Genomic DNA, 70,366 nt, shown 5'->3' with positions numbered 1-70,366 from the left:
TCAATAATTAAGTACATGAAGAGATAAGAGATAAGATAAAATATATAAGTGAAATAAGAAAAAAAATATGAGGAATTTCAAATTCTTACTTTTTTGGGAGAATTTGAAATTCTACTATTTCAAGAAATTTCATAAATGCTTGAATTTTAAATTCCTTATAAATTCTTCATCCAAACTAAGTATTTTACTTCAAAAAATTTGAAATTCTTCAAATAAATGAATTACTGCATTTAAATTCCTCATTCAAACACACTATAAAACTTTTTTTATTCATTTATACTCTTTCTGCACATTCTGTATATAAGAAGAAGAAGAAAAAAAAAAAGACAAATTTCATGTAGATTAAGAAAGTTAATTAAATGTATTTTTTTTTTTATGATTTAGAAAATATATATTATATTTACTAAAATATTTCTAGATATATATATATATATATATGATAGATAGTGTTCCCATTTATTATCTTTAAGATATTTTTTTTTATTTAAGAGCATTATATAACATCAACTTTATTAAAATTTAATTATATTTTAGTTCAAAACAATTAACAATCTTTCTACTTATATAAAGATCTCACTACTAGAAAAAGTATCGTTTTCTATGAATTTTCTTATAAAAAAATATTTACAGATTCTTTTTGTGAATTTTCTTACTTAATAATTTTACAAAAAAAATTGTAAATTTATTTGCGAAAAATAATTTACAGAAATTTCTTTCAAATTTTTTTATGAAAAATAATCCACAATTTTTTTTTTTGCAAATTTTTCTACAATTTTAATGATCATAGAAATTTTTTTATGGTAAAAATTTGCAAAAAAATGTTGTAAGAATTTTATCTTATTTCTTGCGGATTTTCTTGTAAAAATAAATTTGCAAATAATTTTTACTAAATGGTAGGAAAAAAAATTTAGGTAACTTTTCTTACGAGTTTTCCAACCAATTTTAATCTGTAGGAAAACTAAATGTATATATAAATAAAAAGAAATATTTTTTAGTTTTATTAAATATAATAGGAAAACAAAGAATTTTAATAGAGTTGACTGTAATAAATAAAAGGCTTAATTGCGTTTTTGATCCCTCAAGTATTGCAATTGTGCAATTTTGATTCCCAAAGTTTTCATTAGCTAATTTTAGTTCCTAAAATACTACAATTGTGCAATTTTGGTCCTTCAATTTTTAATTGAACAATTTTAGTTTCTTAAATATCATAATTATGCGATTTTAGTCTTTCCCATTAAAAATTTAATAATTTCAATATATATATATATATATATATATAAAATATTTTAAAATTATACAATTATTTATTATTAACGCATATATATTCATTTTTAATAAATAAATAAAATTTATATATTATTATTTTTATAATATTACTAATAAATTAATATCAATAATATTATTAGTATATTTATAGATAAACTATTAATATATACTAAGTCATATTTATCAAACTATTAGTTTATCTATAAATATACTAAAAATATTATTGATATTAATTTATCAATAATATTAAAATACTAATAATATATAAATTTTATTCATTTAGTAATAATAAATATATATCACTTGATATATTAACAAAAAATTATAATATACATTAACTTAAATAAGCAAACAATTGTATAATTTTAAAATATTATATATATATATATATATATATATATATATATATTCTAAAATTACTAAATTTTAAATGAAAAAGACTAAAATCGCACAATTATAATAATTTAGGGACTAAAATTGTTCAATTAAAAATTAAGGGACTAAAATCACACAATTACAATCTTTTAGGGACTAAAATTACCCAATTAAAACTTTAGGGATCAAAATTACACAATTGCAATACTTGAGGGATCAAAAACGCAATTAAGCCTAAATAAAACTGTAAAACAAAAGGGAAATTAAATTATACATTTAATTGTTTTTCAAGCCCGTTTTAATTATATTTACTAGCGGAAAAAGATTCAAAATCAGTTACTTTTAAGCTTCAAAATCGGATGTAAAACCGATTTTATTCTCGTCAACTTTGTGTGGTACCTTTCTATCTCAAGAAGTTTTGTTAGATAGTGTAACATTCCATTTTTTAAATAAAGAATAAAACAAAGTTTTTAAATAATATATATTTAATTAATTAATTTAATATAGCTTGTAATAAACATAAAGAGGTTTTTAATAAATAAAATAAAATAAAATATAAGTGTAGGTTAGAGAGGAGTCTTTGAGATCAACTCTTGAGCTCAATCAAAAGTCTTATGAAAATAAGAGGATGATGGTTAGGTTAGTTTTCCCTAATAACTCTAAGCCGTGAGACTGCCTTTAGAGGAAACCCTAGAAGGAATCCTTAAGGAGCATGAATGATAGCTATGAAGATAGCGGATGAGCATGCATGTGCCTTAGGGATCATCACTTGATGCAAGAAGGAGAATGGGAATGTCTCACTTTAGGCACATACAATGAGTATGGGCACTGAGACGATCTATAAGCCTCTTAAGGAATTCTAAGTGTATGTGTTTGAAGCAATTGTAGTTGATGTAAGATTCTTACTATTATATGAACATATAGGAAGTAAGATTCTTTTTGGAAACTTTCTCTTTTGCTTTGATAGTAGGTGCCTCCACATTGTTTCCTTCGGGTAGATGGGTTTACCCGTATCCTTGTCTTTTGGAGTAACTGAGTATTGAATTACATGCTATATTGGGTGAGAAGGATGGTAAACTATTCAATCTATGCTTCCAACTTAGTGTAGATGCTTCCTGCTACTTCTGCTTATCTTATGGCAGTGTGATTTTTATTCGTTGTTCGCTGAAGAGGGAGTATGTTTTGAGCTCAGGCTCTCCAGGCTAGACTGATTTGAGGCTTCGATCGGCCGATGGTTGGGAACTTGGTGGTGATCCTGGTTTAGTTCTCTGATTTGAAGAGCTCGATGACATATTCAAATCGAGATGAGTAGATGTTGGCACCCTTTTTGAAGGTGGACGTCGGAACCTTTGGCGGATACTCGACGATGATCCTTGTTTTCAATTCAAGGTGAGTGTTGATGATGATGAGTATTATTGTTCCGGCCCCTCTAGGCCGCCTACTTATGGTGATGAGTGTTATTGTGCCAGCCTCTCCTAGCCGCCTGCTTGAGATGATAAGTATTATTGTGCTGGCCTCTTCAGGCCGCCTGTTGAGATGGTGAATATTATTGTGTCAGCCTCTCTAGCCCAACCGTTGAGATGGTGAGTATTATTAAGTCAGCCTCTTCAGGCCGCCTGTTGCGATGGTGAGTATTATTGTGTCGACCTTTCTAAGTCGCCTGCTATGAGTGTTCTTGTGCTGGCCTCTCCAAGTCACTTGCTTTGATGGTGAGTGTTGTTGTGTTGGCCTCTCCAAGTCACCTGTTGATGATATCCTTACTTGCATGAACTTGAGATGATGAGCAAGGAGGAGGACGCCTTCTCCAAGGATCAAGTTCTTCAAAGGTGGACCAAGGTTTTAGGGTGGATGATGATGGAATGGACGAAAATGAAGGTTGGGTAGAAGGTGTTTGAGGAAATGCTTGAGAATGGTACTCTAGGGTTGGCTCACTTCATGATGATGAAGGCCACTTCTAGGGTTGTTTCTCTCAAGGTGGAGATGATAGGGTTTGGCCGAAAATAGCCAAGGGTGACTAAGGAAAGATATAAAGGCACTAAAGGCTCTCTTTATATTCAATATCCAAAGTATTTACAAGGTGTGGTGCATTGGGTATTTATAGGAGGGGAGGCATCTAGGGTTGCATTTGGAGTAGGCAAATGCATTCCAAATGAAATGCAAATGAACCCTAGATGCAACTTGGTGGCCAAGGATGGAATCTTTGGGTTTAGATTGGCTATATCTAGGTGCATGATAAGACCATGCAACATTTTCCCTCCACTTGGGCCTAAGCCTTTCTAACACCAAAAATAGACCCAATAGGCACCAAAAATATGTGTCACCCTCTAATTAACACCCTAGCCCAAAATTAAAAACCCTAATCATCTAGAGCACCCCATAATACAAGGGTAAAATGGGAAATACAAGGGAAAATAAATTCTAAGTCCTAAACACCCCAAAATACAAGGGTAAAATTGGAAATACAAGTAAAATAAATTCTATGACTAAAATACCCCAAAGTACAAGGGTAATTTTGGAATCAAAGATAAGGGAAAAAATAGGAATAAAAATAAATGCTATGCTAATAAGAACTTAGGAGCTAAGGTCCAAAAGTGGCCTCACTCCTCCTATGGTTTTTTTTCAACACTAACCCATTCCTTTTGCTTCCTTCAATACATCACCTCTTGGACTTCTTGGCCTTAGTGTTATTCCATCACCTGTTATGAGTGTTCTTGTGTCGGCCTCTCCAAGTCACCTACTGTGTTGATGAGTATTATTATGTCAACCTCTCTAGCCCTCCTATGGTGAGTGTTCTTGTGCAGGCCTTTCCAAGCCGCCTGCTTTGAGTTTTGTTGACTGATTGCCTCTTTTCTTAGGCGAGGAAGTCTGATGAAGACATGGATAGCTTGTAGGTAGTGCCCCTATGCTGATGGGCGATGGGTAATCTTTTTTGTGAGATGATGTGGTGAGTATTCTTTGTTGCCTCTCTAAGCTGGAGGTCGATGCTTAAACCTGATTGCTTGCATGTGATTTGTTATAAATGCCCCTATGCCGGTGGACAGAGGAGTTTTCTGAAGGATTGTGGTTTATAATCCTATCTTTTCTTCAATTGAGGAGTTTTTTGGTGGAGTGCCTTATGTTTGATGAATTGTGCCCTTGAAATGTCAGGCAAGAAGGATGTTTTGTTTGAGAGGGATCGTGGCTTGGGATCCTATCCCCTCTCGAGTGATGTTTGTGCTTGACGTTGTTGCTACCCCTGGTTTGGGTTTTTTTTTGCCTTTTTTTCAGATGATGTCAATTTGAATTTGTGTTTCCCTTTTTGGCTTTTCTCGTTGAGATGAAAAAATGCAGAATGCTTATTTATGCAAGATGCTATTTTTTTTTTTTTTTTGCATATTTTGAATAATCCCCCTTGGATAAAGTAAGTTTTCAAAGCGTGTGAAATGATTTTAGATGTATGCAATGAATGTTTTGATTTTAGTTTTTTAGAAGGTGGTTTTTGTTTTCTCCTTCCCACAAGTAGACCGCTACGGTTAATTGATGCGCAACATTAGTTATATTGGCCATTTAATGTGTTGAACTATCTTAGGGCTCTTTTTTTTTTTTGCTTTTTTGGAAAACCTTAACTTTTGCCTAGGCCGCCCTTTATGGGTTTTCAACCTAGCGGGTTACTTTCAATTTTTTTTTGGACTTGTTTAATTTTTGACGGAAATAACATAGATGTGTACCTAAAACCCCTTGTAGAGGAGTTACGTGAGTTATGGAATGGTGTGGACACCTATGACTCATCATTGAATGAAAATTTTAGAATGCGAGCAACTCTTATGTGGACAATTAGTGACTTTCCTGACTTAGGCATATTATTTGGTTGGAACACACACACGGGATTGGCTTTCCTGACTTGCAATTTTGATGTGGAACCTTGTCGCCTTCAAAATTGTAAAAATTGGTGTTTTATGGGTCACCGTCGTTTTCTAAGCAGAAATCATAAATTTAGATTGAATCGTGTTCGTTTTAATGAAAACACAGAAGAACAAAACTCACCATTAAAATTATCTAGATTTGACATTTTTCAACAAGTGGAACATATTAATATTACATTTGGAAGTGGAGCCATTCAAAATGGAACAATAAAAAGATCTAGACAAGAACCCACACAGTGTAATAAAAAAACCATATTCTTTTAACTTCCATATTGGGAGTCTAATTTGTTGCGACATAATCTAGATTTTATGCATTGAGAAAAATGTATGTGACAATGTGATGTATACATTGCTCCATGAGAAGGATAAATCAAAAGACAACCTTAATGCTAAAAAATAGTTAAAAGAAATGGGCTTAAGGTATGATCTTTGGCTAGATGATAATTGAAGATATCACCTTTCTTTGTTTTCACTGACCCACGATACCAAAAAGTTATTTTTGGAAACTTTGAAGACTATTATAGTACCAGATGGTTACTCAAGTAACATTTCCAGATGTATTGATGAGTCACAATTGCCATATTATTATGGAATAATTTCTACCATTAGCGATTTGTAACTTGTTGCCAGACCATGTGACTTCTGTCTTAGTGGAGTTTTGTTCCTTTTTTAAAATACTTTGTGCTAAAGGCTTAAATCTTCCAGAACTTCAATTGCTCCAAGATCGCATTGTGGTTACACTATGCCACTTAGAAATGTTATTGAGGTTAGCGGAAAAACACATAGAAGGGGGGGTTGAATATGTGTGTGTGTGAACAAAGGTATTTTAAAACATTTTTGCAAGAGTAGTGCTCTTCGCTCACTGCACTTTTGAATATCAGACGGTTGTGCAGAGTTTGCTTAACATACGATCAATGCGTCTGAAGGGTTTATCATCCACTAGGGAAAATGTCTCGTAAAAATATTAATTGAAGTTCTTACATTTTCCTTTTCAAGATAGTTTCGTTTAAGGATAAGTAGCAGATGAAACTTTTAGTGTAATAAGTTTGTCAAGCAAAGTTAGCGTCTTCATCTAAAAGTTGTTTTAAAGATATATGAACACTGGATGAAGTCTTTCACAAATGTTTAATTAGTAAGGAAGATTTGCATCTAAGTAAATAAAAGGTTGCAATCATTTTATACTGGTTCGCTCAACAAAGCTATGTCTAGTCTCCTGCAACTTGTAGGGTTCCACTAGATATGAAATGAAGAACATTGAGTATTATCATCCACTCCTGTACCTGAGTATTCTCGACTACTCCTGGCCTTGAGTATTCTCGACCACTCCTGGCCTTGAGTATTCTCGACCACTCCTAGCCTGTCAGCTTCACTCACCAATGCTAATATTCTTAAACCACTTCTGGTTCTCCAAGTATTCTCGACCACTCCTGGCCTTGAGTATTCTCGACCACTCCTGGCCTTGAGTATTCTCGACCACTCCTGGCCTATCAGCTTCACTCACCAACGCTAGTATTCTTAAACCAATTCTGGTTCTCCAAGTATTCTCGACCACTTCTGGCCTATTGGCTTCACTCACCAATGTTAGTGTTCTTAAACTACTTTTGGTTCTCCAAGTATTCTTGACCACTCCTAGCCCGTCGGCTTCACTTACCAACGCTAGTATATTCTTCTCAGCCACTTTTGGCTACCAGTGAGTATTCTTTGACAAGCCCCTCTAGGCTTTACAAGTATTCTTTTCCTAGCCTCTTCAGGCTTTACAATGTTGGCTAGACAGTTTTGGTTGAGTGCATACATAACTCTCACAGAGAGGATTGGAAATTTCCTACACTCACTAAGGTTTGCTACCTTAGTTTTACAGAGACTAGTGTTTGAGTGTTTGGGTTACTCTCATGGAGAGGATACACAAGTTTACAACACTCACTAAGGTTTAGTCCATCACTGACATTTTGAACACCTTAGTCTATAGAGATTAAAATACAATATTACATTGTACATATGACTATGTATGCTCATCTCTAGTCTCTGTCTCGTGGGCTTGATATCACTCTTTTTCTTCCAATCAAAAATCCAACCTTTTAAGCTTTGAGGTAGTGATATATATACATTCTTGTAGAATCTTCCCGTTGCTTGATTTTGAATATGTCCGTTGACGCGAAGCTTCCCGTTGCATATGTCCGTTGAAGCTAATATAGTCGTTCATGACTAGTTTGATCCTTTCATTTAATGCATTTGGTCTTGCATTAAATGTTGCTTCCTGTTCTTAGACATTGCGTGTATTCTTCTTTATCTATTACAGTAGTGTTTGACTTTATCTGAGACCAAGAAATTATTTGTCTTTTTCTGGTCATGCAGCAATATAGGCGTTGTCCTTTTCTGAAAAAGTAATACACTTTTTCTGACACATGCATGCTTTGCTTTTGCGTGCTTCTCTTCTTCTTTGTTTATTCACTTAGATCACGCGTTTTACGTTGAAAACTTTTGTGTGGTCATAGACGATGTCTTGGCTTGTTTCTTGAGACGTGATTCTTTATTTGCTTGCATGCTAGTCTTCATCTTCATCTGTTGGTCCTGTGTATTTCAATCTTTGACTTTTACTTCAGTGTTTGAGTTTTTGAATTTTCTTTGGTATGATTAATAATGTGAATAGACAAACATTGTTTCCATCTAGAGTGTCTCTCAGTTTGTGTTGTCTTTCGTCTGATGCATAGGTTGGCTTTCTTTTGACCTTAGTCATATGCCTCGTCTGATTTGCGCTTTGGGATAGTTGTACTAGACATATTTTTGTCTGAGTATTTTATGATCAATTGGCGCATATACGTATTCCAATTATTCTTCTCTTGACCCTCGGTTTCCTACATCACTTGCTTCATATGTCTCAACTTGTCTGGTTCGTGTCTTGCCTTGACTATTCCTCATAGGCTTTATCTGATATTTTAGTGTCTCATTCTGGTGGTAGTCCTCTTTCGTCTGTGAGCAGACTTCGTTTTTATGCTTGATTACCTATCATCTGATTCTTTCATCTATTCTTTCATCTGGTTTGTACAATCTTCATGGATTGTGACATTTAATGCTTCTGACTTTGCATTTAATGTTTGCTTGTTGAATCTGCGCTTCTCGAGATCTTTTGTACCATTTGTGTGCTTCTATGACTGGTATTAAGATACCTTTGTACTTTTTTGGTATTGTAGCGACAGAGACGTTGTCCTTTGCTGATTGGTAGGTGTACTTGCTCTGACACACGCTATTTTGATTTGTGGATAAGCGCTCGTCCATTTTTCTTTTCTTCCTTCTTCTATTTTGATGTCTTCACGTGTTTTTCCGGAAGAATGGATGCTAGATAGTTCGTCTCGTTGTGTCTTCGGACACAATACAGCTTTCTTGACCATCATCTGTGTATTCAAGTCTCTGTCTAGTTGGCTGTTGTAAGTACTTGACTCCGTCTAGGGTGCTCTTGCTAGGATTTGCCCATCGTCCAGGGTCTTGTATCTTCTGAGTCTTCATCTGATGTATTCCCTTTTGATGGAATAACACTAAGGCCAAGAAGTCCAAGAGGTGATGTATTGAAGGAAGCAAAAGGAATGGGTTAGTGTTGAAAAAAAACCATAGGAGGATTGAGGCCACTTTTGGACCTTAGCTCCTAAGTTCTTATTAGCATAGCATTTATTTTTATTCCTATTTTTTCCCTTATCTTTGATTCCAAAATTACCCTTGTACTTTGGGGTATTTTAGTCATAGAATTTATTTTACTTGTATTTCCAATTTTACCCTTGTATTTTGGGGTGTTTAGGACTTAGAATTTATTTTCCCTTGTATTTCCCATTTTACCCTTGTAGTATGGGGTGCTCTAGATGATTAGGGTTTTTAATTTTGGGCTAGGGTGTTAATTAGAGGGTGACACATATTTTTGGTGCCTATTGGGTCTATTTTTGGTGTTAGAAAGACTTAGGCCCAAGTGGAGGGAAAATGTTGCATGGTCTTATCATGCACCTAGATATAGCCAATCTAAACCCAAAGATTCCATCCTTGGCCACCAAGTTGCATCTAGGGTTCATTTGCATTTCATTTGGAATGCATTTGCCTACTCCAAATGCAACCCTAGATGCCTCCCCTCCTATAAATACCCAATGCACCACACCTTGTAAATACTTTGGATATTGAATATAAAGAGAGCCTTTAGTGCCTTTATATCTTTCCTTAGTCACCCTTGGCTATTTTCGGCCAAACCCTATCATCTCCACCTTGAGAGAAACAACCCTAGAAGTGGCCTTCATCATCATGAAGTGAGCCAACCCTAGAGTACCATTCTCAAGCATTTCCTCAAACACCTTCTACCCAACCTTCATTTTCGTCCATTCCATCATCATCCACCCTAAAACCTTGGTCCACCTTTGAAGAACTTGATCCTTGGAGAAGGCGTCCTCCTCCTTGCTCATCATCTCAAGTTCATGCAAGTAAGGATGTCATCATGTGGTATCTAGAGCCTTGGTTCTTCAAGGGTAACAATCTCTTTATCTCTAAAAAAATTCGGTCATGTCATGTCTTCCTTACATGTCTCCTAAATGTGCCTAAATGAATCATCATCATTGCCATATTTTTATGATCCATAAATCTCTTCTCATGTGTTGATTCATACCATATGTTCTTTGTGAATCATCTTGGCATTTTAGGCTTTCTTATTTAGGTTCATGCCTTTTTCTTTAAATTTTTGAGTTGCTGGAAATTTTGGGCTGCATGATATATTAATGCTTTTTATTTTTTTAATCCATCCGGTTTTGTCATAAGCTTGTCTCTTTGAACTACCTTGAAAGAAATTCCAAGTTTTTTATGCTTAGCCTTTGAAATGAACAAAAAATGACATGCATGCCACTTGTTTGATGAAATGGCAGTGAGTCTTTGATGTGCTTTAGAGAGTCAATCATGCATGCTAATTAGTTCTAGCATGTTCTACATTCCTAAAATATCACGTGTGATTAATTTCTTTGCACATACTTGCTTTAAAATTTTCGGCCACTTTGTATAATCCTTGGTGCACTTGATATGCCTATGTTTTGTTTGATGTTTTGAGTATGAAAATAACTTTTATGTGCATATTTTTGCTGCTGGAAATTGCACATTAAACCTTAAGAAAACACTCAAAACTTGTCTCATTAAGCCATCATAAGTCACTAAAAAGGGTACTCCAAAAATTTGCTAACCAAACCAACAAACACAAGTGTAAAACCCAAGCAAAGGAAAGGTATAAACATTCAAAAAAAAAAGAAGAAAAAAAAGAGAGTGGCTAGACTTTTGGGACAATAAAACCGCACCTTAGCCAAGTATAAAAAGAAACAAAATCAAAAGAATCAAAGACAAAAGAAAAAGGGAACCTTTGCTAGACTTGTGGAGTTTTGGACCAAATTTTCATACCTTGGCACTTGGAGTTATTCTTGGACTTTTGGACAATGCTTATTGACTTTATGAGACATTTAATCAAACACATTAAGTGCATTACTTTCTTTTAAGCCTATTTGATAAATTCTATTCTAGTGTCATTCTAGGACTTACTCTTTTGTGTGCTTGCCTTTTGTTAATGTGCCTTAATTTTAGTTTTTGAGTCTTTCTTTCTACTCTTAAGTTTGTCTCAACAAATCCACTTGAGTTTAACCTTTTTAATTGTGCCTTTTTAGTTTTCTTCCTTGGCCTCTTGTACTCTTGGGTTGTGTTTTCTTCTTGACCTAGGTGAGGAAAGCTTTTAAACACCACACACTTTCTTGGTGGATTGAGTGGAGGGGCTGTCCGATTTAAGTTCAAGGAACTTTGGAGGATCACACCAAATCAAAGAGTGCAAACACCATTGAAAGGCTAACCTTGGGTGTTCATTGTGAAGGGGTGGATATTTGAAGACTTGGAGATTGAACAATTTCTTTTTCTTACTTGTTTCGTTCTTGTTTTATTTTTGGCCTTCTTGTATTTGGCCTTTGCTTTCTTCCATTTTGGGTTGTAATTGGCCATTTTAAACCTCTTCATTTTTTTTGGTAGTAATTTCGTGTAGTTTGAAGGTGATTTGAAAACCTTCACCTAGGAAACCGACTGGCATATGCTTTAAGTCTTTCCTTTGCATGCTTTAAAGCTTTGGTAGTATATTTGCCTAGGACTTTACTTTGTTTATTTGTTTCGTTTAGAAGGCTTCATTTGCCTACTAGGGGGGCGTGCACAACACACACACTTAACTTTTGTGCAAAAAAAAAATTGTTTTGTGAGAAAAGTGTGAAAAGGCTTAGTAATTTTTACTTGAAAAGGCTTGGTTTTTAAGTGATTCTTAGTAGTCCACCTCCCTTGATAGTTCAATTTGTATACTTAGGCCTTTTCATACCAATCTTGCTTCTTGAAAACCTTTTGTGAAAACCCTTTTATCACTCATTCTTTGTGAAAACCTTTTTCAAACCTTTTTGAAAACAACTTTGTGAAAACCTTTTTGATCAAAGATGAGTGATCATTCTAGTGTGCATGGTCATAACTCTTGTAGTACTAGGTCTAGTTTTAGGGATGAGCTTAGGCAACTCAAAGAGTACCTAATAAAAAAAGAAGAGGAAAATATAAAAAGAGAGGAAGAATTGAGAAGAAAAGAAAAAGAGTTTGAAAGAAATAATGAGGAAATAAAACAACTACTTGCAAAATTAGTTGAGAGGAGGGAAACTAGTGGATCCCTGTAGACCCCTAAAATTGTCCGGGTCGGAAATAAAGCTCAAAGACTCTCGAAGACCGAAGGAAAGTCAGCCGGAAAGACTCCTGGAAGACCCTAGGATGATTCTTTGTAGGTCTAGAAGTCTTAGAGTAGCTTAGAATAAGGGTGTGCGAGGATTGGAGCTCAATACACCCTCCCAGAGGTTCAGTACGGCCGTACTGAGCCATTTGAACTGCAATACGGCCGTAGTGAACTCAATACGGCCGTACTGAAGTTTTTGAACTTCAGTACGGCCGTACCAAATTCAATACGGCCGTACTGTAGTTCAAAAAACTTCAGTACGGGCCGTAGTGAAATCAATACGGCCGTACTGAAGTTTTTGAACTTCAGTACGGCCGTACCAAATTCAATACAGCCGTACTGTAGTTCAAAAACCCAGTACGGGCCGTATTGACCTCCCAGGCCGTATTGCGCCTCAATCCTATAAATAGGACGTCATTGGCACGTCCTCCCACACTTTTTCCATACTTTTGGACCCTCTGGCTGAGTATTCTACGGTTTTTGAGCAGTGTTCTGCCCTAGAAATCTCTCCGAGAGCCGATCCGACGAAGTTCTTGAGTTCTGAGCATTTAGCTTGAGGATTCGAACTAGTCGAAGGGAAATCTCTTTGATTTCCGGAGTAAAAATTATTTTTAGGGAAGGAACGAGCGAGCGTGTAGTGGAAAGGAGCGCCAAAAAGCCTCCTAACGTCTGTTTAAATATATAAAAGCACGCTTCAAAGGTTTCTTTTCCAAATCTCTTCTTTTACCGCTTTCTGATTGTTGCATTGCATATTTAGAATTTTCATCATGTAAATATTCCGCTTATAATCGTTTCTAATAAATAGGGGTAATTTAGTAATTTTACACTGTTATTTATGAAATAATTCGTCATAGGGAACCCGAAAGGGGCGTTGTGGGGTGCTAACACCTTCCCCGCACGTAACCGACTCCCTTACCCAACTCTGGTTGTAATGGCCAAGGTTGATTTGCGAAAATTGCCTTATCCCTTTTTCCAATGTTTTGAGTAAAACATTGGTGGCGACTCCAAGAACCTTTCTTTTTGCGAAAACCACTAATCCATGGAGGGTCCCGCTTGGGATTAACATGGATTGGTGAATCATTTAATAAAATTGTTAGTTCGATGAGGTCTCAGTTTGAGAATAAGTCATTCTAACAATCCATCATTTTTCAAAACTTAAAAAGAGTCCAACCATCGTCGCGAATGCCAATGTCCGTTTTGGCGGGTGGCGACAGATGGCGACTTCACTGGGGAAGCCTCGAGAGTCAGTCCCATTTAGTGATGGATTATTTCTAAAATGATAGTTCAAAATTACTTCATTACCCCTCGCTTGTATGATAAAATGTTTTATCTAATTGGCTTTAATAACTGTTGAATGTTTAAATTTTCGCAATTGTTTGAAATATAAACTGCACACAAACCTTTGCACACAATAGTTCCCTCTATACCCGGGGGCATGAGTGGAAAGCCATAGGAAGTGGATGTTAGTACGGCCGGTTGTCGAATGGGTCTATAGGTGCCCGTAGACCGTTGTCGGAAAACATCACTCAAGGTGAAAACCATGAACTCGAGTCCGACAGTGCGTTGGAGCTTTCCATCGACTTACGATGAGAGGAATTGGGTCCCTATAATGGGGGCACCTTGGGGGCCTTGGACCGGTGAGAACAGTTAGAACCTCCTTGAATATGCACTTTTCTGCAGGATACCCCTACCTCGTGATTCGCTCGTGACTGTTCGTGGATGAGTGAATTGTTTGTGCATTGTTTATGTGACATTGTTTGAGCATACATTGCATTCTTTAAACATACAACATTCCCTTTTAAAATAAGAATAAATAGGAATAAGAATCTTCCATTACATGGTGTTAACATCTACCTTCAACACATTCATATAGGTAGTTTCCCTTTTCACCCAAAAAAATACAAAAAACAAAATATCCAAAAAAAGATATTTATCCAAACCAAGCAATATCATGCATCATCTTAGGAGCATCCCGAAAAAATGATAATGCTTAGTTGAATAAACACAATGCATGCATATTCAACGTCATCATCTCATATCATGCATTCTTATCAAAGATCATGGAGGGATCTAGGTTTGCATTTCATACATCCCTCCTAGTAATTCATTAATAACATTAATAAAAAGAAAGGATTAATCGATGCGTATGTTCAGAATGGATCGCACGCCGTTTGTTATTAAGTGTAAACCAACAACCGCGCCAAACGAACGCACATCAACTCCGTTGTTGGTAATCAAGACAAATAAAGGGGAAGGTCCGACACCGTTAAGGATCACTGCTCCAAGACCTTTTCCCTACGAATCGAATAAGGTTGTGCCATGGATATACGACATCCATTCTTCTGCCGACAGCGATATCTCTAACATCGCTGGACTTGGGGGCATGACTAGGAGTGGCAGGATCTACACTCCCGAAGATCTTCATGATAAAGCTCCCAAGAATAAAGGAAAAGAAAAAGAAAAAGAAAAAACCGAGGAAAATAAAGAATCCGAGGAGGAGACTGATGAGCTGTTAAAATATATCCGACAGAGCGAGTACTCCATCATGGATCAACTTCATAAGACGCCAGCAAAGATTACTCTGTTTTCGTTGATCCTATGCTCCGAACCGCATCGGCAAGCTCTGTTGAAAGTCTTGAACGAGGCATACGTGTCGCACACTATGTCCCAAGACAATTTTGAGGGGATTGTTAGTCACATCACGGCTAATGATCACCTCACTTTCACCGATGAAGAAATCCCCGCTGAGGGACCGAACCACAACAAGCCCTTGCACATCTCTGTAAAGTGCAAGGAATACCACATCGCTAAAGTCTTGGTGGATAACGGATCTTCCTTGAATGTGATGCCAAAAAGAACGTTTGATCAAATGGCAATCAAGGGAATCCAAATGCGCCCGAGCAATATGATCGTCCGAGCTTTCGACGGTTCTAAAAGAGAAGTGGTGGGAGAAGTCAATCTTCCAATCCAAATTGGACCCACCATCTTCAACGTCGAATTTCAAGTGATGGACATTACTCCCGCATACAGCTGTCTCCTCGGCCGACCTTGGATTCATGATGCGAAAGCTGTTCCCTCTACGCTCCACCAGAAAGTCAAATTCATAGTGGGTGACAAGCTGGTGACTGTACAAGCTGAAGATGACATACTCATCAGCAAGCCATCTGCCATACCTTACGTGGATGCAGCAGAGGAAGCTCTAGAGACCGCCTTCCAAGCATTGGAGATCGCCAATGTCGAAACGTTTCCCCGAGAAATGAAGAAGGTAGCCTACATGCTCACCAAGAACGGATACTTGCCTGGACAAGGACTTGGCAAGAATTCCCAAGGAATTCCCGAGCTACCCATTATTAAGGAAAATCCGGGGAAACAAGGGTTAGGATACAACCCTAATAAAGATCAAAGGACGAAGAGGAACCAAGATCCTTCTCGACGTTCTTTAAGCCAGATCTTTAGGAAGGCCGGTTCACAAGCGTCAAGGCCGGTCGTCGTCATCAAGTGCTCTTCTCCTTCCGATAGGGATGTATAGACCTGATGACTGTTAGAGATTACTCCTCGGGGACAGCCCGACCCCCGAGCCTCGATAGGGCACATGTTTCCGCTAGAATTATAATAAAATCATTCTTTATTATTTCTTATTGCTTCTTTTCTTGCTTGCAATAAATTTCTAGACCACATTATTTTAACCCTGTTTGAATAAGCATGAATGAGGTTAAAATTGTCTTAATAACAATAAACCCGCATCATTTTTATGTGGAAGTGTGTGTGACAACTTGGAGCACCATTCCTTGGTCTCGACAAGTGCCATCATGGATAAAAAAGAAATCCTTTAAAAACAAAAATCATAAAAACAAAAAAAAAGCTCGGCAGGAAACCCAAAAAGGGGGCTGCGCAAGAATAAGAGCAAAGAACCCGCTAGGAATCCCACGAAAGGGTGACCTAGGCAAAAGTTAGGGTTGCAAAAATGAACAAAAACAAAGGTCCGCTAAGACGCCACAAAAGGGTGTTTTAGGCAAAAATAAGGACAATCAAAAAGCGAAAATAAATCCATGATGGTACCATGAGCTGAATTCAAAAAGAAAGGTTCAAGGAAACTATCTAAGTTGTCAAATCACAACGTCAATAAACAAGACTTTCTTAACTTCATAAGTGTTTAATCAAACAAGCCTAAACACATAAGCCTACCTTGGCCAGCCATTCTTACAAAAACCATTTTCGAAAAAAATAATCCCCTCTAAAACACAAACTTTTGAACAAAAATACCTTTCCCTTCTTTTCTCTTGTCCCAAACGATTTTAGAATAATCTAGTGGAAACATGGAGATATAGTGGTCAATAGGAAGGTTAATACATCTTCTAAAGGAAGGGAATGATCACTGGGTTGATGACACCAATCTCGATATAACACGCATCATTCCTCGGTTACAGAAATCGGTAGCGCACAGCCCGTCTAGAGGAATGGCAAAAATCCAAGCAAAGAAACGCATCGGTTAATTCTTTTGAAAAATAAATCAAATAGAATTAGGTGCATCATACCGCATACATGCATACAGATGATAGGTATACTGGAAGATCACTTATTCTCTGTTTATTGAAAAAACAAACAAAAAACAAAAAAACAAAAAAACAAAAAACATATAAACTTCAGAAAAAACAAAGCGCCCGTACCATGTTCAGTACACCCGTGCTAAAATTAGGGTTATGAACAAATTTTCAACTCAAATACGGGCGTACTGAAATGAATACGACAGCATTGGCCATAACGTCCACACCAATACGGGCGTATTGAATTCAATACGGCCCGTATTGGCCCATTCTTTTGTACATCAACAACATCTTCATTCCTCTGCATACTTTATCTGTGAGTGTGTTTGAGATCCTTCCGTACAGAAAAAGCCAAAAATCGACAAAAAAGGCAAAAAAATTCAGAAAAATCCAACAAATCGTACAGAATAACTGAGTCTGGAGAGGTTGCCGAAATAATACTCCCCAGAGACATCTCAGCTTGCACTCTTGGGCCGAATTCCCAGTGAAAGCTATCAGAGCAAGATCAGCAAGATTCCCCAATGGAAGCATGATCATCCAAACAAAATATCAGAGTCAAAGGACTTAGACTTCCTCAGTGGAAGATAGCTTTCCAACTCGAGCGACGAGTGAAGCTAAGCCTGAAGAGGCTTTCTAAAAAATACTCTGGGATACATAAGATCCTCAATCCCCATTCGCCTACTCAGAGGCACTCCTTCAAAAATTCAGAAAATCCAGTAAATTGTACAGAATAACTGAGCCTAGAGAGGCTTGCCGAAATAATACTCCCCAGAGACACCTCAGCTTGCACTCTTGGGCCAAATTCCCAGTGAAAGCTATCAGAGCAAGATCAGCAAGATTCCCCAACGGAAGCATGATCATCCAAACAAAGTATCCGAGTCAAAGGACTCAGACTTCCTCAGTGGAAGATAGCTTTCCAACTCAAGCGACGAGTGAAGCTAAGCTTGAAGAGGCTTTCTAAATAATACTCTGGGATACATAAGATCCTCAATCTCCATTCGCCTACTCAGAGGCATTCCTCCAAAAAAAGGAAAAATCCAAAAAGATCAATACCCATTCCCCAAGCGGAATTTGGTATTCAACCAAACACCAAATGTCAAGATAATCCGCCTAACAGAAGAGGCCAATCAAGATCAACACGACAGAATCCCCCAGCGGATAACAGCCTACACAGAGGCAACAAAATCAGAAAATCAAAAGAGTCACCCGAATAAGGATAACCTTGATACTCCACCAACGTCGAAAGGACGTCAGCCAATCATAAGGCATCGCTCACCTCAGAAAGAGCATCTTTGTGTCTGCATCCCCAAGGAATCAGAATTTCCCCAGTGGGCACCAACTACGCAATAGAGAGTTGGGACACAAGAACCTATGAGTAACTGCACATCCCCTAGACGGATCCCTGCGTTATCCAGCCCTCAGCGGCATCAAAATCAAAAACAACCGTCGAAGCAGCATCGTGGACTGTGGAGACAAAATCATCACAATAGAATCCCCCAGCGGATAACAGCCTACGCAGAGGCAATAAAACCATAAAATCAAAAAGAGTCACCCGAATAAGGATAACCGGGATACTCCACCACCGTCGAAAGGACGTCAGCCAACCATAAGGCACCGCTCACATCAGAAAGAGCATCTTTGTGTCTACATCCCTAAGGAATCAGAATTTCCCCAGTGGGCACCAACTACGCAATGGAAAGTTGGGACACAAGAACCTATGAGTAACTGCACATCCCCTAGACGGATCCCTGCATTATCCAGCCCTCAGCGGCACCAAAATCAAAAACAACCGTCGAAGCAGCATCGTGGACTGTGGAGACAAAATCATCACAACAGAATCCCCCAGCGGATAACAGCCTACGCAGAGGCAACAAAACCAGAAAATCAAAAGAGTCACCCGAATAAGGATAACCGGGATACTCCACCAACGTCGAAAGGACGACAGCCAATCATAAGGCATCGCTCACCTCAGGAAGAGCATCTTTGTGTCTGCATCCCCACGGAATCAGAATTTCCCAGTGGGCACCAACTACGCAATGGAAAGTTGGGACACAAGAACCTATGAGTAACTGCACATCCCCTAGACGGATCCCTGCGTTATCCAGCCCTCAGCGGCACCAAAATCAAAAACAACCGTCGAAGCAGCATCGTGGACTGTGGAGACAAAATCATCACAACAGAATCCCCCAGCGGATAACAGCCTACGCAGAGGCAACAAAATCAGAAAATCAAAAGAGTCACCCGAATAAGGATAACCGGGATACTCCACCAACGTCGAAAGGACGTCAGCCAATCATAAGGCATCGCTCACCTCAAAAAGAGCATCTTTGTGTCTGCATCCCCAAGGAACCAGAATTTCCCCAGTGGGCACCAACTACGCAATGGAAAGTTGGGACACAAGAACCTATGAGTAACTGCACATCCCCTAGACGGATCCCTGCGTTATCCAGCCCTCAGCGGCACCAAAATCAAAAACAACCGTCGAAGCAGCATCGTGGACTGTGGAGACAAAATCATCACAAATCCCTGGAGAGGGCAAACTCACGCTACCAAAGTAACCAGAAGCACGGAGGTATGCAACCCTGGGGAGGGCAAACCGCAGACCCTGGAGAGGGCAAACTCACGCTACCGAGGTTGTCAGAAACACCGAGGTATGCACGAGCCTGGAGAGGCGACGACTAATACTCAGCTACCCCGTTGTCAGAAACACGGAGGTATGCAGCTACCGAGGTTGTCAGAAACACCGAGGTATGCACGAGCCTGGAGAGGCGGTACTCAGCTACCCCGTCGTCAGAAACACGGAGGTATGCAGCTACCGAGGTTGTCAGAAACACCGAGGTATGCACAATCCTGGAGAGGCGGTACTCAGCTACCCCGTCGTCAGAAACACGGAGGTATGCAGCTACCGAGGTTGTCAGAAACACCGAGGTATGCACGAGCCTGGAGAGGCGACGACTAATACTCAGCTACCCCGTCGTCAGAAACACGGAGGTATGCAGCTACCGAGGTTGTCAGAAACACCGAGGTATGCACGAGCCTGGAGAGGCGGTACTCAGCTACCCCGTCGTCAGAAACACGGAGGTATGCAGCTACCGAGGTTGTCAGAAACACCGAGGTATGCACGAGCCTGGAGAGGCGGTACTCAGCTACCCCGTCGTCAGAAACACGGAGGTATGCACGAGCCTGGAGAGGAGACGACTAATACTCAACCTGGAGAGGCCACTCAACAATTTTCCCACCGGAAGACACTACAAGTCGGAAGGATGGCTTACTCCCCGGACAATTGGGTCAACTCCTTTACTTGTCAACCGGTACACCAAAAAGCCGTTCGACTAAGTAAAGGGGGGCAGCTGTAGACCCCTAAAATTGTCCGGGTCGGAAATAAAGCTCAAAGACTCTCGAAGACCGAAGGAAAGTCAGCCGGAAGGACTCCTGGAAGACCCTAGGATGATTCTTTGTAGGTCTAGAAGTCTTAGAGTAGCTTAGAATAAGGGTGTGCGAGGATTGGAGCTCAATACACCCTCCCAGAGGTTCAGTACGGTCGTACTGAGCCATTTGAACTGCAATACGGCCGTAGTGAACTCAATACGGCCGTACTGAAGTTTTTGAACTTTAGTACGGCCGTACCAAATTCAATACGGCCGTACTGTAGTTCAAAAAACTTCAGTACGGGCCGTAGTGAAATCAATACGGCCGTACTGAAGTTTTTGAACTTCAGTACGGCCGTACCAAATTCAATACGGCCGTACTGTAGTTCAAAAACCCAGTACGGGCCGTATTGACCTTCCAGGCCGTATTGCGCCTCAATCCTATAAATAGGACGTCATTGGCACGTCCTCCCCCACTTTTTCCATACTTTTGGACCCTCTGGCTGAGTATTCTGGGGTTTTTGAGCAGTGTTCTGCCCTAGAAATCTCTCCGAGAGCCGATCCGACGAAGTTCTTGAGTTCTGAGCATTTAGCTTGAGGATTCGAACTAGTCGAAGGGAAATCTCTTTGATTTCCGGAGTAAAAATTATTTTTAGGGAAGGAACGAGCGAGCGTGTAGTGGGAAGGAGCGCCAAAAAGCCTCCTAACGTCTGTTTAAATATATAAAAGCACGCTTCAAAGGTTTCTTTTCCAAATCCCTTCTTTTACCGCTTTCTGATTGTTGCATTGCATATTTAGAATTTTCATCATGTAAATATTCCGCTTATAATCGTTTCTAATAAATAGGGGTAATTTAGTAATTTTACACTGTTATTTATGAAATAATCCGTCATAGGGAACCCGAAAGGGGCGTTGTGGGGTGCTAACACCTTCCCCGCACGTAACCGACTCCCTTACCCAACTCTGGTTGTAATGGCCAAGGTTGATTTGCGAAAATCAATTGCCTTATCCCTTTTTCCAATGTTTTGAGTAAACATTGGTGGCGACTCCAAGAACCTTTCTTTTTGCGAAAACCACTAATCCATGGAGGGTCCCGCTTGGGATTAACATGGATTGGTGAATCATTTAATAAAATTGTTAGTTCGATGAGGTCTCAGTTTGAGAATAAGTCGTTCTAACAATCCATCATTTTTCAAAACTTAAAAAGAGTCCAACCATCGTCGCGAATGCCAATGTCCGTTTCGGCGGGTGGCGACAATCCCAACCTAGGATTGTTCCAACTAGATCTCAAAAAGGCAAAGAAGTTAGAGTTCCTAGGAGTATGCATGAGCAAGAAAATACAACAAGAAAGGATGAACTTAGAAGGAAAGAAAAAGAAAAGAACATAGAAAAGAAAGAAAAAATTAAGAAAAGTATAGAGAAGGTTAAAGAGTGGTTAGAAAAAGAAAAACAACCAACACTCTTAGAGAAGAGTAAGGAGGATAATATTTCTTCCAAAGGGCTTATGCTTAAAGAAAGTCATTTTACTATTGAAAATGATTTAAAAAAGACTTTCTTTATTCATCAAGACCTTAACTCTTTCTCTCACGTTGCCACTAGTCATGAAGTGGAGATTCAAAAACAAGTCCTTTTTAAAGAAAAAGAATCTCAACTTCAAGATTTAGTGAAGAAGAAGTGGACTTCACTTAGTACCACCTCTTGTACTACTTCCTTGGTGGTGCCCAAGGTAGATGAGCCTTCTTTCTTTAAGACTCTTTCTACTTTAGTTTTCTTCATAAAGCACCCAACTTTTGGCTTGTATGGTTTGTTGGATACATCTCATGGTGTTGTATCTTCTATTTTTGATCTTGAAGGAAGTTCAAACTTATTTGAACTTAACTTGGATACTTCCCTACAAGACAAACTTAGATTATATGAGTTTCCTAGACTCCTCTTAACACCTTTTTCTCATATGTATCTAACAAATAATGCAATACAAAGTTGTTTAGGTAATTTTTTAGTTAAGTTTTCTTTATTTTCCAATACATACCTAGGTCACTACATTGGGTACCTTCAACAAGATATTTTAGTTCTTAGGACTAGTGCTTTAATGTGCTATAGTTTTAGTCTTTTTAAATTTTTAGGTTTTAGTTATACACCTAGACTTCACCATGGGGAGGATCCTATCCTTAAAATTAGAGAGTCTAGTCCTTTTAATTTAGAGAATCTTTTTAGCATTTTTAGTAGAACTCCTCTTAGGATACACTTTCCATTTCTATCATATACTATTACCTCTAATGCTTATTTTTATGTTTTTGTTGGTCATGATGCCCACCATGAGGAACCTCTTGATTTGAGGTCAAATCCTTTTCAAGAGGGAGGGAATGATGGAATAACACTAAGGCCAAGAAGTCCAAGAGGTGATGTATTGAAGGAAGCAAAAGGAATGGGTTAGTGTTGAAAAAAAACCATAGGAGGAGTGAGGCCACTTTTGGACCTTAGCTCCTAAGTTCTTATTAGCATAGCATTTATTTTTATTCCTATTTTTTCCCTTATCTTTGATTCCAAAATTACCCTTGTACTTTGGGGTATTTTAGTCATAGAATTTATTTTACTTGTATTTCCAATTTTACCCTTGTATTTTGGGGTGTTTAGGACTTAGAATTTATTTTCCCTTGTATTTCCCATTTTACCCTTGTATTATGGGGTGCTCTAGATGATTAGGGTTTTTAATTTTGGGCTAGGGTATTAATTAGAGGGTGACACATATTTTTGGTGCCTATTGGGTCTATTTTTGGTGTTAGAAAGGCTTAGGCCCAAGTGGAGGGAAAATGTTGCATGGTCTTATCATGCACCTAGATATAGCCAATCTAAACCCAAAGATTCCATCCTTGGCCACCAAGTTGCATCTAGGGTTCATTTGCATTTCATTTGGAATGCATTTGCCTACTCCAAATGCAACCCTAGATGCCTCCCCTCCTATAAATACCCAATGCACCACACCTTGTAAATACTTTGGATATTGAATATAAAGAGAGCCTTTAGTGCCTTTATATCTTTCCTTAGTCACCCTTGGCTATTTTCAGCCAAACCCTATCATCTCCACCTTGAGAGAAACAACCCTAGAAGTGGCCTTCATCATCATGAAGTGAGCCAACCCTAGAGTACCATTCTCAAGTATTTCCTCAAACACCTTCTACCCAACCTTCATTTTCGTCCATTCCATCATCATCCACCCTAAAACCTTGGTCCACCTTTGAAGAACTTGATCCTTGGAGAAGGCGTCCTCCTCCTTGCTCATCATCTCAAGTTCATGCAAGTAAGGATGTCATCACCTTTGTTTGCTCAGCCTTTATCCAATGCTTGCCTCACATCTCCTTGATTCTGGTATGGATGTATATTCTATATTCAGCAGTTTACCTGTACTTATATCTGAAACACTTACACTTGTTAGTAATAAAAATGTGTATTATATTTGTCTCATTCAAAACCTTGCTGGGAATTGCTTTCGTCTTCGTCTGACTTAACAATTATTCCCTCCATCATTTTTCATAGTTATGGTTCATTTAACTGTTCATCTCATAGAGGAAGAAAAACTTGGAGGTCTAGTGAATTATCGATATATGTATCCACTGGAGAGGTAAACATTTTAATAGCTTAAATTTATGATGTTAAATTACAAATATCTTACTAATGCTATCTAATTGTTAATTATTTATTTAGGGAATTAGGTCACTTAAAATCTTTTGTGGGAAACAAGGCACAACTTGAAGGATCCATAGTTGAGGGGTATTTAGCTGAAGAGTCCCTTACCTTTTGTTCTCGGTACATTGAAGATATTGAGACAAGGTTCAATAAACCTAAACGTGTTTGTGATGATCCAATTGATAATGAGACTTCTTTTATGTCCTCTATCTTCCCACAAATTGGTAAACCAGTAGGAGCTTGCTCAATGTTCACTTTAACTCCAATGAAAAATTGCAAGCTCATCGTTATGTGCTCCTTAATTTCACAATAGTCACACCATTTGTAGAGTGAGTAAAATGAGACAAACCTTTTATTATTAGTCTACTTAAAATATAATAGCCATGTGCATTGATTATAATAATTATTTATGTAGTAAATTTAGACAATTCATAAAAAGGAGTTCAAGAGGAAGAAGACCTTTATCTATAGAGATAGAGAAGAAAATCAATAAAGAGTTTGTTGATTGGTTTAGAAAGCGGGTGAGTAGTCATTTAGTCGTTAGATATCTTTTTTTACCATATTTTTTTTTAAACTTTGACTTCCAATTTTTCTAGATTATGAATCCAGACACAATGAGTGAAATGTCTACTGATTTAAAGTTTCTAGCACAAAGACCTTTGGATAATGCAAGAAGATTTACTGCATATAACATTAATGAGTTCAAATTTCAAACCTTGGCTCATGAAGAGGGATTAAAAACACAAAATAGTGGTGTTTTTTTAACATCTAAGACATCATGTGTTTCAAGTAGCGTTGATGGAAACTTAAGGCAAGCAGACTTACCATATTGTGGGAAGTTGGAAGATATCATTAAGATTAACTACTATGGTCGATTCAATGTTATCCTTTTCAAATGTAAATGGGTTGATACTACACGAGATAGAGGGTATAAAAAGGACTGCCAAAATTTTAATTGTGTTAACTTTGATAGATTGATTCATGTTGGCAATTGTGAAGAACATGAACCATACATTGAAGCATCTCAAGCACAAATCGTGTACATGTAGATGATGTAGTCAATAAAGGATCGAGTGTTGTTGTACATATAAAGCCAAGAAATTTATATGACATGGGAGAAGAAGTAGAAGAAAATGCATATGAAAATGAGCCATGCCAAGAGCAAGAGCTTGAACAATTTTCTAGGCTTGATGATCAATATGTATGATTGGCTACAAACCATCTAAATGATAATATAGATGATTGAAGTTTGACTCCTAAAATAGCAAGAAATTCACACTTATTTGACTATATTTATTTACTTTTGCACTTCTTTAAAGGTAATAATTTGACTTGTAAATGTTGTGATTATTTCATTTATTGATTATTTTAAACTTGTTTTAATTTTGATAGTATATAATGTTTTTAATTGTTCTCTATTTATTTTTCTCTTGATGTAGTCATGCCAATGTTGACCCAATTTAGAAATCCACAAAAATCAGCACCTCAACCACAATGTGATGCACCTATAACACAAGCTCCAACAGATTTTGTTCCAGTAATGAATCCTGAAATTCATTCCACACCAAGTGATTCCTCACAACCTCCTGAAGTCCCAACTATTAATGTTCCACTTTCTCATGTATTAACTTCTGAAGTTCCATAATAAGATGAAACTGCTAGACTTCATGTTGGGCGTGAGTCTACACAATGTTGGACTATTGAGGCAATAGGTATATAAGTATTGTATTTTCACTTATAATTATTAGAATATAAACTATATCAAATTTTCTTATTATTAAGTTATTTTATTGTTAAAAACTATGAAGAAACTATTAAGAAGACTAAGGTGAAAGTTATGGGAGTCAATAATTTACCTAGGGAGTTACGCATCAGTGTGGATTTTGATGATCAAGGCCAAGCAATTGGTGAAGCACAAGCCTTGCTTGCAGGATTTCTTGGAACATTGGCAGCTGATTGCAAGTTATTTCCTATGGATTATGATAGGTGGTATGGACCTTCATGCATACCTAAAGCTTATTTTGATGATTGCTTTGAAACAATTTTAAAGATATGATAATTAGTCATATATTTTTTTTTTATTTCTACACTTCTTATATTTTTTCTATCCTTACTTTTTTGCATATATATCTCTATTATTTTGCTTATGCAAGTTTAAATTTGATATGATATTGACAAATTTTTACTTTTTTTAGCCTCAATTTTATTTTAGGATTAATGAAGCTAGTGCAAAACGATATTGCAAAATGAATATAGGAAGGAAATGGGTTGCAAATAGGCAAAGCTTATGTAATGAATTCAATGATCCAACCAAAACAAGAGATGAAATCATAAGAATTGTGCCGATAGGCATAGATAAAGATCAACAGGCTCGTTTTGTTCATTATCGTCAAAAACCATCAACATTGGTACAAATTTGATTGTTTTAAATATTAATTTGTTTTTTTTTTGGCTAATTATATGATTACTATGTGAAATTTTAAAGTTTTAATTTCTTTTCCTATAGGAACTTTGTAGGAGAAATAAAGAAATTTGAAGCAAGCAAGTTATTCCACACACTAGTGGCTCCAAAGTTAATCCTAGAAGAAGAAATGAGTTGGTAATGACACTAAATGTTAAATCTACTATTTAAAAAATTTTCAATATGTACTCCCTCTTTATTTATCTTAGTTGCTAGAAATAGAGAAAGTACCAAGTCGTGGACAATTATATACTGAAACTCATAAAAGGAAAGATGGATCATTTGTAAATGATGCAGCAAAGACTAGTGGTAAATTTTTCTTTAGAAACATTGATTTCAAGGATTGTGTTTAATCTTAAAACTTTTTTATATTTGATTTTATTACATGTTTGTAGGAACAAATTGAAGTAGGTTTGAATCAAAGCACAGTTGATGAATCTGAAGTTTCTCCTTTAGATGTTGTTGGTAGATTGCTAGGACCAGAGCACTCTGAGAGAGTACGATACATGGGATTGGGTGTTGTTCCTTCTAATACATTTAGGAATATAAGACTTTGTATTTCTAGCTTGAGCTCTTCTTCATCTGGTGTTGCCTTTCCATCTTCAAACCAATGGCAAGAGAAATACAACAATTTAGAATCAACTTTTAAGGCCTACATTTTAATGAAGGAAGGAAGGATCCTTGAAGAATTAACTAGTTATTTCACTCCTGAAACACATGTAAGTAATTAATGTGCATACATTATGATATCATATGTGTGGTATCTTTATCTACATGTTCTATAGCATGATTCTGTTGCAATTTTTGGTATTGGTGGCTATTTTGTTGGTTCATACTCTTTGCTTGCATGGTTTATCATGATTCTGCTACAGTTTTTGGTTAGAATGGTTATTTTGTTGGTTCATGGTGTTTGGCTGCATGGTTTGTAGCATGATTTCTACTACAATTTCTGGTTTGGGTGGTTGCTTTGTTGGTTCATAATATTTGGCTGCATGGTTTGCAACATGATTTCTATTGCAATTTTTGGTTTGGCTAGATGTTTTGTTGGTTCAGTCCTAGTTTTGGTTGTTTAGAGTCTGAATGGACTACTTTTAGTCCTTGGCTATTGGGTTAGGAACTAGTTGGCTACTAGACATCTCTGGTTTGGTGTTACTATTATGGTTTTGGCTTAATGGAGTTGTCGGTCTATTGTTCTATTTTTAACTATGGGTTATGTTGCTGGTTACATTAATCGATTGGTCTTTTTGGTCCCTGGCTAATCTAGTCATGGGTATTTGGAATTGTCATTATCATATAATATTTGTAATATATATTTTTCTTGACTGAGTGTTTTTTTTTCTTATTTCAGCCAAACGATGCTTCAAGTGTTCCTAATCCACCTTTGGATGCAAGAGGATCATCTGGTGCTAGCAACCCTTAGTTTGCATATAATGCATTTTGGATTTAAAGTTTAGTATGAGGCTAATTTGATAATGTTATAGATTTTATGTTGTACTTGGATTTATAATAGAAGTTTGAATTATAAATCTTTGAACTTTATGTTGTGTTTTTGGTTATTAATAATGGAATTTCTTGATCCATTTTATGAGTATTTTTTTATATTATGTTTCTTATAAATATCACAAGTGAAAATGGGAAATTGTAATACATGTAAATTATGTGATTAAAATGAGTATAAAAACTATTATACACAGGAAAACTTGGAGGATTAGAAACCCCACAAAACTATATTGATTAATGACTTCTATAGTTAATGTACTATAAAACCTCCATTAAATAACCTCTAGTGTTAGCATGTTTCAAAGCTTCTACTAAAAAAAACCTCTACAATTAGCGTAGCTTTAAAACCTCCTTTAAAAACCTTTATAGTTAGTATAGCTTTGAAACCTCCTTTAAAAAACCTCCACTATTAGTGTAGGTTTAAAACCTCCTTAACAAAGTTGTCGTTAAAATACTTATAATACCAGAGGTTTCTGAAAAACGCTGCTAATTCCTTGCGGCGAATGTAACTGCAAAGATTTTTTGAAACCTCTGCAATTTATTTTGTGGAGGGTAAAAACCTCCACTAAACGTAAAAATAACCTCCACTATTTTGCACACTTGTTGTAGTGAATATAAATATTCTTAAAATAATTTAATTTATTTTTATTTTTTGAAAAATGAGATGTTACCCTTTAAAATCAATTTCCATTTGACCAATTATAAAAATTCAATTTTGTATCTGATTTTTGCACCGGTGAGTTATAGAAAGTAGAAAGAATCAAAGAAAAAAGACATTTGAGAACTAAACATTACATTCTTAGTAATGAATTACGTACAGGTTTATCAAGGAACCTTGAGCCATTAGTGTCGGCATGAAAAATGTTTTGAGTATTATGTTTGATGTAATCACACAAAAATAAATTGTCAAAGTCTCCTTATTTATAATTTTTATAGTCTATCAATCAATATTAAAGATTTTGGCATTTGTTCAACAACTGCCTAGGTATTATAAGTAGTTACTTGTTCGAACTAGTTTAGTAACTTCTTCTCATAACTAATAATAACTGCTTTACATTTTGTCACATTTTCTCAAATAATATGATAACATTTTGAAATAACTGTTAAACTAAGGTGAATGTAATTGTCTATTATGTTGTAAACGATCTTGTTGATGTAATAACTGTCAAATTTCTTCAACATAATTTCAAGAGGTAGCTAAAAAATATACTCTTATTTCTTCTAAATCTTTTATGGCCTTTAAACCACAACTCTTAACATCAACAGAGAGCTTAGTGCAACAAACGATTTTAAAAGTCCAGGTTTCAAGATCAGTTATGGTATGACCGATGTTAAAAGTGGTTAATTTTTTTTAAAATAATTGACTTGTTTTAGGAAGATCCCTGAACAAAACCTGAAAATTAATAAAATACCAGACAATTCATATGTTTTCAATGGACCAAATTACATACAAATGACAAGAGTTGGTAAATGTCAACCATATATAAAATCAAAATGTTTTTAAAATATATGTAATGCATAAATGTGTACATAATAAGTTAAGTAACTTACAAAGTATTATGCATCCTAAACTTCAAAATGAGTAAAACTATAAAGATAAGTCCTAGCTAGTCAATGTTTCAACGAAAAAATGTAGCTTAATGGTGTTTATGTCTTCTAGCGACAATGACGATCGATCTATAAACATCTGTTAAGAAAATTTAGAACAATTAGAAGTAACTCACAAAACATATGATAAAATGTAAACTTAAAATAAATTTTTTTAAAATTCTAAAATGTACTTCAACCCACCCAGATACTATTTGTGAATCAACAATAGTATGCATGGCCTTCATTACATAGTATCCACACTCATAGTTTCCTTTTTGCTTATGAGACTACAAAAAGAATATAAAAAACAATTTTAGTCGTAATGGTAATTCAAAATAAAATACATTAGAAAAAATATCATTACTAAAATAAAATAACTTACTTTGAGAGACCCAAAACATTTTTTTCTTCAACTTTGAACCTTTAAGTATATGGTATCCTTCCAAAGCCCTGATGATAAAATGACATTATTATTATATTTTAAAATAAAATGTAATGATCAATAAAATAAAGTAGTTTTTTTTTAAACAACTTACTTATCTAATAATTGTTTAAAGTCCGCAGGAGGAGGTTTGTGCATCGAACAAATGCATATAGATATATTATCCATAGGACAAATAATCAAAAGCTGCCAATGAGCACCACATTGAGAAACTATCAATAATAGACAATATATTTTTAAAAATTTTATAATAAATTATATACAAATAGACTTACTTAGAAAAGTAAGGAGCTAAGTAAACTTTTTTATTTGAGTCAGACATCCAATTTTGGATGTAAGCTTGGATTTCTTCTGTCTTGTTGTCACTTTTTTGGATTAACTCAGGTTCCAAAAATTCATAAATGTGATCATTCCCTTTATCCACACTCAATTTATGGATAAATCTACAAGGTTATTAGAAATAAAGTTAGAAAAAAGCAACAAAACAAAATTAAAATTAATTCAAATACTTACAATAACCATAATTGCAAAATTGATATGTTCAACATACAGTGCCCATTTGTAATCTATGATATGTCGCTCTGACTTATATACAAGGGTACATTACTACTAAAGACAAACACTTTAGGAACCCAAGGGACCTATTTGGGTCGATTGTCATCTTCCATATATGCAACTAATCTCCATAGCCTTTTTATCGGAGTTAGATTCTAGAATGGGTAAGCATAGCCTTTGGTGGGACAACAACATCCTATTAAACAAAGTACAAAAATAATGTTATACTAAATTATAATAAAATAACACCAAGTTAAAATTAAATAGTTAAATAACTTACCTCCATAGATATCAATTTCACCAACCTGTGAGGCCATTGAAGGAAGGTATTTAGGGTCTGTCCCGTCGTTTGAACCTCTTGTGTGGGCACATGAACTCTAGCCTTTGGGTTTCTAACATCCAACACTAAAACCCTGACCGTATCATTTCCTATGGTTTGATGGTGCACAATGGACCCCAACATGAGAATCCTCCCTATGCCGACAAGATTGAGTGATCCATCAACAAAAACTCACATTGATTAGATGTACCATGGTCAGTGGTAGAAGTAGAGGGATTTGTAGCTGCACATGAACCTTTTGTACTCACATGTGCAACAAATGGTTCAATTGGTGGAGTATTCTGTTAAAGCTATTGGCTAAGTGACTACATATACTCTTGTAGTTGCCTTTGCATGTCCTCTTTCAACTTCTTATTCTCCTCTTGTCGCTGCCTTTTCATCTCCTCTTTTAATTGGCTTAATTTATCCTCATAAGTTGCTATAACCTAAGAGACCTTCAATTCCACCAACTGGTCCACCAAGCCAGATGAATGTGAAGATGATTGTGGTCCAAAGTAAGTTTGCAAGGTATGACCTCTACCTACTGCCCAAACTCAACCTGTGTACTCGGGCTTCCCAATGGCAATAGTGAGTATACCTTGTCGTCCATGGGAAACAAAAGATCCCTATTTGGCTTGCTGATCTAATATATCCTATAATATAAGACAAATAAACAATTTAACAAATTCTTATCAATTAATATGTTAATTAGCATCATATGAACAATAAAATTATACTTACTATCTTGCTAACAATCTCGTTTGCTGCTTTAGTTGTAAACTCGCTCATTTTTTTTATGCAGGCGAACTTCCATAATTCATGGGGTGCAGGTAGAGATGGAGGATCACTAACTATAGTGTCATCTTGGCTAGCCCAACGCTTCATAGCCTTCTCCTTTATGATCTTCTTCTTAAGCCATTCATAACCCCCACGAAACGTCACAACATAGGTTTCATTCTTTGCCTGAATCTCTTGTGCCTTCTTTCTTTTTTCCTACAAAATTATCATATAATGAGATTAAGGGAAAAAAATAATATTCACAAATACAAAAATGGTAATGCATATAATCCTAACTTACCAAAAACTCCTCACTCATTCTAGACTCTATAAATGCGTTCCACGTCTCTTGATCTATAATGGGATTTTCATCACCAGGAAATAGTCCTTTCTTTTTCCCAAAAATATACTTGTTTGTGAGGGTGGTTTTATATTGCCTCTACCTCAGAGGGTCTTCCTTCTCATCCTCTCTATGTTGGAAATGTCCCAAGTTTCCTACATTTAAATTAACAACGAGTTAATACATATTGATATCCTAATCAAATTTAATAATGAAAATTAGTATAAATAAAATTTACCATAACATCTGTCCAAATATGGTTTTTGACAACCTCCTCTACATCATCCCAATTGGGAAACAAAATAGAAACCTTGGTTCTAGCATGAACCCCCATTGTACTCATAAATTGGGCAGTTGAATCCCCTATAGGTTGTCCAGTGATCTTATCTATATCAACATGTATCCTCTCTCCATTGAGGCGTTTGTCTGCAACATTTTTCATTCTAGTGGGACCTCTGAATTTCTTCTAGGTTGTAGACTGTGTAGAGGATGTAGACTGTGTAAAGCTTGAAGTAGAGTCTTAAGGTTCATCCATATTTACCTATTAACACAAAAAAAATTATAAGTCATTAGTATAAATTGAATTGCTAACATGTAGTACTTAATTGACAACCAAAATATTAGTATAAATAAAAGTTAATAAAAATAAAAAATTATAAGAACCTATTTCGAAAATATGATCATGTTGGAATGTTCTCCCATATTCCTTCCTAATGATCGTCACGAGTGGCATGTATATCGTCCACATCGTCATCTTCATTAAAAGTTGGCAGACATGTTAAGAAGGAAGGAGTATCCATAATATCGATTGAATCCCCAAATTCGTCACTGACATTGTTACTCCTACCTTGCAAAACAACTGACCACCTATTATTAGATGGATTAGCAACATAAAATACTTGCTTTACTTGAATAGCCATGATGAAAGGCTCTTCCTTATGACCAACTTTATTAAGGTTCACCAAGGTAAATCCAAATTCATCAATTTTGACACCACTATTACAATCAACCCATTTGCATTTAAATATAGGTACTCGGAATAGACCGTAATCGACCTCCCATATGTCTTCAATAACTCTGAAATAGCACATGGACGTTGTGATAGGGTTCTTATCATTTTTGGTTGAGAATGTTATAGATTGAGCAACTATCATAATCCCACTATTTTGCGTGGTACTTTTGTCATCTTGTGCCTTTGTATAAAATGAGTAATTGTTAATGTCATATCCGCAAAAAGTAAACACATCAAAGTTAGGTCCTTGAGCTAGGAATTGTAAAGTTTCAGAAACATTTAAATCTGTCCCAACATTTTTTTTGAACCACTCGGTGAAAGTCTTGTTATGCTCATTCAACACCTATTTTTTAGGCATTCGAGGGTTGTTTCTCTTCACTAAGTCTTTGTGGGTATTTAAATAAGGAAGAACCTCATCGGTGTTGTTCAATATATATAAATGTGCTTCAAGAACTTCTTCTCGTGGCATGCTCCTCAATTTTGTGCCTATCGTACCCTTCCTAGTAATTCGTTCCTCTTGACGAGTCTTAGGAATGCCTATTGATTCAGCTTGGGACATGTATTCAGAACAAAACTCAATTGCTTCCTCTACAATATACCTTTCTATAATGGATGCTTCTGGATGATGTTGGTTCTTCACATACCCTTTCAATATCTTCATGTATTACTCAATTAGGTACATCCATATCAAAAAGATAGGACCACATAACCTAACCTCTCTAACCAAGTGGATGATTAAGTGAACCATAATGTCAAAAAATGAAGGAGGAAAATACATCTCCAATTAACAAAATATTAGAACAGTTTTATTTTCTAACTCATCTAACTTCTTCGAATCAATTACTTTGCTGCATATGCCATTGAAAAATAAGCAAAGCCTAGTTATGACTTATCTCACATTTTTAGGTAAAACGTCACGTATAGCGACATGAAGAAGTTGTTGCATTAGTACATGACAATCATGAGACTTCAAGCAAACTAATTTCAAATATTTCATTGATATTAGACTTTTTACATTAAAAGAGTAACCATGCGACATTTTGACACCATGCAAGCACTCACAAAAACTTGTTTTCTCCTTTTTTGAAAATTTGTGACATGCTAGGGGCAAATATGTTCACTTACCCTTAGATTATGGATACAATTGTTGTCGTATTCCCATGAGTTGCAAATCTAGACAGGAGTTGAGTCCATCTTTTGTCTTGCCCTGAATATTGAGAAGTGTGCCAATTACACTATCACATACATTTTTCTCAACATGCATGACATCAATGCAATTTCTAACATCAAGAACTTTCCAGTATGGAAGATCAAATAATATCGACCTCTTCTTCCATATGCTTCTTTCTTTGGGTTGTTTTCCCTTCTTTCCAAGTGCCATATTTAAACTCTTCACTTGTTCATAAACTTGCTCACCAGTTAATGCAATAAGAGCAATGTCATATTCTTAAAATCCCTTAAAAGCTTTTTTTAACCTTTGATATGGATGATTAGGTTTAAGAAATCTTCGATGGCCAAGGTAAACTGTCTTCTTCCAATTAAGTAGTTAATGGTATTCTTCGAATTAAGTAGTTAATGGTAACAAGTGTCCTCTTCAGATATAGGGCAATCTTTATGCCCCTTAACACTGTAGCCGCACAATTTTCCATATGCTGTAAAGTCATTGGTTGTGCAGAACAACATGGCATGCAACCTGAACAACTCACCTGAATACTTGTCAAACACATCAATACCCTCCTCCCACAACATCTTTAAGTCTTCAACCAATGGACTTAAATAAATATCAATGTCGTTTCCTGGTTGCCTTGGACTAGAAATCATCATAGATAGCATTACATATTTGTGTTTTGATGCACAACCACAGAGGTAAATTGTAAATTGTCAACAAAACAGGTTATGAATTATGCTTAGTACTTAAATTACCAAAAGGATTCATTCCATCCGTAGCTAGTCCAAGCCTTACATTTCTTGGCTCCTTGCCAAAATCTGGAAACATAGAATCCATTTTTTTTCCATTACAAGCAATCTTTTGGATGCCTACTTCCATCACACTTCCTTTCATCTCCATGCCATCTCATTAGCTTTGCGTCATCCTCATTAGCAAACAGACGTTTTAATCTCGGAACAATTGGCAAATACCATAAAACCTTCTCTGGAGTGGAAGAGTAATTATGTTTTGAATCATAATAGAGTATCATATTTAGTTATGTTTCTAAATCAGAACAAAGTAGTTAAATGCTAGTTAGTATAGTTACATAAAAAATATATTATAAATTATCTACATAAAATCACTACTCTTTCTAATTCAACTATTTTTGAATCTTAAGATTGGGTGAAAAATTTTGCAACAGCAAGGCTAAGAAAATGTTGGGCATCAAACTGCATCCATTCAACTTTCTCCTGACACGAGATTCAATACCCTTTGGTTCACACCAAACTTGGCTTGGCGACGATCTTGCGATCACTTTTGGGGTACATGAACTTATTCATGCGCTTCTTCCCGATCTTCATAGAGATTAAGGGTATTACCTCTCGATCTTTCATTTTTAGCGTCTGATCTTTTCTAGAGAAGCGAAACTCTAACGGATAGAGTAGATGGTCCAACTACATGACTTTTTATTTTTCATTACTTCTATGGTCGTGCCTCGTGGCACGACAACACCCTTACTATTGAAATGGTTCGTTAGTAGAGATATTCCCACAAGTGCCCCTTTTTCCAATGGGACTATAATTCCTATTCTTATCCCTTCATTCCCTCTTTTGATCTATCTACATTCCAGGAAATTTATACACTCCATGGACGGAGCAAAAGTTCATTTATTCCAAAAGTCTCTTTCGTACAACAAAATGCAAAGGCGAGCAACAAGAAGAATATAAGAAAAAGAGAAAAAATAGCTAACAACACAATGACATAACCTAAAGATGAAGATTGAAAAGCATAACGATAGAGAATGTCAGTCTGCGTAGAGAATAAAGCAACAAAGAAACGTGGTTGTTACCTTGATATAGTAGTCTTGCAAAGAGAATGAGATGTTAGAGATTGTTAGGTCTTCTCACTAGTAGAAAATAAGCATATTACGTCACCTCTTTTACGTCGGAAATACGAAAATCCGACGTAAAAAAATCGCGGTGGCATTTTTGTAATTTTTGCGAACTTTTTTACGTCGGACCTGGTAGGTCTGACATAAAAAGTCAAATCTACGTCGGAGGTATGTTGTGTCCGATGTAGATTTGACATTTTACGTCGGACCCTACCAGGTCCGACGTAAAAAATCCGCATCTCCCCTTCAAAACAAGCTTTACATTAGCGATTTCAAAAATTCCTTCTCCCGCGCGTTGTGTAAATCTCTCCGCCTCCTACTCCTTCGGTCCTTCCTTCCTTATAATTTTTCTATCATTTCAGTCTACGTTCATACAACAAAAACAAGCAGTTTTCGTTCATATGACAAAAACAAGCTTTGAGTAAATAATCTGCATCTCCCCTTTTTTCTTGCTAATAGTGTTATAGTAAATGTGTATTTTGTACTTATTATGTGTGTTCCTTTTTATATTTTGAGTAGGAACAACCAGTGGCTGAAGCCAAGCCTGAGGAGAACAGAGAAAAGAAGCCAGAGGAAAAACCAGAAGAAAAGCGAATTCTGGGAAGCAGAACGAGCCGTTCTGCTTGGAGAACGGCCCGTTCTCCGTGCTGAACGGGGCGTTTTTCTTGGAGAACGGCCCGTTCTCCAAGCAGTACGGGCCGTTCTCCAAGCAGAACGCCTCGTTCTGCAGGGAGAACGAGCCGTTCTCCAAGCAGAACGACCCGTTCTGCTGCATTCATTTTTTTATTATAAATTTTTATGACTTTTTTACGTCGGACCTTGGCATGTCCGACGTAAATTTATGTCGGTTTTCGCGCCCCAACGTAAATTTACGTCTCCCGCTTCTACGTCGGAAGTTTTTCTGACGTAAAAACCCCTAAAATGACCGACGTAAAATGTGTATTGTGTACTAGTGTCTATATGAAGAAACTTGACTCTTACGGCCACAACTGAGTCGTTGAGAACGCGAGAGAGTAAAGGAAGGAATGGAGGGCCTAACAGAAATGAGAACGACGAGCCTAGATAGAGAGATGAGAGATCGAAGGCAACAGAGCACACACAAGAGTGAAAAGAGTGAACGAGTTTATTCCTTGAGTACGTTATTTTTAAAATCGATTATTTGCCAACCAATTTTATATGTATTATACAAAATCGGTTCTTAAATAACCGATTTTAAAAGTATATTTTTTTAAATCGTTCATTTAGGAACTGATTTTGTATACTACATATAAAATCGATTTAAAATAATCAATCTTAAAAGTAGCGTTAGAGACCTTTTAAAATCGGTTAAAAGTTAACCGATTTAAAAAATAGTGTCATTATTTACAAAATTGTCATCGCGTCACTTTTAAAATTGACTACTTTTTAACCGATTTTAAAACCCTGATTTTAAAAATGATTTTTGCACTAGTGAACAAAGAGCATGGGGGGACTAGACCAAAATCCATGAAAAACTAACAAAATCCTAAAAGATGGAAGACCACAACGATTACAAAAAGACTATATTCTGATAAAAGACGGCATAGAGTCCCACCAAACAAATCCATTCCTATGAGCTAAATCATGAGCCACCAGTCTATCTACACACTAATTGCCTACCTTGAAAATATGAGAAGATTAAAACTGCATCTTGGAGTCTGAAAGCAAACGATGTTTACATCTACTATGAATACACCAAGTGATGGAATCATGCCTAGGAAGGCAAGGGGTGACACATTGAAGGAGCCAAGAGGAATTGGTTAGACATGAAGGTTTGGACCAGTCAAGGCCCAATGGGCCCGATGGGCCTAGAAGGCCCAATTTGAGCTTCACATGGGCCATCTCTTAATAAATCCATTTTTCTTATATTTTGTACATATTATATTAGTATAGGTTTCACATATTTTGGTCTTGTATTTTGGACCACATAGAGTAGCATTTTTGGGTCATAGGCTTATTGGGCTTAGTTTTGGGCTTCATGGGCCTTTGGGCTTTTGGTACCCAATATTGGGCTCATTTTCATTTTTGTAATTTTTCCTATTCATTGTATTCGATTGACCATTATATTTAGGTCTTTAGATTAGGATTTAAGGAGGATTATTAGTTTAAGTGAATTAGGAAAAACTAGGTTTAATTTAGCATGTATTTAAGTTGCATTTTGAGTCACATGGATGGTGCCACCTTGGCTGAACATGTGTGACTCAAATTCAACCCTAAATGCACACTAAATCAAACCTAAATACACCTAGAATCAATGTGAACCGGACTTGCACATGTGAGTTAAGTTTTGAATTCAAAATTCAAAACTAGGTTTAATTTAGCATGCATTTAAGTTGCATTTTGAGTCACATGGATGGTGCCACCTTGGCTGAACATGTGTGACTCAAATTCAACCCTAAATGCACACTAAATCAAACCTAAATACTCCTAGCATCAATGTGAACCGGACTTGCACATGTGAGTTAAGTTTTGAATTCAAATTCAAAATTTGAATTCAAAATCTGGCACCACATGTGAAGCCTCCACATTGGTGCCAAGTGTCCCTAATTCCGGATCCATTTAAGCTTCCTCCTTCACTCATTGTATTCACTTTTGACATATATGAAATTTGAGAGCTTACTTCAACCAAATTTCGTCCAAAAGTCACCAAGAGAGAGCCATCACTTTTTAGAAACCCTAGCTAGGTTTTCTACCTTTTGAAGTGAGCTTTCCTTTGTTCCTTAAGCTTGGATGCTTCCATCCATAGCCTAGGAAACCTTAGATCCGAAAATCTTCCTTCCTTCAAGTGTCTTACATTCGGATTTTGAGCTCCATTGAAGGGGTCCAAGCTTTGGTGAATCCGAGGAGAAGAACACCACTACAAGAAAAATCAGCATTATCTACGGAAAAAATTCGTATATAATGATGAAAATCCATAGATAACTGATAATTATCTATGGATTATCTACGGAAAAAAATTCGTAGATAATAAGGTCGTAGATAACGTTATCTACGGAAAATTTTCCATGGATAACGTTATCTACGGATTTTATCTACGGATATAGAATTTATCTACGGATGCGTTTATCTACGAAATTTATCTATGGATGCTTTTTTCTACGGAAATTTCCGTAGGTAACTTATCTATGGAAATTTCCGTAGATAAGTTACCTACAGAAATTTCTGTAGATAAGTTATCTACGGAAATTTCCGTAGATAACTTATCTACAGAAATTTCCGTGGATAAGTTATCTACGGAAATTTCCGTGGATAAGTTATCTACGGAAATTTCCGTAGATAACTTATCTACAGAAATTTCTTCCTATTTTTAATCAGGCAATTCTGGTTTCCCAATTTTGATCCAACCATCAAAATATCTAACAACTCAGATTCGCCACAGATTAAAACAATAAAAAAAAAAAAAACAACAACAATTTCTCTTCGATTATCAACACAACTACACAAGCACCAGCAACACAACTCAAAAACAAGATCCAATCAGAAAAAAAAATGTAACCATTAACTGATTGTTCCTCAACTGGAAATGGTTTTACCAAGTGTTTTTACTGTTATCAATATAATTCATGCATGGTGAACAATAAAAAAAAATTACTAAAAGGATTTAATTGTCAAAAAAAAAATCAGGAACAATTATCAATTGACCACTTAGGTGGTTAATAAGTAACCATTAACTGATTGTTCCTCAACTGGAAATGGTTTTACCAAGTGTTTTTACTGTTATTTAACCCCAAAATTAGAAACAAGACAACTTATATGATAAAAACTACAGAAAATGATGCAGTACACGAGGACGTTACTTGAAAATTTCACTGGAAATGCAGCAGTATGACCATTAAGTCTAAGTTTTGCCCACAAAGAAACACGAAGGTTTTATTTATTTCTATATCCAACTGGTGAATTTAAATTTTATTCAAGAGAATATTAAAGGAACACATAATTATTACCTTACGTGAGTAATGCTCAGCATCCCTCTTCATGGCAGCCATTTCAACTCTCATTTTTTGCATTTCAGCCTGAAACAGAGAAACCAAACGTATCAATAATGGGAAGTTCAACTTGACCTGCAAGACAGGAGGTTATTATCTCAAATAAATTTCACACGAAAATAATTAAAAAAAGCATGCCTCTAATGAAGATAGCTTGTTTTCAGCTATGTGCCCAACCACAGCCAAGTTCAACTATGACCATGGAAATTTTTTCCTCTTGCATTTTCTTTTGATAAAAGAAATGGCATTGAGGTCTAGTATCAGTAGTATGTATTTCAAAAGAATCAGAGGGACAAACATAAAAGTAGTAAGTGTTTCAGTTATGTAAAGTAGCAAAAACAGGGGGAACGGTCTACTTCTAAACAGTGACATTTAATATGCATAAAAGATAGAAAATAATCAAAATATGTGCTCTAGTTATATTTATACAGAAAATCGAAAGTGCTTTGAATTGGTGGCAATAAACAACAAACGACATTGACTCTAAATATGCTATACACTTATCGATAAACTTTGTACACAATATGAAATATAAGGAAACCTAATAAAGTTAAAAAAATGGCCTACTTTCTTCTCAATAATCTGTTTAAATACCTGTTTTACTTGATTTGCCTCTTCTGGTGACTTTTTTTGTTCCCGGCGCACACGGGCTTCCATGTCTTGTAGTTCTTGATTTAAAGTTGCACATTCAACCTGATAATAGATGTTACCAAAAACATTTTAGCAGATTTTTCTTTCAGAATAGTAATCACTAATCAGCCTTCACATTCAAAAAGGAAAAAACGTTAACTATTTATTCATGTACCTCAAGAAGTGCCACCTTCTGCTCAAGTTCTGTGGCTTTAGCTGTCCTCTCATCTGCTACTCTCTGAAGAGAAGCAACTAATAAATCAATGTTTATATTTAACCTAATGTCAATAACAATTCCACAAGCAAAAGAGCTTGACAGGGGGAACCAAAGCAGGCTTGTTATTAACTCCTGATTTATCATTGTGGAATTGTAACTATTTCTCATTAATATTTTTAATGGTAAATCAGATATCTAAAAAAATTAAATAGCAAGACCAAAAAGCACCATTGATGACAATATGATGCCAAACTTTATCAAAAAAGCTTGAGGGAATGTAGTCAGACTAACATAGAAGCATTGAACAAGCTGAGATGGTCATACCTCCTATTTTCAAATTTAATGTGACCAAACACGTAACATTTCTACTAATAAAAATTATTTTATAATCATCTCAAGACTCAGTATACAAAACTCTTCCCTATTCTTGGATACCCCAGCCTGTATTCAAGCATACTTTCATGCATACCAGGACAATTATTTCGATATAGAGTTGTATATATGACCTTTCTATTGTTCTTCTAATAGTTGTGTTAATGAAGTAAAGTAGTAAACTTTCTAGACTTAAGATAGAGAAGGGGCAGCTTTGCATAATATGATTTGCATCCCATTTAAAAATTAAACCATAGCAAGTGCTTACATTACCTGTATCCTTGCAAGTGCAGTGGATGACTCAACTGCTCGGTGCTCCAATTCTACTTCTCTTTCCATCGTAGCCTGTTATACCAATCACAGAATCACTAAAATATAATGAAAAACACAGAAACTTGAGAATAAATAATTCAAGTTGCAGACCTTTTTGGTAGCATTATGTGCAGCGCGCTCCTCTTCTGCTCTTCGCTCAGCAGATGCTAGCTCCTCTCTTAGAGCCTAAAAGATCAGCAGTTTTAATATGCAAACAGCTTCATCACATGAATGGGAAATATTGTATAATTATAGTAATCTTACATGGATCAGAGAACCTACTTACCTGCATCATCCTTGTTTCTGTTAGTTCTCGATTTCTCATCATTGATTCCATGCTTGCCTGGTAAAATATGACTAGTGTTACTCACAGTAAGAAAAACAAGACCGTGAAAGAATAGAAGCATATTTGCTTCAACAACATGAAAGACAAATCTACAATCTACCCTGAGAAATATAGCATGGGTAAGCAGATGCAGTTGCTTGGCAATCATATTCATCAAAATGAGAACCACGCCCATATCTTCACTGATTTCAGTCCCAATAACTGATATAAGAGAATTGTAGTAACTTAAAAAGACAACAACCTATTTTTTTTAAATCAAAACCTTTATCAACCCATATAACATCAAAGATGAAACCAACTTACCAGATCACTTCGCTCAACAACCCACCAGAGTTGTCTCCAAATGTCAAGATTCTTCTCAAACGGAGTAAGTACAAGCTTCTTATTCTCCTCAAGCCTGAAACACCACCACACCACCAACATAAACTAAAACCATCCACAAATCCTTTACTCGAGCAAACAGTCAAACTAGTCCCTCAATTAATGTCAGACATATTAAACACGACAAAAATCATATAGGCAATCGTCAAGCTAGTCCCTAAACGCACGTTCATTGAAGAACCTAAACCCTAACAATCAGATTGTAGAGAACTAACCTCGCTAAGCTGCGACGCCAAATCAGAAAAGCCTGTGTTTCGCTGTCATGAAGCTCGTCGGTGGACATGTGGGGGGTCCACGGCGGGCGGCGGGGGACTCGGAGGCTGGCGGCGTGGAGCGCCTCCTCTCGCTTCTGCTGCTTCCTCAATTCTTCCGGCATCGCTTCGATGGGAACGGAGGCAGAGTCCCTACAATAAGAGAACGATAAACAATAAAGGAAAAACGTTACAGAGCATTGGCGGAAGGAAGAGGAGAAAGACTGACAGGCTTATGAGGGTGGTGGAGGCGGCGGGGAGGGGTTCGTTGGATTGCTCGATGATGGCGTCGATGTCGGAGACTTCAGTGTAGGATTCGAGAACCTTCTTGCAGTAGAAGCGGGACTTTTCCTTGCTCTGTTGGATCATGTGGTTGTGCTGCCTCACGAGGGCACGACCTAGCCCTATTTTCTGGATCTCGTCATGCTTCTTTCCCATTGCCTCTACACAGTGTTGATTTCGGTTTTAGGGTTTTGGATTCGTATTTTTTGTTGCTGTAACACTAACGAAGAGCTGTCAACGTGGCGGGTCCGGATTATTTGGCCAGTAGAACCAACATATCGGTGTGTTTGATTTAAATTTAAATTTAAAATTTAAAATTTAAAAAAAATGAAATTTTATATTTAAGAGATAACTAGTTTTTTTTTAACAATGACACCCTATATATTTATTATATATAACTAGAATTTATAATAAATTATATATATAAATAAATATTATGTTTAAAAATATAAATTATATTTAAAAACTATATAAATAAATATTATTAATATATAAATTATATTTTAAATTTATGATAAAAATTTATATTATATTATAATATTTTTTTTGATAATTTATTTTTAAAATATAAAAATTTAATACATAAATAATTATAATAAATAAAAATTAAATTGGTTTGAAGACTCGTCAATGATCTTGATTCTCTTGTAAGTAGGTTATTGAAAGTTAAGTACTTTCCTAACATGAATTCTTAAAAAACTCTTTTGTTAATTTTTTTTCTTCTAAAAACTCTTTTATATAAGATAGAGATTTGTGTTTAATATATAAAAAGTTTATTTATTTTTCATTATTTTAACTCCACTTTCTCTTTAACTAATATATAAGGATTTGGGTATAAATGATTTATGTGTTAGATCCTAGGTCGAATTGTTTAGGTAGTACCTAAGTTTCATCATTGCAAAAAATAATTTTTGGTCAGGTTTTACTTGCCTCTTGATGAAACTAGATTAGTATACAAATGGGTCGATAATTGAAGAAACCAATAACAAAAAATCAAATCTTTATCCAATTACGTGTCCTGAAAGAGAACAAAAAACGAAGAAAAACAAAGAAGACCCATGTAAAAAGTTAGAAATTTGATGAATTCTGAAGTAAGACTTACTGTGAAGAGGTTGGAGATGAGGCGAATGAGTGACGAAGAAATTAATTTATTACAGATTTTAGACATATATTTTAAAGTTTTTATTTTATTAAATTAATTAAAAATTAATTATATTTTGTCACTTTTTAATCAAGTGAGTGAATGATAATGAATTAACTAAAATTCTAAAATATATTTTAATTAAAAATAATTTTTTGGTAAATACGGTAACTAAAAAGTATTATAATAAATAATTAAATTAAAAAAGAATAAATTTTATAATGATTATTTTTTTAATGATGTTAAATTAAATATTATAATTATTTTATAATAAATTAAAATGAAAATATAATAAAATATGTTAACTGATATTTTAAATAAAATATATTAAAATATTATAATCAAAAGAAATTTAATATTAAATCAAAATATTATATAAATCATAACTAAAATTATAATAAATATTCTGATATTAAATTTATTATATATTAAAATTAATTACATATTTGTATCAAAGAAATTGCTCTAGATTTTAGATTTTATTTATTATGTTTTATAATAAATAAAATCCAATATTAAATCAAAAGATTATAACAATCATAACTCAAATTCAGGTAAATATCTTTCATAATCAAAAGAAATCCAATATCAAATCAAAAGATAATAAAAATTATAACTAAAATATTTATAAATTTTCTAATATTAAATTTAGTATATATTAAAATTAATTAATTAAATATTTGTATTTAAGAAATTGTTACAAATTTTAGATATATATTTTAAAGTTTTTATTTTATTAAATTAATTAAAAATTAATTATATTTTGTCACTTTTTAATCAAGTGAGTGAATGATAATGAATTAAATAAAATTCTAAAATATATTTTAATTAAAAATAATTTTTTGGTAAATACGGTAACTAAAAAGTATTATAATAAATAATTAAATTAAAAAAGAATAAATTTATAATGATTATTTTTTTAATGATGTTAAATTAAATATTCTAATTATTTTATAATAAATAAAAATGAAAAGATAATAAAAATATGTTTTACCTACGGAATTTATCTACGGAATTATCCGTAGATAAGTTATCTACGGAAATTTCCGTAGAAAACTGGACATTATCTACAGAAAAAATTTCGTAGATAATATTCCGTAGAAAATTAAATATTATCTACGGAAAAAAATTCGTAGATAATATTCCGTAGATAATTAAACGTTATCTACGAAAAAATTTCCGTAGATAATAACAGTTTTTCTTGTAGTGCACCTATCACTTCTCCTAGTGTTTGCCATCACCAAGGCACAAATTTAGGATTGTAAAAGGCATGTAGAACCACCTTAGAATCACATTCCAACCATAATTGATGCCACCTACTAAAAATGCACATTTAACCGCCAGCATAGCAACAATCAACTCTGCCTTCAAAGCATCAACAACACAAATGTCTAAAGCAAACCCTTCTATAAAAGTCTCACTACTGTCTTTGAACAAACAATTGCTAAATGCATGCCTTGGAGAACCTCTCGCACAACCACATTTGATGAATCCGCAAGCAGGAGGATGCCAATCCACTTATTTCATTCGAAGAAACCTATGAGGATGATTAGAAACTAGAAAATACTTCAGGATTTAGAACTCCTCCATAGAGTAAGATTCCAATCCGTTAGAAAGCATACCAAATAATGAAATTGTCAATATCACCCTAGAAATAGTGGAGAAGCTATGGATTTTGACATTTTGAAAACACAAGTTGTTTCTAAATAACTAGATCGCCCATATAACATATGTCATGGTAGAGATCAAACCATCTTTCACCAGAGAGCTCAATTTCATGTCAAGTAGAGATAGCAAGGACTTAATAGATGTGAGGTCCAATGGCATGTTCAACACATGCTACAAAAAATTCCATAAGGATCGAGCAAAGTCACACTTGAGAAATAAATGTTGAGATTCATAGTGGCGAATCAACTCACCTCTGGAGATTGAAGATTTTGATGATACCAAAGTGTGGAACAAGGCTAACCAAGGACATCAACAAGTCAAAAACAAAGTCAAAAAGAAAAATATAACTATTATGTTGTAATAGGAGTAGCTCATAATTTGTGTTATTTTGTTGAGCTTATTTTTTCTTGTGTGTGCTTTGTGCTTAAGCTAATCTGTAAAGAGAATTCTTAAATATCTGAAAGGTACAACTAATGTAGGTTTGTGATATCCAAATGGAGTCTCACTAAGTCTGATAGGCTACTCAGATTCAGACTATGCTGGGTGTAGACTTGATAGAAAAAGCACAAGTGGTACTTGTCACCTACTAGGAAATGCACTTGTCTCATGGCATAGCAAAAAGCAAGCTTGTGTTGCTTTGAGTACAGCTGAAGCTGAATATATAACTGCTGGGAGTTGTTGTACTCAAATTCTTTGGATGAAACAACAACTAAAAGATTATGGAACTGAGCTGAATAAAATACCTTTGAGGTGTGATAATACAAGTGCAATAAATCTGACCAAAAATCCAATTTTGCACTCTAGGAGAAAACACATAGAGATAAGACACCAGTTTTTAAGAGATCATGTACAGAGAAATGATTGTGTTGTAGAGTTTGTTGAAACTAGTAAGCAATTAGCTGACATATTTACAAGACCTCTACCAAGGGAAAGATTTAATCAATTAAGAATTGAACTAGGATTAGTCAATGAATCTTGTTTGAATTGATTGTGATTTGAGATTGATTGTGTGATTGACTGGTTGATATATGTGTAAAACATTGATGTATAATGCAAAAAAGAGAGTGTTCAAGAGTTGAATTAGATTTGGAGTGGTTTAAAAAGTTAGATTTAAGAGAAGCAAAACTTCTCTAGAATAATCGATTATTTTAAAATTTAATCGATTATTGTAAGTAAGCCTATAAGAATAATCGATTATTTGGGCAATAATCGATTATCTGGGAGAAGAAGAATTCCAGAAGTCTTTGGAATAATCGATTATTTGGGCAATAATCAATTATCTGGAAGCAGAATGCCAAGAGTCTCTGGAATAATCGATTATTTTGGAAATAATCGATTATCTGGGAAAAGTTGAGGAAAATGACCCTCTGGAATAATCGATTATTCCTAAAATAATCGATTATTTAGTGTAGAAATGGTCTTTAAAGGATTTTACTGATACAAATAATCGATTATTTGTATAGATAATCGATTATTTGCGCGCAATTTGGTTTTCCATATGGTTTTTGAACGGTTTTATTCGCACCAATCCTTAACTTCCCATTACTCTTCAGTTGTGTAACCTCCTCTCCACCCAAAAACGTGTTAGGGCTTACATAACCTCCAAACCCTCTCATTTTCCAAATACTCGCATTCTCTCAACTCTCAAACCCTAACCTCTTCATCTTCCTCATTTTCTTCACCTCTACCAAAACCCAACAATGGCTTCTTCCTCCAAAAGACCAAAGAAGCTAGAAGTGAGGGGGAGCAAGCGCCCTCTGCCCACGGAGCAACTCATTTCTAAATGGTTTGCGGGTGAGAAAACCCAAGAGTACTATTTTGAATAGTATGCGGATAGAAGAATCATCCCTCCCAAGACCCTGAAGCTGGAATGGTTCAAGAACGAAGGGTTTAGCTTTCCTACTCTGTTGGAGCACCAAGAACTTGGGAAGTTTTTGGAACTAGAAGGACCCTACTACCCTGAGCTGATAAGGCTGTTTCTTTGCTTTGCCTCAAGCAATGAAGGGATAATGCAATCGGTTGTGAAGGGCAAGCTCATAAAGCTTGATGGTCCAACCTTGAAGGAAGCTGCCGGGCTGAGTGAAAATGGGAGTACCAAACCCCAACCCTTCAACTTCGGTGATTTTGAGGAGCTGACAACCTTCAGAAACTGTCAGAGGAATCCAGAGAACACCAACTACAACAAATTTCTAGCGGGAGGTATGAAGAAAAATTCCCGTTTAATTTCTTTCATTATAGCTTGGATGCTTAAACCGCGTTTGCATAACCATGCTCAAATGTCAAGGGATGACATTTTGCTGATGCATGTTATCAAAAAGAAAATTAAGATTGATTGGGTGTCTGTGGTGAATGATTGTATGTGGAAGGCCAGGAGGAAAGAGAATGGTCCAATTCCTTATGCCTTACTGTTATCTAAATTTTTTGAGAAAGCAGGGGTGGATCTGAAAGGGGAGAAGAAGATTATTCTCCATACCTCTAATAAGATTGAAAAATCTTCCTTGCATCACATGGGGATGCTGAAACAGGAAGATAAATGGGTATTCAAAAGAGATGTCCCTCCGACCCCTGAACCGACAACTGATGAGGATGGCGCTCCATCTCATGATGAAGACCAGCCACCACAGGTCAAAGTTGAACCTGATAGAGAGCAGGAAGCGGAGCCTAAACCATTCTCTCCATTCATGCCGATAATGATTAACAAGCTTGATGCAGTTATGGAGATGTCTAGGAGGCAAGAGTCGCTGTATTCTGGTATTCTTGATCGGTTTGATAACCTTGATCATGAGATTAACCGAATTAAGACTCAACTTGGGTTGCCTGAGGACTCGGAGTGATTTAGTGTTCTGTTTTTTGTTTTTGAATTAGGAAGTTTAAATTTCTGTTTTCGATTGGGTTGTAATTTTCGTTTAATTTCCAAACAATTTTCTTGCTTTATTCTGTTGAACGATTTGAATTCCGTTGGAATGTGAAGTTTAATTGCTGATATATTGTGTTTGGATTGATCTGATTATTCTATTTTGGATTGATTTGATGATTCTGGTGCAATGTTCTATTTTTGGACATTGATATGTGGTTTTTGATCTTTGATTGGCATAATTGATAATGATTGTGGTCTTTGAGTTGTGATAATGTACTGTACTTTGTGTTTTTAGTTGACAAATTAATGTTTTTGTTGTTGATCATACGATGCTTGTGGTAACGATTTTGATATTGTGATTGAAGATCACTTAACAAATTTGGAAAATTGTCTGATCACAAAATTTTGGTATTGATTGACTGGTACAATGTCTTGTGGTATTGTTTTGAGGAAATAAGGACTATGCATGAAGCTTATACTTGTGTACTCTGGACATACATATATTGGTTTGTTTTTTATGATGTCCAAAGGGGGAGAAAGGTTGTGTGAGTTTGTTTTGCAGGTTTTGAAGTGTTGTGTAATGTGGCAAAACAAAATGGCATAGCTTGTATGGTTTGTCATCATCAAAAAGGGGAGATTGTTGAGATTCATAGTGGTGAATCAAATCACCTCTGGAGATTGAAGATTTTGATGATACCAAAGTGTGGAACAAGGCTAACCAAGGACATCAACAAGTCAAAAACAAAGTCAAGAAGAAAAATATAACTATTATGTTGTAATAGGAGTAGCTCATAATTTGTGTTATTTTGTTGAGCTTATTTTTTCTTGTGTATGCTTTGTGCTTAAGCTAATCTGTATCTAATCTGATTAGGAGTGAGTATGATGATGAGTTTGAAGCTTAAGAAATTATTTTGAGTCATAAAACAAAGTTTTGAAAATTAACTCAAAATAATCGATTATCATTAAATATAATCGATTATTCCAGCAACAGGCAAAAAGGATTCCTTGCTGCAATAATCGATTATTTGTGAAATAATCGATTATCCCAGGAATCACTCTCTGGAATAATCGATTATCCTGCAAAATAATCGATTAAATTGTTCTTGGTTGATTTCCATAAATCATGAAGAACAAAATATTCGATTATTCTTTAAAATAATCGATTATCTAGTTCTGAAAAACTTATAAATAGTTTGCACATTTTGAAACTTCAGAACATGATAGAACTGAGAATCAAAAAGAGGAAAACGTAATTGTGAAGTCTTTGTGACATTCTTGGAGAGTTTTCTTTGTGAAACCAAGAAGAAAAACGTTTTTGAAATGCTTTGAGAAAATATCATCATCATCATCACATTCTTGAAGAGAGACAAATTAAGATTTGCTTCTGAATTCCAGGTGTTCGTTCCTTTAATTCTTTGTGAATATTTGTAAATCTTGAGTAGGTTCCTCAAGTGGTAAGGAATTCTTGTAGTGAGTTTCTACAAGGGGTGCTTTCTTGGGGTCAAGAAAGTGGTTATCTTGAATGTAGGAGTGTATGCATGTGTGGTATGCTTGTAAAACTTCTTCATTAAGATAGTGGAACAAATCTTGATCAGGTTATGATTGAGGATTGGATGTAGGTCACATGTAGAGTGGATGAACCAGGATAAAAGACTTGTGAAATCTTCTCTTATCCTTATCTTTTACTTTGTGTAATATCTTAGTTGTGTGTTGAAGAGATTATTCTTGATTAAAATGGTTGTATGTGCAACATTGGTTTAAACTGAATCAAGGTATTACATATTAATTGTTCTTAACTTTGAATCTCATTAAAGATTAATCAAGAAGACATATAGGATTCATTCTTCATTAACAAGTCTTTAAGGAACTTCTTTGAAAATTCATATTAGAAAAGTTTGAATTGAAATAAAGATCCTAAGAACTCTGAAAATTTTTAAAGTGTCATTGAATCCAATTCACCCCCCTCTTGGATTGAGCCATTCTTTTCTAACAATATATGCTCTGAAGATTCATCTAATAAGCCATAAAGACTACAAACTGAGACCATGGTCAACCCCCTAGCATGTAGCTACAAGGAACATGAATATCTTCTAGAAAGAGTAGGTGTTTCTGAAGAATTGTTTAAGGGATAGCCTAGGTTGAGTTGTGAATGAAGCAATTCACAATTACATTCAGACTCAGATAAAGGCTTATAAGAACCTTAAAGCATCATCTATTGATGTATCCATGCACCATACATTAGTCCAAAAGTTGACCACAGAACCATTTTCCAAAACCCAACCTGTGTTAGCATGTACAATATCCCAATGATAGAAAATGGTTGTCAAATAGATGAAGCCTTATAGTTAACCATCGAGAGACCATGATGTAAAAAAATGAACCCTCTTTATAAAAGCCCGATGAGCATGGAAATAGATAAAGTTCCAAGCCAAACATAATAAAGCAACTTCATTTACCAAGCCGCAGTGACCAATTTCCTCATATTTATATCACCTAACCAAATAATGTTCCAAATCCATTTAGCCAAAATATTAAGAAGAGTTTTAGGTCATGAGTAAATGAAAAATATACAGTAACATGCCAAACACAACATAATTAACCAACTTTACTAATTATTGGCTAGGAAAGTATTTGTAATATACAAATTTTACTTGTACATTTTTTATGCACATTCTTTCTATTAATTTTGTGAAATTTTTGTGAATTTTTTCCATATTTTTTTCTTTTTCAATTTTTTCTATAATTATTTTGTATAAAACTGATCATTTCTTTTAAATTTATTAAATAAAGTATAAGATGATAGAAAAGAATGGCACTGTAACACCCCAATTTTCACAAAGGTTATTATTATTATTATTATTATTAGATGGTATTTGGTCATAATTATTTTAATAATTATAGAGGAATATTATTTTGTACGTTTTAAATAATTATTATTTTGGACAATTATTTTGTACGTATTAAATAAGTATTTTTATTAGCATTTTTAAATAAATATTTATATGTTTTAAGAGAAGGTTGATTTTATATGATATTTTGTTATTGAAATTATATTATTATATTTAGGGTCAGAAATATATTATTATTATAGAGAAAAAATATTTTATAATATACATGTATTTATTTTATTTAATTATTTTGAGGAAAATTAGAAGTGGGTTAGAAGAGAAGGAAAATGGGTTGGGTTGACCCAGTCCAATGGATTAATTTTAAGAAAGGAGTCAGGTGGTGTTAACCCTATCTGCCTCATTTGCGTTCTGAAGGGTTAGGGAAAAAAAAGAGGAGAAACAAAGAGCTCTAAGGAAGAGTACTCAAGAACGATCTTAGATCACACCAAGACCATTCATCTTCTGCTCATCCAGGTACGGGGGGATGGGTTTCTTCATATGTGAATATAGGGGTGTTCGGGTAGTGAGGGCAATCCCTAAGTCCCTCTAGGAACTCTATTTAAAATTCTGAACGATTATCTGTGCAATCGATGTTCTAAATTCTTAATTCATTTAGAAGAACTTATTTCTTGAATTGTCTTTGAATTCCATTGGGGCTTTCTTGTTAATTCTTTATCCTTAAATTTGATGACTTGAATTTTATGTGTTAAGAAGAGTTTAGATTTTTTTTTGTAAAACCAATGGAAACCAATTTTTGAGGCTTGAGATGTGTATGGATTGATTTAGAACGTATGAAGAATATAAATGGAGTTAAACTGAACCAACGGGGTGTAGAAGTAGTGAAAATTGGTAAAAACCTTGTTGAAACTCGTAAAACGCAGGTTTAATTTCACAGAGGGGAGTCTGGGCAGAGATTTGGGCGCTCAGCGCCAGTTTTGGGCGTCGGGCGTCGGGACCCCGACATACGTTTGTAATTTTGCGATATCTTTCTGTGTAGTTATCCAAATCGAGTGCCGTTTGTTTTGTTAGAAACTAGACATCTGGGGATACCATTTAGACACAAGAATCGTGTAAAAATATTAATATTTGATCAAGTTATGTGAGTTGCAATTTGATCCTTCCAATCTGTGTGCGAACCACAACATCAATTTTTGTGAGCCCTGAATGGTAACCTAAACGACTTTATTAGGATTTGTGTTCTTCATGAAAGTTGTAGATATTGATTTTAGGATTCTAATGGAGTTGGGATCACTTAGAAAGGATATGTATATCTCGAGTTATGGTTAAATTATTAACTGAATGTCATAGATATTGTGATGTGTGTGAAGAATTATGTGAAATTTGTGGTCTATGATGTTGATAACTTAATGATAGGTACCTAGCATGTGAGGATGATATTGCATAGATTTTTATTGACATGTGATGATGTTATATAATGGAGATGCATTAATTATGAGTTACGTGGGATGCATGAGTTGCATGAGACTTATGAGTTGCATGTGGTGCTTGAGAAGCCAGACGTGGCTATATTGCATTGGACCCTGGGCCCAGAGAGGGGTTGAGACAGGGGGGACCATGACGGGAGGCATTCCATGCGTGGGCCGTTGGGTGTTTAACTGCGCAGCTCACTGGCCATAGAGGGTTTAACGGTGGGTGGATTTCCTTTGCACGGGCCGCTGGGTGTTTAACCGTGCAACATACCGGCCCTGGGAGGGCGTGAGAACGGTATGCCCGCATTGGCAACAACTAAGGGAATTGACGAGGTACGCCCATTTTGCGGAGTGCCAAGTTGAGACTCTTAGGAGAGGAGATGTGTATGAGCATATAGTGAGCATGTGTATGAAAGCTTGTATGATTGAAAAAAAATGATGTTTGGTAATTATATGAGATTTATTTGTTGTTTATAGTTAATGATGATATTTTGGTGCACGGTGTGGGGTGGGAATTGGGTAGCTCTATGTTCATATATGATGTTATCTATCTCTCACCGTCCTGTTTTTATGTGGTTTTCTTTTAGGTGAAGATGAAGGCACTCATAGTGTTGAGTTCTAAAGGGAAAGGGTTCTGCTCTGATAGGATGTGACATTGGGGCATGAATTTAGGATGCTTTAGTTATGAATTGTTATTTGTCGTTTGAGGAGACTTATTTTAGGAGTTTTATATTCACCTTATATTTGTAAATTCTGGATCCCTTTCATTTTTCTTTAGAGACCTTGATAATTTTCTTTTAAGAGTAAAACTTTATTATTATTATTATTATTATTATTTCTATTTATTTCAAGACTTGTGAACCTATGAGTTTTTATTAAAATATGTGGACCCTTCTTGATGTTATATTTATTTAATTATTCTTATTATTGTTACTTATCTATTATGGGGTAGAAGGGTGTCACATTTAGTGGTATCAAAGCAGGTCGATCCAATCGGCCGTGAGTTATGAGTCTACTATGCTTGTTTGGTAGATGAATGATGGAATATGTTTTGCTTTATGATGAGGATAATGATGATGATGATGATGTTTCCCTTGTGTTGTTAGTGTTGTGCTTACACTTATATTGTTTTCTCAGAATTTGGCTGAAAGACATGATATAGCTTAGTTGAGGCTATTCATGATTGCTTATTTGTTTTGATACTTCTTGCTTACGTAAGAAGTAGTGGTTGAGTGGTATCGCTCGTATTGCAAGCATATGTGCCAGTAGTAGTGGACGAAGCCTTGCTAATCAACTAGAAATTATTGGGACCTTAGATTTGGGTGAGACATTGATTTGTCGAGAGTTTACGGCTAATGGAGTTTCTAGAATCTATAGTTGTAGCGATTGAATCCAAGGAGGTTGTATATGAGAATTGGAGTTTTGGTATCCTTGATGAGAGATTGAAATGTTGGTAATTCCCTTGAGTGTTGGTGTTTGCATGTTTACCGTTTATGGTTTAGGTAGCATGTGAGTTTTATTTTCTAAGTCTGTTGTGCTGAATATGTGAGTTGTTTGGTTTAGGATTGTAGTGGGAAGCTTGAATATGAAGTTGAGGTGTGAGTTTGGAAGGGTTGATGTATTTTTGTGGCCTTAGATATATTGATATACTATTGCTGTTTGGTGTAGAGGATATTTTCGCTGCAGTTTTGTTGTGCCATTATGACTACCATATTGACAGATTTAGATTTTATGATCTTCATAAAAGTTGTAGCCTTAGACGTTATCTTTCCAATGGAATTGGAATCAGGTAAAACGGAGGTCTAGAACTCCAGTTATAGCTACTTTGGTGATCAAAGGTCTAGCTGTAAGCGCCGAATATATCTGCTGCGGTTTTTGAAATTTTTAGCTAAGAAGAGGATCTTTTAGAATTTTATGTCTTCATAAGAGTTTTAACTTATTCTCTTAGCTTTCTTTTGAGATAGGTTTGAGATCATTTGGATGAGTATAACTCTCTAGGTATCATTTTCTTTGATCATTGTTGAAGGGATATGTATGGTGTCATGATATTTTTGAATCGTTAGACAATGCAAGGATAAAAATTGATTTTTGTCATGATTCTAAGATGTTAGGTGGATTGAGAGGTTGTTTAAGATTGTATGATGTTATGTGGTAAAGTTGATTCATGCTTTATGGTGTAAACGATGATTGATTCGTATATGCTTAGGGATAGTATATATGAAGATTTTAAAGTAGGTATTCTAATATGATTTGATATGCATGTATGTATATATGAGGATAGATGACTTTATGGATCAATTAGTGGATGTTTGTGTATTAATGAGATTGATCTTAGGATGTGATATCACCATATTAAGAGTTAAGTGTGAAGATATATCCAAGATAAATTTAGGATAGATTATCTAAGTATGATTTTTGACTGTATGAGATGAGTGTTCTAGGCCATGTAATTTTCTTGCGGAGGTATAACGTAGATCTATCTAAGATAGAAGTTGTGCTTAAGTGAGAGATACATGAGTCTATTAGCGAGGTTATGAGTTTCTTGGATTAGCTCATTGTTGTTGGATATTTATTGAGTAACTTTCTAAGATAGCATTACCTTTGAACATATTGAGTAAGAAGAGTGTTATTTTTGTGTGAGATAGTAAGTGTGATAGTAGTTTCCAAATTCTTAAGGAAAGATCGACTAGTGCGCTAGTGTGAGCATTGGCCGATCTTAGTAAGCCTTTTGTGATATATAGTTATGCTTCTAAAGATATGTTTGGGAGGAGTATTGTGACAAGAAGGAAAGGTAGTAGGTTATGATTTTAGGCAATTGAAAATTCATGAGAGGAATTTTCTTATCTATGACCTTGAGTTAGTAGCTTTAATATTTATACTAAGATTTGGAGACATTATGTATATGATTCTAAGCTTGAAGTATTTTTTGATCGTTAGAGCCTTAATTATCTGTTGACTGAGTACTTAATTATGTGACTAAAGAGATAGTTTAATTTCTAGAGGACTAATATTTCAAACTTAGTTGTTAATTGAGTAAAGCTATTGTGGTGACCGATGTTTTGTGTAGGAAACCTTTATATTTATCTTCCCTTATGATTAGAGAGATGAATCCTTTTGGCTCAAATTAGAGATTTAAGTTTGGCTTATAAGGTTACTCTTAGTAGTGTGAGACTAAGTATGACTTGAGTAACGAATGGATTGTTGAAGGAAATTGGAGAAGCACAATTTTGGTGACAAGATATGAGGCTATAGGATAAGGTGATGGATAAGAGTTTGACTTGGGTGTAGATGGAGTGGTGAAATTAGAGATCTGATATGTATACCTAGTGAACTTACGCTTAGGTGCTTAATCTTTAGAGATGATCATAGAAGTAAAACCAATGTTGTAGCAGATGCCTTGATTATGATAACCTCTGGTATATCGTTTATGATGATTTAAGGGTTGGATTTGATTGAAGAATTTAGAGACTTATGCTTTGTGTGTGAGATTATCCTTAGGAGCATTGAATTGATTATGTTGAAAGTGACTAGTGAATTAATGGATGAGATTAGAGAAGCCTAGGAGTTAGAGCCTTTCTTAGAGAACCAAGTGGAAAGATTGGTAGGAGTGTAGATAATTTTTTTGAGTAGAATTGATGTTATTTTGAGGTGCAAGAACAAATTTGGGTGCTTAGTAACCTTCAATTAAGAAAGATGATTTTAGAGGAAGGACATTCATTTAGGAGCTACTGAGATGTATCGGGACCTTAGGAGGATGTATCAGAGTGGTGCAGCGGAAGCATGGTGGCCTAAGGTGAAGAGAGGAGTAGAGAAATTGTATGCTCGTGTTTAGTATGCAAGAAGTCTTTTGGAATTTTGTAGCACTTAGACGTCCCATTTTGGAACTGTAATGGTGAGTGGATAGACCTTAATTGTAGGTTTGTCTGAGATACTTAAGAGATCGATTATATTTGTGTTTTAGTGGATAAACTCGCCAAGTTTACTTGTTTTACCTTTAGATATCCTTTGGTGAAATTGATAGAGTTGTACATCAATAAGGTAGTGAGGTTGCATAAGGATTAGAAAGTAAGAAGAGAGAAGTCTACCATTACAAAAATTTCGGGGACGAAATTTCTTAAAGGAGGGGAGTATTGTAACACCCCAATTTTCAAAAAGGTTATTATTATTATTATTATTATTATTATTATTATTATTATTATTAGATGGTATTTGGTCATAATTATTTTAATAATTATAGAGGAATATTATTTTGTACGTTTTAAATAATTATTATTTTGGACAATTATTTTGTACGTATTAAATAAGTATTTTTATTAGCATTTTTAAATAAATATTTATATGTTTTAAGAGAAGGTTGATTTTATATGATATTTTGTTATTGAAATTATATTATTATATTTAGGGTCAGAAATATATTATTATTATAGAGAAAAAATATTTTATAATATACATGTATTTATTTTATTTAATTATTTTGAGGAAAATTAGAAGTGGGTTAGAAGAGAAGGAAAATGGGTTGGGTTGACCCAGTCCAATGGATTAATTTTAAGAAAGGAGTCAGGTGGTGTTAACCCTATCTGCCTCATTTGCGTTCTGAAGGGTTAGGGAAAAAAAAGAGGAGAAACAAAGAGCTCTAAGGAAGAGTACTCAAGAACGATCTTAGATCACACCAAGACCATTCATCTTCTGCTCATCCAGGTACGGGGGGATGGGTTTCTTCATATGTGAATATAGGGGTGTTCGGGTAGTGAGGGCAATCCCTAAGTCCCTCTAGGAACTCTATTTAAAATTCTGAACGATTATCTGTGCAATCGATGTTCTAAATTCTTAATTCATTTGGAAGAACTTATTTCTTGAATTGTCTTTGAATTCCATTGGGGCTTTCTTGTTAATTCTTTATCCTTAAATTTGATGACTTGAATTTTATGTGTTAAGAAGAGTTTAGATTTTTTTTTGTAAAACCAATGGAAACCAATTTTTGAGGCTTGAGATGTGTATGGATTGATTTGGAACGTATGAAGAATATAAATGGAGTTAAACTGAACCAACGGGGTGTAGAAGTAGTGAAAATTGGTAAAAACCTTGTTGAAACTCGTAAAACGTAGGTTCAATTTCACAGAGGGGAGTCTGGGCAGAGATTTGGGCGCTCAGCGCCAGTTTTGGGCGTCGGGCGTCGGGACCCCGACATACGTTTGTAATTTTGCGATATCTTTCTGTGTAGTTATCCAAATCGAGTGTCGTTTGTTTTTAGAAACTAGACATCTGGGGCTACCATTTAGACACAAGAATCGTGTAAAAATATTAATATTTGATCAAGTTATGTGAGTTGCAATTTGAGCCTTCCAATCTGTGTGCGAACCACAACATCAATTTTTGTGAGCCCTGAATGGTAACCTAAATGACTTTATTAGGATTTGTGTTCTTCATAAAAGTTGTAGATATTGATGTTAGGATTCTAATGGAGTTGGGATCACTTAGAAAGGATATGTATATCTCGAGTTATGGTTAAATTATTAACTGAATGTCATAGATATTGTGATGTGTGTGAAGAATTATGTGAAATTTGTGGTCTATGATGTTGATAACTTAATGATAGGTACCTAGCATGTGAGGATGATATTGCATGGATTGTTATTGACATGTGATGATGTTATATAATGGAGATGCATTAATTATGAGTTACGTGGGATGCATGAGTTGCATGAGACTTATGAGTTGCATGTGGTGCTTGAGAAGCCAGACGTGGCTATATTGTATTGGACCCTGGGCCCAGAGAGGGGTTGAGACAGGGGGGACCATGACGGGAGGCATTCCATGCGTGGGCCGTTGGGTGTTTAACTGCGCAGCTCACTGGCCATAGAGGGTTTAACGGTGGGTGGATTGCCTTTGCACGGGCCGCTGGGTGTTTAACCGTGCAACATACCGACCCTGGGAGGGTGTGAGAACGGTATGCCCGCATTGGCAACAACTAAGGGAATTGACGAGGTACGCCCATTGTGCGGAGTGCCAAGTTGAGACTCTTAGGAGAGGAGATGTGTATGAGCATATAGTGAGCATGTGTATGAAAGCTTGTATGATTGAAAAAAAATGATGTTTGGTAATTATATGAGATGTATTTGTTGTTTATAGTTAATGATGATATTTTGGTGCACGGTGTGGGGTGGGAATTGGGTAGCTCTATGTTCATATATGATGTTATCTATCTCTCACCGTCCTGTTTTTATGTGGTTTTCTTTTAGGTGAAGATGAAGGCACTCATAGTGTTGATTTCTAAAGGGAAAATTGGGACATGAATTTAGGATGCTTTAGTTATGAATTGTTATTTGTCGTTTGAGGAGACTTATTTTAGGAGTTTTATATTCACCTTATATTTGTAAATTCTGGATCCCTTTCATTTTTCTTTAGAGACCTTGATAATTTTCATTTAAGAGTAAAACTTTATTATTATTATTATTATTATTTCTATTTATTTCAAGACTTGTGAACCTATGAGTTTTTATTAAAATATGTGGACCCTTCTTGATGTTATATTTATTGAATTATTCTTATTGTTGTTACTTATCTATTATGGGGTAGAAGGGTGTCACAGGCACAATCCAAGAGGGGGGGTGAATTGGATTCAATGACCCTTTTAAAAATTTATCAGAGTATTTTGGATCTTAATTTCAATCAAAACTTTTCTATGACAGAATTTCCAAATGAAGCCCTCCTAAAGACTTGTTATGAAAATATGAATGCAATGTGCTCACTTGATTACAACATAATGAGGTTCAACAATAAAGTTCAATTACAGATTTAAACCATCAAGATTCACATACACTTGTTAATCAAGTTTTATCTTCTTTAAAGTTCACCCAAGAAATTACACAAAGTAAAAGATAAGGTTGAAGAAGATTGCACAAGTCTTTTATACTGGTTCAGCCACTCCACATGTGACCTACATCCAGTCCTTAATCACCACCTGATTAAGATTTGTTCCACTATCTTTAAGCAAGAAGGTTTACAAGCACACACACATGCATATACTTCAACACAAAAAGATAATCACTTTCTTGACCCCAAGAAAGCACCCCTTGTAGAACCCACTACAAGAAACCTTATTACTTGAGAAACCCTTCTCAAGATTTTTCACAAAGATTCACAAAGAATAAAAGGAACGAATTCACCTGGAATTCTTGAACAAATCCTTATCTTCCTTTTTCAAGAATATGATGATGATGATCTTCTACCAAAGCTTTTCACAAACGTTTTCACTCTTGGATTTCTCAAAGAAAACTCTCCAAGATGTCACAAAGACTCACAAAAACGTTTTTCACAAATTGATTATCAGTTCTAACTCATGTCTGAAGTTTCTCAAAGTTCAAACTATTTATAAAAGTTTCAGACACAGATAATCGATTATTTTAAAGAATAATCGATTATTTTGTTCTTCAGGTTTTCTGGAAACCAACCAAGAACAATTTAATCGATTATTTAGCTGGATAATCGATTATTCCATAGAGTTGTTCTTGAAATAATCGATTATTTTGGCAAATAATCGATTATTACAGCAAGGCATTCCACTTACCTATTTGCTGAAATAATCGATTATATTTAACAATAATCGATTATTTTGAGTTAATACTTAAAACTTCATTTTAAGCCTCAAAATAACTTTCCAATGTTTTTAACTCATCATCATCTACTCCCTACTTGATTCAGATAAGTTTTGCTTATGCACAAAGCACACTTAGCACACACAATACAAAAATTCATTCACAACAATTTATTTCCTAAGTTCTATTACGTAGCTCCATTTCAAAGCATTTCCTTGACTCTTCTTTGACTTTGTTTTTGTGTTCCAAGTTGTTGTTGTACACTAGTTGTGATCATCAAAACTCTTTAAGTCTTCAGCTCTCTTAAGCTCAACATAAGAAAATGTGAATTTTTTTTCCTACATATTATCATAAAATTTGTATGTAATAATGAGTTTTATGGTGTTGTTATTACTTTTAATTAATTATATGTTGTTATGTAGAGTGTTGTTTTGTGTTAAGGAGCTTTGGGATCTAAGGGTTTGTGGAGAAAAGACACACACTACAAGAGGGCTTGAATAGTATGTATCAAAAACTCATATGTTTTTGTAGTGAAAAGAAAATAACTTAACAAATGAAGTGTTGGAGAAGAGTCAGATGAAACATTGATATTTTTATAATAGTTCGTCTCAACCACCGAAACTACGTTTAGTTCTCAATTCATCTAGATTAAGTTTCACTATCTTAAACAAGATACAAGTATTCTTTCAACAAGCCACTTATGACTCAATCCTAAGTAGTTTTTGACTTGTCTCTGCAAGCAACTACCCAAGTATTCTTTAAACAATAAGCCTCTCCAAGCTCAACACCAAGTATTCTTTCAAATAAGCCTTTCCAAGCTTAAGACCAAGTATTCTTTCAAACAAGCCTCTCCAAGACCAGCCCTTACAACAAAGGTGATAGATGATTACAAGGTTGTTTCATCTCTTATAAATGTGTTGCAACCAACAACGCAAGCACAAGTATTCTACAAAGAAATATATACAGAATTTACAATAAGTGTTTCTTTGTATGCAAGTTTTGATTCTATGTTTCTTTGTTCTTCTATGTATCTTTCTTGAAGGCTTGATCCTTATATAGTAGCTTTAGATAAGATGACCATTGCGAAAATTTGAGTAAAACTCACAAGTTTCTTCACGAGTTTTTTCATCTGTCTTCATTAATGATCCTATAGATTATTGTTGCTTCATTTAATGTGAGCATTAAATGCTTTTCAATAAAGCGTGTATCTCTTATCTAATCTAGCAAGCTACTTATAATCATTTCTTCCCAAAATGAGCATGGAAAAAGTAATGTTAGCGTAGAGTAGTTCTTGTAGGGCCTTTTTCTACTTTTTTCATGATTTCCAAGTTCTTGCCTTTTCCTTCTTTAACAGATTTTGAGAGTTCCAAGACTTCTTTCTTGTTTGGTTTGTTAAGGAATAAATCATTTAATAAAATTTATTGTTAGTCTCACTTAAAGGTATTTGTTTAATGCATAATGAGACAAACTGTATGCTTCGTTTGATTCTCTTCATCTTACAAACAATATATATTTTACAATTTTTATAATATAGAATATCTTGTAGATTATTCATTTCATTTGTTATTATTAAAACTTAAGGGATTCAAGATCGTCTTTTGACTTAATAGGATTCCTTATGAGTTTTTGTAGTTTTGGAGGTTTCTCTAGATAGAGGTCAAGTTTGACCGCAGGGATAGGATGTATGTAAGGTTTTTGTTAATAATTAAGCTTCATAAGTTCCGTTCTTCAAAAATCTATAGAAGAAAGTTCTAGAGAGAAGTGCTTTATTTTGTGAGGCTCTTTTTTCTCTAAACCTTCTCTTGTAGGGTGATTCTTTTCCCGAATCTCATTCTTGTCGTGTTGTTTGTTGATTCAAGTTAGTAGAAACCTTGAATCAAGTTGTGAATCTAATCGAAGTGGTGTTGTGGATTTTGCAAAGTCTTCTTCATCTCCTCTCTCAATTCACTTCACTTCCAAGGTGAGGGAAGCTAGATTCTTGAGTTGTTAAATTGTTGGACTATAAGTGGATTGATTTTTATATTTATGATGTTAAATGCCTGCATTTACATGATTTTTTATGATTATAGTTGAACTTGGGGTTTTGAGTTCATGAAGGTGAAATTGATGACTTGTGAGTTTTGGGTTCATGTTGAATTTCTTGCTCAAAATGAGTTGATTGTTGATTAAAAACAATATTTTGTGTTATAAGTGTCATTGTTGTTGAGTTTCAGGTGGATTGAGCAAAATTCATGATTTGCATGAGTGTATAACTCATGTTGCACCATATGCACCTTCAAGTCACTAGCTGCAATTTCAACATGAGGCCCTTTGTCTCGTCACATTGGATGCAAGATTGGTGGTTCCGAGTATGATAAAAGAGACTTGTCTCGAGATGGAATGGTATCAGGCGTGGTATGAATGACGTCGGGTGTGAGAACACTAAGAGGTCTCTAATTTGGTGATGTTAGGCCTTAGGTTTAGTGGCACCCAATGTAGTCGAGCTAGAATTCTATGTCTAGACGATGTTGGGCACTTATGGTGATGCCAAGCATAGGTCAGAAAAAGATTATCTACCTGAAATGAGGCCAGACATGGAACCTTGCTATGCTAGGCATGAGGTCCCAAGGGCTCTACCTAATCCATGCCAAGCACAAGTTGTATAATGTCAGGCCTGGATAAGGTTCTAGATTCTTTGCCTAAATGACACTAGGTGTTGGGTGTATGATGAGGGACACTATTTTCTTAATGAAAAATTTGTGTTTGGTTGATGAATTGTGGAATATGAGTAGAGTAGATTAATTTATTTAATGATTTATGTAGCTTAAAGTTGATTGTTTTATATATGTTGATATGTGATGGTAATTAGAGATGATTGATGATTGAGAGTTAAAAGTGAGTTGAGTTGTATGTTGAGTGTTGGTGGTGTACTTGTGTTAAATATGCTTTAGGCATTTAGGCATATTGTTTAAAACCATGTGATCAACTTAGGACTAGAGGAAAGGTTGTTTTAAAAGTTGCATATCCAATTGTGTGGATATTGTGTTGTGGTGTTCTAAGAACCCAATTTGTTAAAAATCTATCTTGGAAAGTTGACCCTTGAAGAGGCAGTTGAGTCTCCTCAAGGACCTTAGTTGGTACTGTATATGGGCAAGGTTGAGACATACATGGTTAAAGAAACCACAGTATAGGAGCAAGGTTGAGGTATACTTATTACAAGTGGCCAACCAAGTAAAGTACAAAGTCAAAAATTTAGTTCCTAACTGAGTATTGGAAGGACATAGTATTTGGAGGGTAGTTGGTGAGATAATCCCACAGGACGCTTAGCTAAGCTAGCTAATGTCATGGTAGGCTCATATCCAAGTTGTTCTACCCTAACAGTAGTACTATACTTCCTTGTTTAAGTGGCAACATTTGAGAAACCAAGTTGCTATGTTGTGAATAGATATCTAATTTGTTGTTGATCTAGCAAGTCGAAAAAGACCATCCTGTGTTATTGGTTTGGTAAGGTCAAGCCACTTAAACTGCTTACCCTATATTGTAGGAGATCTCTTAGTTGATATGCATGTGTGACAATGTATGTAGTTGTTGCGTTGTATATATTGTGTAGTTGTGATGAAAAAGTTGAAATGTTGATGTTGTGATGTTCAAGTTGATATTTTGTTGTGGTTGTGAAACCCTTCTACGCATAAAGGATTTATTAACTAAAATATAACAAAATTCATAGAAAACAAAAATAAATTATAATAATTCTCCTCATAAAACTTGTAAAAGGGTTCACATCCATAATAATTATTTAAATCATGTTAAACTTATTAAACATTGTTTAATCAAAACTAAGAACAACCTCTTAAATCAAATAGTTTTTGACAATAAAACAAACTTAAAAAGAAATCCAACCTAAAACAATCATTTATCCTAAAACTCAACCCCGATGTCACATTATCATAGCAAAACCCCTCTTTATGGTTCTTCTTCCTAAAACCCATCATCCTGTACCTGCTATATTCATACAAATGGTGTTCAACCCTTACACAAATAATACAAACACAGGGAGTGAGTATAAATTTCATCCATCACAACATATACAAAGAATAAGGATAAACACACACACACATCAAACAACAACTACATATCATACACCTCTATCAATTCTCCCATACAATATTAATAACAGATTAATATATCACATTCCATTTATCACCATCATTCCATTGATCACAAACATAACATATTCATCAATTAAGATTCATGAGATGTATGCTCCTAACTCTACATGCATTTGATACCAATCTCTTCCTCATCATCGAGTGTACAAAAAAGCTTAGGAGTAATGGAATGCGACCACCCCATCAAATAGTGTAGGGACAACTCCACACAATGATCTCCCTCGAACCACCTCCTAGGAGTTGTCTATTAGGGTCATGTTGAAGTGTTACAACTAACCATAGTAGCCTCCCAATCCCGATAGAGATTTTCCATTATAACACCCCTATGGTATAGGTAGATGACCTATGATATCTCACTTGCATAGACTCATATTATCTCATGGAACAAAGTATGAATTCATGAACTCAACAATCACATCACAACAACACAATATGCAATTAATCACTTCCACATTTATCAGTCCATGGCATTGGACTTATCCACATTTGTCATCTCATCAAAAATATAATAATTCAATTCCTCATTTGCAAATTTGCAATATTGGACTTATCCACCACATCTCATCACATTACTCATAGTAATTCAACACATTATACATCTTTATAACATCCCATACAACACTATCTTTATACAACATAACATTATACACTATTATTATTCATATTATTCATCCTTCACATATTATAGCATTCTTCATTATAACATCATCATCATCAAACATCATATTATATATACATTATAATTACTCATATAACATATAGGACTTAAGGAATAAACAACTCTCCTATATAATTCACAAATTATTTATTCTTATCTTAAGCTTCTATAACATCGTAAGGTCTAAGGATGTTATCTAGATATGTACCAATGGTATCATGTTGATATTAATTTTATTAGAAAGATGATATAATTATATAAGACCTCAAGAGTTGATATGATTATATACTATTTTTAAAATGTACAAAACCACAATATTTAAGCCTAACTATGACAATATGACCTTTGCTCACTAACTTAATCATAACTTGAATTCTAGACCTCCTTTCTAGATCATAACTCAATGTTGCATATTTAAATTCCTTCTTTTATTTTGTCAAGCAATTAATCTGTTTCCAATATTTTCGATTATATCGAATTGAATTACATATGTCGATAAAATTTCAAAATTCACTATAAAACTATGAAAACAAATTAGTACTACGTATACATATCTCTTTGAATTAGATATGTGTCTCTTTTTTATTGATCTCGTAATTTCAAGCGTGTGGTGAAGTGAGCGTTATTTTCTTCTTTTTTTTCTACCCTAGTGTTATGTGTTTTATTTGTCTATCCGTTCAAAATATTATTATCTATGGCAAATTTCACGTCCACTAAAAATAAGATTACAATAATGTATATAAATAAAAATTAATTTTTATTTTAAAAATTAATTTTATAAAATTTATAAAATTAAGTTAAACTCTTAAATCAATCTCTTAAAACTCTCACACTAGCATGCAGACTAATAATAGTCAAGTGTAATGCCACGCAGGCCTTTGAAGATAATTAATAAAGAGTCCTCTTTTTTCTTTATTATGCTTTTCTTGATCTTTTTCCTTTATCTTCACTTAAGGAGTTAAGGCTCGCATTTTCGGCTAAAATTCTCTATTGTCACGAGACATGTTAGTCACTCTTTTTCAAAACTACTGTCTTCAATTCATTTTATATTGTTAATTGAAATTTATGAAATCAAACATCAGAATATTTATTAAGGAAGAAGAAAGATACACATACTTTTATAAATATTAACAAATTTTATTTAATAATAAAAGTGCATTAAAAAGTTTATCGATGATATTTTTTTCCAATGTTAAAAGCCAAAATGCAGGTAGGCCAGAAAAGATGCAAATTAAAGCATGCAATGTTATTGCCCTGTGTTAGGTTATCTCCTAGACGTGGAGAAATGAATCTTTGACCACAACTTTTGAATTTGCTGAAACCTATAGAGCGAGAGTCTATCATTAATGGGAAAACTTTTGTGTCAAGAAAATTGGCTTTTTTCAGACCAAGATGAAATAGTACAAAAGCTAAATGGGCACCAAGCACCAATGACATATTTTAATGATATCTTCCTTCTTAAAATTAAAATGCATAAGGGAAAGTTGGAATTATACGTGGGGGAGAATGTGCACTTTAAAGGAGCTTTATTTTGTTTGAGCCAAGGAAGACAACAAATTACTGGTCATAGATGAATTTATGCAAGATTATGAGAAACATAATTTCATTCAAGTGGATTATATATCAGTCAAGTATGGAAAGAACAAGACACTACAAGGAAAATGATAAATTGCGACGGACAAATTGCAACGGTTATCTCGAAACCGTCGTCGCTTTGATATTACGACCCTTCATACGACAGTTTTTCAAAACCGTCGCAAAATTGTTCAACATTGCGACGGTTTATCAAAAACCGTCACAAAATTGTTCAACATTGCGACGGTTTATCGTAAACCGTCGCAAAATTTGTTGAACATTGCGACGGTTTATGATAAACCATCGCAAAATTTGTTGAAGATTGCGAGAGTTAATCATAAACCGTCGCAAATTTTTTTTAACATTGCGACAGTTAGTCATAAACCGTTGCAAAATTTTCAGCATTGCGACGGTTTACTATAAACCGTCGCAATCTACAAGACAATTTTTTTATTAAAATTAAATTTTTTTTAAGTATTATGCATATTATCTTAATAAACTTATATTTTATTAACAATTTTATATATACTTCCTTTAACATGAGGTACACGATTTTTTTTTCTTTATATAATTTCGAAATCGTGACTAGAATATAAATTTATCTTTCAACAAACTTATGAATTTATCTTGTATGTAAGATGTGTTAGAGTATATAAATAAATATAATTATCATTTTATAACTTAATTTTTGAGTTATCAGATCACATATTATTGAATAATTTACAATGTTAAATTTTATAAATTTTATTTTGAATTCCATCTTTATAACACTATTAAAAATATAAAAATAAACATGTTAAATTTTATAAAAATCCAATTTAATTTATTTATGATATAAATATGTTTTTAATATCTAATATATATTTTTAGATGATAATTTATTTTAAAATATATCTTATAATAACAATTCTAAATGGAACATAAATCTTCAGATTTTTCTTATTTTGATTTTTTTAATTAATATATACAATTTTACTATTTTGATTTTTTCAATCAACGTATACAATAAATAAAAAACACAAAAGATAAACATGCATGGACAAATTTTATTTTATCAAAAAATTATTTATTTTAATATATTACATTATATATGTGAATATTAAGACATATATATATATATATATATCAATATATATTATAATTAAACTTTTTTAAAAATTAATTCATCATTAAGAAATTTTTTTTATCACATAAGAATTAATTTCTTTCAAAAAATTTTACAGATATCAAATAAATAAATATTTTTTTAGAATCTATATTTTATTTTATTAGAATATAATTTTTTTTTTAAATATTTTATTTTTTAGATAAAAAATTATGTATATGTCAAATAGTAGTGGGGGCAAGTGCCCCACTATTCAAACGTGCATCCGTCCCTGTATATATATATATATATATATATATATATATATATATATATAATATAGGGGGTTATAATTATACCGGTGTAACTTTCACTAAGTATTATGACGCTCAATAACTTTATATTAAATGTGAATTTTGTAAACTGTTAAATTGAAAATCTTTTACTCTTAAATCATATATATATAATGTTATATTAATTGAAGATGATTTCTTATAAAATTAAATTCAATCTGTCGAAAAATTTATATTTTCGATGAGAAAATTTTTGTAGAAAAAACTATATTATTGATGGAATATTTCAGAAAAATTTATATTTGTCGAAAATGTAAGAACTGGTTTTAAATTTGATATGAAAATATTATGATATAATTAGATAAGATTTTAAGTTAGTATTTTATTAATGGTTGATAATTAAAAAATAAAACAAGGATAAATACATTTTTTGAATATTATATGTTTGATTTAAGATAACTTACAAAATAACTCTTGGTAAAGTTATTCCGCTCAATAACTCATGGTGTGTGTTGAATTTCATCGATCCAATTAATTGTTAATTTAAAAGTTATTAAATTTTACTAATAATTAATTAAAAAATTTAATTATTTTTGCAATAAATTATTTGCTAATTAACAATATAATTGAAAAATTAATTATTTTAAATTATTTAACTACAATCTTATTGACAATTTACTATATGATCTTAATATTTTTGTATAACTAATATCTGCTTTTAAATTTGATATGAGAATATTATATATAATTAGATAAGATTTTAAGTTAGTATTTTATTAATAGTTGATAATTAGAAACTAAAACAAGGATAAATACATTTTTTTGAATTTTATATGTTTGATTTAAGGTAAATAAATATATTAAATTAATTAATAATTATTTAAAATATTAAAATTTAATTTATAAGTATGTAATAAATAAATATTTATAATTTTATAAATTATATTATTATTATAAATTATAAAATTAAATAATTTGTTATAATTTTAAATAGAAATAAGTAGATGTTAATTATAAAAGTAAGTACATATAAATAAAGAATAACTAAATATATTATTATTATTATTATTATTATTACTATTATTATTATTCATAATATAAAATTATTATATATTATTATTATAGTACAAATATGAGATTATATATTTGAGGATAACTTAAATGAATTAATTTGTATAAGTTATACTGACAACATACATATACATTTCGGTAGCCTACTCATCAGAACTTCACAGTTAAGCGTGCTTGACCTGGAGTAGTACAAGGATGGGTGACCTTCTGGGAAGTTTTCCAGAAATTGTACAAGTAAGGATAAAACACGCTAAATAGTGAAATATTGTGAAATAGAACCCTTGAGAGACCAAATATGAGGATTGTTACATTAATAAATTTATTAAAATTAAAAAAAAATTAAATTTTCGACAAGTAAAAAAAGAGTCGTAATATTAATTTAGAGGCAGTTGGTGCGACAGTTGATGAAAGGGTCGCAATGTTAATATAGAGGCAGTTGGTGCGACAGTTGATGAAAGGGTCGTAATTCCAAGTTTGCGACGGTTTGTGCAACGGTTCTGATAACCGTCACAAAATTGCCTGGTGACGGACAATTCTGTGACGGTTCCCAAATTGTCGCAATGTTGTCTTTGCGGAAGTTCTAACCGTCGCAATGTAGGCCATATAACCGTCGCAAAATCGTCATTTTCTTGTAGTAAGACAAGATGTGAAAATGCATTTTATCTTGTTTTAATTTTCTTATCAGCAACAACTTTTTACCAATTTCCCATTATTAATGCATTTACTTTTGCATGGGCCTAATAGGTAATTTATGCTATATATTGTTGGAAGAAAGAGGCGGAACAAAACACGAAACACACACACTCACAGAGGCAAGGGAGAGAAAAATATACTTTCTTATTCTGTGTATTACATTTCAGCACAAGGGTGGTATTTATAATGTTTTAATCACTTCTAACACCTCCCCTTGATTCAAACCAATTACAAACTAACAACATTCAAAAACTCTCTCAACTCTCTAAACCTTTCACTCTTCATGGATTTAGTCATAATGTCAGCTAGCTGTTTCTCAAATCTGCAATGCTGAAGTCTGATCCTCCCCTTGCTTACTTGATCTCTGAGGAAATGGAATTTCGTGTCTATATGCTTGCTTCTACCGTGTGACACAAGGTTCTTAGCCAAATCAATTGCTGATCTGCTATCCACCAACAAATCCACTACTTCACCAGTAAACACCGTTAATTCTTTAATTAAGTAGAGAGGATATCCACAAGGCTTGACAGGCAGCTGCACAGGCTGCAA

At 34.5% G+C, this 70,366-nt stretch overlaps 2 protein-coding genes and 1 long non-coding RNA gene across 3 annotated transcripts; 1 reads left to right on the top strand and 2 right to left on the bottom strand.

Annotated features, from left to right (window-relative positions):
- The first annotated feature begins 25,721 nt into the window (after positions 1–25,721).
- On the top strand, positions 25,722–27,765 carry LOC109792163 (uncharacterized). Its single transcript, XM_083061580.1, has 5 exons — positions 25,722–25,873; positions 26,097–26,292; positions 26,741–27,064; positions 27,131–27,223; positions 27,694–27,765. The coding sequence occupies exons 1-5, from the start codon at positions 25,722–25,724 to the stop codon at positions 27,763–27,765; spliced, it is 837 nt and encodes a 278-aa protein (XP_082917706.1).
- A 12,071-nt stretch (positions 27,766–39,836) lies between these two features.
- On the bottom strand, positions 39,837–41,484 carry LOC145950592 (uncharacterized). The gene is made up of 4 exons (XR_014428383.1): positions 41,418–41,484; positions 40,731–40,793; positions 40,520–40,618; positions 39,837–39,952 (listed from the first exon to the last, which is right to left on the bottom strand). It is a non-coding gene; the product is annotated as an uncharacterized LOC145950592 (long non-coding RNA).
- Positions 41,485–41,501: 17 nt separating this feature from the next.
- LOC145950488 (golgin-84-like) lies at positions 41,502–42,773 on the bottom strand. The gene is made up of 3 exons (XM_083061579.1): positions 42,106–42,773; positions 41,743–41,799; positions 41,502–41,642 (listed from the first exon to the last, which is right to left on the bottom strand). Exons 1-3 carry the CDS (start codon positions 42,223–42,225, stop codon positions 41,502–41,504), a joined length of 318 nt encoding a protein of 105 aa, XP_082917705.1. The 5' UTR covers positions 42,226–42,773.
- Between the last annotated feature and the right edge of the window lie 27,593 nt (positions 42,774–70,366).

The sequence above is a fragment of the Cajanus cajan genome, chromosome 8 (genome assembly GCF_000230855.2).
Source record: "Cajanus cajan strain Asha chromosome 8, NIPB_CcT2T_4, whole genome shotgun sequence".
Lineage (NCBI taxonomy): Eukaryota > Viridiplantae > Streptophyta > Magnoliopsida > Fabales > Fabaceae > Cajanus > Cajanus cajan.
The sequence above is the reverse complement of the archived record's forward strand: the minus strand, read 5'-3'. Positions and strand labels throughout refer to the sequence as shown.

Coding starts and splice junctions, on each gene's coding strand:
- LOC145950488 (XM_083061579.1), bottom strand. CDS start 42,225: ATGTTGGTGGTGTGGTGGTGTTTCAGGCTTGAGGAGAATAAGAAGCTT. Junction 41,800..42,105: donor TTGTTGAGCGAAGTGATCTG/GTAAGTTGGTTT, acceptor ATATTTTACCAG/GCAAGCATGGAATCAATGAT. Junction 41,643..41,742: donor CAGAAACAAGGATGATGCAG/GTAAGTAGGTTC, acceptor CTGATCTTTTAG/GCTCTAAGAGAGGAGCTAGC.
- LOC109792163 (XM_083061580.1), top strand. CDS start 25,722: ATGGGAGTCAATAATTTACCTAGGGAGTTACGCATCAGTGTGGATTTT. Junction 27,065..27,130: donor ATTTCACTCCTGAAACACAT/GTAAGTAATTAA, acceptor CATGTTCTATAG/CATGATTCTGTTGCAATTTT. Junction 27,224..27,693: donor TGATTCTGCTACAGTTTTTG/GTTAGAATGGTT, acceptor TTCTTATTTCAG/CCAAACGATGCTTCAAGTGT.